The following is a 60948-nucleotide window of genomic DNA, read 5'->3' as shown; positions in this document are numbered from 1 at the left end:
AAATAAAATCTGTAATCCATTGGTGTTTTCACCAACAGCTACTGAGTTATTAAGTTCTTTTTATTAGACACCGTCCAGTGCAGAAGAAAAGTCAAGAAAACAAAAATTAAAATGTTTACAGCCTTTAACTGTGCCCATGAATGAAAACCTTTGAAAGTAAAAGTTCAATATTATACATTTGTTTAATTCCAAACTGAAAAAATGTAATTAGTATATTATTATACTATTCTAGATACATCAAAGCAATTTCTCAACAATCTTACAAATTATAGGAGTTAAAGACGCTTGACAACAGCTTTTCATTTCATCTTTGGGTTTTCCATTCCTTTTGTAAATATGTAGGCTTACAACATTTGAATCTTCCTATTGTTTTAGTAAAATACGTTTTTATACCTTTATACCTTTAATTCCTGATGATAGTCCACATAGGTTATATAGATATATGATAATGTTTTCTCTTTACCGTTAATTTTTTGTTTTTTTTGTTTGTTTTGTTAACAGTAATAATAAAAATCAACTTTATCAATTTAATATTGCAAGACATCAGAGTTCAGCACTTCATTTCGTCATTTTAGGTCGTCCCTTTTTTCAAAATCCATGACAAATCATCCCAGTCAGTAGTCAATCAACAGCAGCAGTTCTCATCCATTTATTATATTGTTGTTTAATTAAATGAATCAATTTTAATGTTTAAAGATGTATTGTCCCCCTGAAAAAATAATTCTTAAAAAAAAAATTTCCATTCCATTTTATTGTAACATAATAGTTATCCACATTGACCAAAAATTAGATTGAAAAAAAATGTATTACCTGAAAAAAATGTAATTTAAAGCAAAAAATTGTCAAATTGGCTGCTAGCCAATGGATTTTTGGTTGAATTTAACCATTTATTTTGTCATTTTTTTGTTCGATTATCTTTATTAAAACTACAAAATAACATATTCAAAGTCTGATTGAATTAATTTTTCATGTTTTTGAGGGACAATACATCTTTAATAATGAAGCAAAATAAATATTATTTTGAATCATTAGGAATACGACAATAAATCCAGTTTACATACACGCAGTGTACAATCAACAATTTTGTTCTGTATTCTAAATTTATTCATAATCTAAATCACATTCAAAAATACTGAATTATATTAATTTTAAAAGTGTAAAAATATGGTTAAACTACAATTTAAAAAATAGCAAAGATAAAAAAATACACCATAATTATTATGTTTATTACTATAAGTATTGACCGATGATGATATGATCAAAGATATTATGTTGAAATGATGTACCTTTTCATTTCAGCAGGATATATGGGCAGAATATCAAACATCTGTATGCCTATAATAAAAAAAGGAAATAGTTAAACACTATAATAATGTTTAGGTATTGTATAATAAAAGTAACTTCAATCTTAGTAATGCTGAGTCAAATTGTCATGTTGTATGGTGGGACACAGTTATGTTTAAATATTTTATTGCATTTATAAAAAAGATATGTAGGATTGTTTTACTAAATTTATGTTTATGCCAGTTGTCAGAGTCAATTATTACCATACTCACTATATAAAAACTTATATTAAATGTTTAAAGATAAAGGCTTTATTGAATCAATGCTTTAATAATATAACATTTAATTAAATTTTGAAATATTTTCTGCATGAATTTGTCAGTGGATTTATCTATTCTTTGTATGGTGATTGTAATGTTTATAATGAATGGAAATAAACAAAGAAATATCTACTTTTATTTTCCTAGCAAAGCAAATGAATAGAACATTTCAAATGTATTGTCAGTAAGTTTTTCTACTACGGTACTGATAATATTCAGTTTGTCTCATTTGTATCCTCCTTTTCGAGATTACTTTTGCAAACAAATACTGTTTTGAAATAGGCTTCTTTTTGGGATTTCACAGTATCTTGATCATATTGAAAAATCTCCTAAAAGATGTAGTGGGTTATATGTAAAGTATTTTTCTTCAATTGTAGGTTGGGCCTATCTGTTACTTACCCTAGTTAATAGACATTTCCATGCTACTGTACTATAACATTGATCAGAAGATACACTGTACACAATCTGTAATACACGCAAAAAATATGGGAAAACAATTGTGAGATTTAAATAGATGACATAATTAATAACACAGTAACACTAGCTCTGGTTCTACTATACTGCCAACCAACCAGTCCGAACTGTCTGGATAAGACTCATTCATTCACAAAATAATAAAAAAAACAAAAATTTCAATAGTTCAATCTAGCAATCTAGATGTTTGTGATTTGAAGATTTCGGTCTTCAAAGTATAGTAGCGGTGGCAGTAGTAAAAGACCGTATTAAATAGTGACTAGGCCTCTAGTCACTTAGTCCGCCAGTGACCTGCAGAATAGGCAATATAGTTACGAGTAAAATAGTATGTTAGTCTGTATATATATTCATATTATATTAATAAATAATAAAAAAACAAACAAACAAGATAACTGAGGCTAGGCCTAGTTGTTTGTAGTAGGAAACATATCTACCTAATATGGAGCCCATGTCATTTGTATTCCTGTAAGCAGGGAGGTATACCCTGCTGCTTTATCTAAGCTAGGCCTAGGCCTAGGCTAGTAGTAGTAGGCCTAAGTAGGCCTATAGTATAGAGGTAGCCTAACTAACAGGACTAGGCCCTAGGCCTAGGCTAGAGAGACCCCTAGGCTAGAGAGACTTAAATAATATACTAATTAGGCCTAGGTCGGTAGCCTCAACTCAAAGTCTGAAGAGAAAGCAAATTGATCCCAAATTAGTATTACTTCTACTCGCGAAACAAACTACGTACGTACGAGAGAGTACGCCAAAAAAATCACCTATTATGGACAACACAATGGATGGCGCACTACTCCAATAAAATCCCCTATTGTGGACAAAAAGTCACCTATTTTGGACAGCCAATTATGAAAGTCACCTATTATGGACAAACAACAGCGCCCTCTAGTCCCTATTGTGGACAGAAAGTAACCTATTATGGACAAAATATAGCGCCCTCTAGTCCCAATTGTGGACAGAAAGTAACCTATTATGGACAGAAAAGTAACCTATTGTGGACAGATTTCACCAACCCTATTGAAAACGTTGACTACCAATTGCGTATGGCTGACAATTGGTGGACATGTGAACACCATTTAAAGACCATAATGTACCGCCACCGCCATCGATTACAATTTTATAGAGGCGGAGGCTAGAACATCGTCGCGATGCTGCACCTCATTTGATAAATTGCTATTTTTGCAGGAACGCATCCTACTGCGACGTCCTAAACTGCAACATGTGAAGATGAAAACTTTGAGATGGCAGTTATCATTACACTTTCAGTTAAACTTATATGCTGCTAAGGTAAAGCATAGTCTTTTCACACCGTACCTCCACCTTTCAGATTCAGATTCCGGTCGTAATAGCTGGGGGTTCAAAACAGGCGTAGGCCTACCCTTTTCGAAAGGTGGAAATACAGTACAGTAGGACCTTTGACGGAGTAGGGTTAAGTGTAGGCCTACCACCACCGCTATCTCTTTTCGAAAGGTTGAAACATATCCCCTATTTTAGGCAGTATTACCTACCCACAATTTGTTGTAAATCATTGTAACATACCGTACTGAATTTTTTCCCCTACTGAACGGAGGTCCGGACTCAGGGGTCCCTAAATTCGGAAATTTAAAAAAAAAATAGAGCGCGCGATAGCAAGGACTTTGCATGCAAAGCCTGTGTTTAAAGTGTATTGAAGATCATAATGTATGTCAATGATTCCCGGTAGAAAAAAAAACGTATTGTTAAACCAAGCTATTAATAGACTAAAAATGCAATGTTGGAAAATTCCAATTCAATCGTAGGCCTAATAATAGTTGACATAGGCCGCCTAATATCCGTGTTCCCAAATAAATACATTTCCGCTAAAGCATGTCGCGTATATTGTAAACGTAGTAGGTAGGCGTAGACCTACACTTTTGAATTTTGATTTTATATTTAATTTGGGAAGCCTAAAGTATGTTAACAAAAAACACATAGGCCTGGTTCGAGTGCAAACGTGGATCATTTTGATAGCAACAGGTTTACCAGTTGGGCGGATAGATAACTTTGGATGTCCTGTACAAAAATGAATCAACAAGATGGAGCTGAGTATTACAAATGCCGCCGCCGGATACGAAATTTAATGAATTGTTATTTTTTTATTCTTCAGGTCCAACTTGTTCTATAAAACCAATTATGATCATTCAATCCTTCAACGTCTGTTAACATTCTACCACGCGCCAACAAGTCACCAGTGGTGCGCGTAAATATGTCTTTTTCAGAAGACAAACGAAATATGTCGTTTACACATTATCGTCTGAAAACCTTTAAAGATAATGTACATGTTTTTCCTCTAAGTGTAACATCTCTTGTGAGAGCTGGGTTCTATTACACCGGTAGTGATGACCTCGTGAAATGCTTTTCTTGTTGTGGTAAACTTTGTGATTGGAAAGCTACTGATTCTGCAATTGATGAACACAAACGGTTCTATCCACGATGCAAGTTTGTTGAAAAACTGCTAAGTTCACAGGAGGCACAGCAACAGCCATGTCCACTAACACAAATCCTACCAACACACCTCCTACATTACGAATCTTGTGGTGTGTTGATGACGTGAATGGGGAGTTCAAACGTGAATATTGCCGATGTCTGTCGTTCTTTCCAAGCGGCAGTAGTAAAACAACATATCCTTGTCAAATTTTAGTACAATTTCTGGCACAGAAAGGCTTCTTCTACTTACAAATAACAAATTCAGTTGTGTGTTTTGCTTGCAATGGTGAAATATCAAGTTGGAAAGATGGTGACGCTACTATAAGACAACACGCAGAACTTTTTCCAAAATGCCCTTTGATTCGTGGCGTAGATGTTGGGAATCAACAACTGACAATGGAAGAACGTATGCGGATTGACGTCTTCCTCAATGATCGTGGAGAGCCATTGAAACTTCCTCAGCTGGTCAAAGAAACGGGTGTTTACCAACCTGCGCAGACGGTAGCTTCAATTACTGACCAATTTCCGTTTTTGACACAACATGCTACTCGTTATCACCAAAGATACTCGTTAGAGATGAATGAATTATGTTATCGGGGTAAGTACATACAACCAAAAAACATGTTGAGGACAACCGTATGTCGATATAATAATATCGATGATAACGATTAAAATGATTGTATACTGTACGGTAATGATACGGATTGGTGATTGATAACGATAATTGATTATGTGATAACGACGTACAATATAGTGATGGTATGGATTGGTTATTGATAACGATAATTGATTATGTAATAACGACGTTGAACGATATTGATGGTACGGATTGGTGAAATTGATTTCAATACAGTTAGATCATTGTGCGCATGCGGGCATATTGTGACGCGTGTCCTCGCTCCTTGAAACCCGACACAGGTTTGATGGTTACTAGGTCCAGGCGACGACCGGCGACCAAACTACGTCATGTTAGTTCATTGTGCGCATGCGGGGGATATTGGGACGCGTGTCATCACTCCCCACCTCGACAAGGTTTGATGGTTTACTATAGTTCCAGAAGACGACACAGCGATTGACCTGACCTAGATTGGTCGTCGTCGGTCGTCTCAAATCGAATATCCCTATTGACAACGATACTTGGTGACGATCAGTAGGCCCACTGATGATTATGATGATAAAGCAATTATGATGATGAATGTATGAAAAAATCTCTGATTCATAGACTTTCAACTTGTGTTAATGAAACGGTACAAAAGTGAATATTGTGTTTGTTTAATATTGACAAATGTTTCGTTATTATTGTAGGAGATGATAATATACGTCGAATAAGCACATATTTCGCACGTGAAGGATATTCTTGGCAGCCATCCAATTATCCAGTGCAAGATGAAATACGACGTTCGTCAGATCCTAGACTCCGCCCTAAACAAACGCATTACAATTACATTAAGTTTCCGAAACCACCGTTCGTAAACGTGAAATACAAACAGTCTCCCTCCTGTCAAATATTTCAACCAACTTTGGGTAAAAAATGATATAAATTTCAAAAGATTATAGGTCCTAGCCTGGCCAGGACGCGATATTTCTTTTCGTACATAAGTTGAGGACCCCTCATGAAACGTCTCAAAATAAACATGAATATTCATTAGTCATACCCATAAGGTGCTGCAAACGCTTTCTACGGTTTAGTCGAGTGGAGTAGACTATGAACTTCGAATCCCACCATGAGCAACTTCTTTTTACTTTATAGTGGGGGAGAGAGAGAGATTATTTACATGGTTAGGTTTAGTTATATGTTTAGGAAGTAGTTCGGCTATCTTTTACATAAAGGGTCCCCAACTTATGTACGAAAACAAAATCGCGTGCCAGGACATCATCGTTTGAAGAAGTACATGCATTCATTGGTGTACGTCTATATAACGTTACCATGAATGAACTATTCATCATAATGCTCATGTGCACAAACGACCCGAGTAGATTTCGAAAGAGGGCTAACCCGGTATTCTGGTAGGCTACACGCCACGGCCCTGTTGAATAGGCTGATTGAGTGGCAACCTCAGATCCATTGCCTGTAGTAGGCCTAACTGCTGCCAATGACGAAACAATTGAGATCATCTCGTCACCCTAATAATCGTCATAATTGCCTTATTTATGACACAGACCAAAACTGTATAGATACAGTGTCCAACCTGTAGGCCTCCTACTTTGGTGATTGTCCAACAAAGTGGCTGAATTGAGTCTGTACTCAACTGAAGTCATTTCTTTATTCAGGTGCAATTTTCGTTTATTCCTTATAAACGTTCGTGTATGGTAAAATAAATAAATAAATATATATTTATATATATATACAGTATAATGATGCACTGATGAAGGGCTAGTGTTGCCCGAAAGCTCTGCTAACTTTTCTGGCTGTTTTACTTATCGTTTTGATTTAGCTTTTCGCTTTTTTTTTGTATCTCCATTGAGATCCAGCCACTGATACTACCCACAGCATTGTAATTTTTTCAGTAATTTGCCTTTGGATTTATATACAGTATATAATATATTATATATAGCTCATGTAATTGTTTTCAAATTGAAATTTAATTCGATACAAGGCCAGTTGAATTATCATAAATCGCTTTACGCTTGTTCCCACTAGGACGCAACGCGTGTGACCAATCACAAGCGATGGATTATTCGAACTATTGCTTGTCATTGGTCAACTCGGTTGCGTTGTTCATACGTCCTTGCGTTTATGTGGGAACCATGAAGCTTTATATGTATAATATTTATATGTACATACTGTATTAACAATATTTGTAAGAAATTGTTTAAGTTAAAGTTTCCATGGTAAATTTATTTATACAATATTTAATAAGAGCCGAACGATTCTAGACGAGTACCATAGGCAAATTCCGTATACAGCATCATTTATTAAAGCTTGGTTCCCACTAGCGACGCAACGTAACGCAATCTCCTCAACGTAAGAAAATGCCCTTCCAATAATTGTGTTTTCCCCCGCCTGCGTGAAATTAAACCTGCGATAGATACAGCACTCTTGCGTCGTCGGTTCCCACTTGTGGTGACGCAATACAGCACTTTGCGTCAATGCGTCGTTGCGTTGCGTTCTAGTGGGAACCACGCTTAAAATGGACCTGAAATGGACTTTCGATTTTCAAGAAATTCACACATGTTATTTAAATGTATCAAATTAACACAAGCCCATACAAATAAAAACGAAATGTATAGTAATTTGAGAAAAAACGAAATTTTAAGATACCTTGGTAAATTAGCGAAAATTACTCACGCCATTGCAATATTCTATTTCAACGACCGTCGGGAGCATCTATATTCACGACGTCACATATACACACGACACGATATCAACAGCGTGTATGCCGCCCGATCATCTATTTTTATACCTCCATGGCCCGATAGTCCGTGAATGATCGACGGCCTGGAAAGATACGCGAAGCGTTGACACTATACTAATTTATTCAATATATAATGTTGTTGAAATATAGTGCCCTAAAATGTACTTTATTTGTTCTAAAACCCGAATTTAGAAGGCCTAGGCCTACCTCCCAAACCTTTACTAGGCCTAGGGTAGGCCCCAGCGCGCGGAGTCGTTCCACCACCCACACCCATACGAGGCTCCGTTTCATGTGCGCGCATCCAAAGCGATATCAACAACTTGCTGCTCATTGTCAAACCAAAGTAAAATATGAATCAAATTCGTTTTCGAACTGCCTGATTCGTGACAAATAAATTATCATCTCATATTACTAATTTAATTCTGCTAAACTAAAAACTAAAGAAACTAACACATTTTAGCAGTATAAATTACGAACGATATACAAAATACACGAACGGAAAAATATGGATACGCATCATTGCACACGGCGCTGTATCCCGGACAACGTTGCCAGGCTAACGTCGGTATTGCCAGAAAAAACCGTTGATTTGGAGATTTTAAATCGTCATTTACTCGATGAATAACCGTTTATACGGTCATAATTTTATCTAAAAAAATTCTAAATATATTTCTGCAAAAGCACAAGCATTTTTTAGAAAATACTCCATAGATTTCAAAAGTTATAGCCAAAAAACTGCAAATTGTCCATTGGAGGGATAGGAATATATTCGCAAAGTGACGTCACCCGCCAATTTTTTTGATTTTCAAATGGGGCTTTCCCCAAAAGGGCGAATTTATATTTTGTAACAATATACATTCTAGCAACACCTAATAGCCTCCAAAACATCATTCTAAAATGAAAAAAATCGAAAATCCATTTCAGGTCCATTTTAAGGAGGTTTCGCAACGCTATGAATACGATAACGAAAACGGATACGTCACACATTTGTGAAACTGTTGAGCTGATCTCCATTTCATATTCGTAAAGCTTATTCGTGTTGACGAATATCACCAGTCATACTCGACGTAACTACAAACAAAACGAGTATAGTTTTTTATCTATTTTGCAAATTTGCATTTGAATCAGTAATGATTCATGATTATAATATAATTATAGATTTATTGAAATTAATTTACTAAAGTAATTTATTAAATACCAGGTAAATTTTGATATATAGCAGTTTTGAAAGTCCTCACTCGCTTTGATGTTACGCTAGGCCTAGGCAGCCAGCCAGCCAAGTCATACCGCAGTCATATTTTAGACGGCGCCCCCAATATTGTGTTGCCTTGCGAAACAGATTTTACTGGCTTAAGAAAACGAATACGTATGTGTGACCATGGATTAATGAATAGAAGGATATGCATCGACGGTGAGATCAACCGAATTTCCAACGCGCTTGCCTATACTAAAGCACTGCTGCCAATCAAACAAACACGCTCATTGAACCGCGGCCCTCTATAGAACACTGCGAATCAACTGTTACATTTTTTTAGAACAAAACTTAGCCACGTAGAAATCGTATGCGCAGTCTGATTGTTCCATTGACATGTCTGCGTCGATGATTAATTGACAACAACAATATATTGCTGAGCAATTTGATTTAATTTCATCACAATCGGACTACGAAAAGTTCACTTTCTTACGACCGTAATTTTAAGTAGTTGGTAATATTAATAAAATATGCAATTTTTATATTTTAATTATCATATTGTCCTGCAACCTACTGAAATTAAAAATTGCGTTAACCTATAGAATATTAATTATTAGATTATGCAGCATTTGACCATGTATGTCGTTCGGTGCGCAGTGGTAACGCGTTTTTAGACGCGTGCGTGCAACGCGACTCTACAGCTCACTATGTCGGTCGGTTGGTCGGTAAACACTAACTTGAGCACGCGACTGCAGCCATGGATATCGCCTTGTTAATATATGACTAAGTATTGGTTTCTTCATAAATCTCCTTAATTATCGATGTGATTATATTTAAATTGTAGTGCCTGGTGATTGACTAATGGTTATATCAAAGATAATATTTATTTATATTCTTTGCTTATATCATCCACATCATCCTTCATCAGAAAAGTTGTAATGACAATCTTCTTCGTCGTCGCATAAATTGTTGTTCGGATAGTAGCTAGCGCTAACAATATGAAATCGTGCCAAGAGCGCGCAAAACAAGGTTGTTGCACATGTGCAGTAAACAATATATTAGGCACGCGACCATTTCGTTGTTAACGACGGTTAATTAACTGTGTTTATTTTGTAACATTGTGGGCGGTCCGCGCTCTGTCGGTTAGAGTCATGGAAGCTTTGATCTCAAACTGACGCATATCCTTCTATTCATTAATCAATGGTATCCGTTTTCGTTGTCGTATTCGTAGCGTTGCGAAACCTCCCTATTTCTAAAAAAAAGTATAAAATAAAACACTCTGAACTGAAAACACAACGCACAAGGCTAAACTGATTTTCATATGTATATAATTATGATCAAATACATTTTTAACATTTTCAATTTTATTTTTAAAAAAATACCATATCTAATACTATATCTATTTATTCTACAATACCATGGTAAGCTATACTGTATTAAGAGTATATCTCATTTATAAATAAAGCATGTAATTCTGTTTCCATGTCAGATGTCATTTTGTATCATATAAAATTTAATTATCGTCACATTCGGACTAAGGTCAATTATTGGTACTGTATCTATAATGTATGCAGTACTGTAAATCTTCTAATTGTAACCCTGAGTTATTATTCTTTGATTGATTGATTTTTTTAGGGTGAGTTACTATTAGAGTAGTGGGTTACTATTAGAAGGGGGGGGGGGGGTACTATTAGAAGGGGGGTTACTATTAGAGTGTGGGTTACTATTAGAAGAGGGGGTTACTAGTAGATTGTGGGTTACTATTAGAAGGGGGTTATTATTAGAGTGTGGGTTACTATTAGAAGGGGGGGGGGGGGGTTACTAGTAGATTGTGGGTTACTATTAGGAGGGGGGTTACTATTAGAAGGGGTTTACTATTAAATAGGGGTTTACTATTAGAAGGGGTTACTATTAGAAGAGGGGTTACTATTAGAGTGTGGGTTACTATTAGAAGGGGGTTACTATTAGAGTGTGGGTTACTATTAGAAGAGGGGTTACTATTAGAGTGTGGGTTACTATTAGAAGGGGGTTACTATTAGAGTGTGGGTTACTATTAGAATGGGGTTACTATTAGAGTGTGGGTTACTATTAGAAGGAGGGTTACTATTAGAAGGGAGGTTACTATTAGAGAGTGGGTTACTATAAGAAGGGGGGTTACTATTAGAAGTGGGGTTACTATTAGAGTGTGGGTTACTATTAGAGTGTTGGTTACTATTATAGTGTGGGTTACTATTAGAGTGTGGGTTACTATTAGAGTGTGGGTTACTATTACGGTGTTGGTTACTATTAGAGTGTGGGTTACTATTAGAGTGTGGGTTACTATTACAGTGTGGGTTACTATTAGAGTGTGGGTTACTATTAGTGTGGGTTACTATTAGAGTGTGGATTACTATTACAGTGTGGGTTACTATTAGAGTGTGGGTTACTATTAGAGTGTGGATTACTATTACAGTGTGGGTTACTATTAGAGTGTGGGTTACTATTACAGTGTGGGTTACTATTAGAGTGTGGGTTACTATTACAGTGTGGGTTACTATTAGAGTATGGGTTACTATTAGAGTGTGGGTTACTATTAGTGTGGGTTACTATTAGAGTGTGGATTACTATTACAGTGTGGGTTACTATTACAGTGTGGGTTACTATTAGAAGATTTACGGTATGTTAAATAAATGTTTTTATACAGTGTCACCTGTGACACTGTATAACATAAGAGGTCGTAATCATTATCTATGACACATAACTCTCAGAAGCCCATTTTGCAGTTTTCACCTCCATAGGAAAAAAAACAGGAACAAAAATAATTTCAATTAATAACAAAAAATGTAAAACATTATTTGTTCAGGGGGACAATACATTGATACAAATATGTCAAGTCAACATTTATGGTAATGAGGATTCAATTACTACTATCTTTAGATCGGACCATCTCTTTTCGTTGTCTAATTTCAGTTGGCTAATATCAATTCCTTATAACGATTATTCATTTTTAATCTTCGATCTTTATCTTCATAGCTGCTAGCTTTTCGTAGTATGGCGTGCTATCTTTCACTAATTTCCTTACTTCATCGCTTAGTTCCGATAACGGCGTTTCTGTTCCCTCGCCAGGAGCGCGTGTTGTGAAACCAGTGCTACTGTAAGAATTGTCGTGCGCGTCAGTCATACAAGCGAACAGCGATTGGACACTCTCTGCCCTCTGCCAGCGTGGATCAGGACCAGGCTTCCACTTTAGCATACTCTCACTATACTCAAGGCCTACAATCCCACAAAATGTCTTCAAAATTGTACTGGGTGATATTGTAAGATCGTCCGCATCAATGACAACAGGTTTCTGCCCTAAGACGTCCCGAACGTGCTCCAGTAACTCGAGCAAATTCCGATGAGGTGATCCCGGCAAAAATTTTGGATTTTTACTGTAGAAACTAGATTTGTCTACTCCTATTCCTTGAGCGGTGGCCCTAAGTTTTTCAACAGAAACGTGAACCTTGCTAGGCTTCCGAATCAGAAAAACATGTTGGTACCCTTGAGGGATGCATTCGAAGCGGCCATATATCGCCTTTGCCCCATCTTTCGTGAACACCAGGTCTTTATCCGGGTAATCCATCTCTAATGTATTTTTTACGTGCTCGTACGTGTAATTTTTGACATCTGGGAGATTTTCAAAAATTGAATCAAATTGTGGAATGATCACTGTTCTTTCAGGACCAAACATTTGCGCTGTGAAGAAAGGCTCTTGAAAGAGTTGTGCCTTCTCAAAAGTAGACATACACTTCAGAAAGGCTGTCGACAAAGAGCGTGGAGTTATCCAAAGTGCTATACGAACTTGACGCTTTGGTTCCATTCTAAAAGTAAAATGAAAAATGTGAACTTCTGATATTAACCGAAGTAGTCTATATCAAAATTCTGAGTGTAAAAATACATTTACGCTTTAATTATTGTCAGCATGTGTTGTATAAATAAGTTCAATACATTATCTCAACAATGCGCTAACGTTTAAGTCCTCCGCGCTCTGTCGGCAAAAGACATGGAACGTTTGATCTCGGACTGATTAAAGTCCTTGTATTTTGGTCCATGGATGACCTTAACCTTTACAATAATAATATTAATAATATACCACATTTATATAGCGCCCTTTTCATGAAAAAACATACTCAAAGGCGCTTTACATAGATACATAAAAAATAGACAACAAGTTACATAGATACATAGTTATATAGAAGTATGGATACAGTTTAAAATAAATCTATAATAATACAGACTAAAAACATTTTTACAAAATATTCAAAATTCTCTTTTAATAATCCTTTCGGAAATTCATTACTCGTTTTACAAATATATAAAAATGTATAACAATATAGGCCTCAAAGGTAAAAAATTTACAAAACAAGAAGAGAACGCCAAATTACAAATTTAACAATAAACTTATTGCAAATCGTCAATTACGTTTAAAATTTGTGTTAAAAAGTTGAATGACTTGTGGAAGGAAGGAGAGAAGGTACCGGTTGGTGCAAGAGGTTGAACAATTCAGAAGAAGAGGATTCGGATGACATTAACCTTGTTTTGAATACAGGCTAACTAACAATTTTTGCTATTATTCCTTAATGAAAACTACTTATCAATAAATATTGTAGGCCTAGGCCTACCTTTTGCACATGTGAATAACATAAATGGAAAAGGAACAAGTACCTGTATAGGCCTACACGAATAACGAAAAAGTCTGTTCCAAACAGGAAGGTCCTTATCTAGCCCAAGAAGTGAGTGTTCTTTAAATACATTTAAGAAGTACCTGTAAGACTGCGATATCCGGAATATTATACACTAAAGAGATATTTACACGACCAGTAGATTTAGTCTACTAACTGCGGTTATTTGCTCGTGAACGATCGTGTATGGTAAAGGTTATACCCTGATAATGGAAACACAATCGTAATACAAAACTAGATTTGAATAATATTACACCATACCTACAATAAACACATTTTAAAAAAATAAAAAGGTACTTTAGTTTAGTTGTTTTGGTAATTATGTAGTTTGGATCTTAGATCTTAATGAAGGGTCAACATTTTGTCATTTAAACAAAAAACTGTATCGAAAAATGGTCGAAGTTTTATTTTTGACATAAGTGGTTATTATAATATTATAATTGACATGTAAAGAATCAAGTGTGTTCTGTGCAGGTTACCTCAACGTCAATATTTTGAACATTTTTCGAGAAAAAAAAACATCAAAACAAATTTTAACAATGAACATTTTTTAAATAAATTAATTTTTAATCTGTTCGACGCATGTTACCTCAATACTTAATTAATTTTTGACCACTTTTCGAAAAACAATCCGTGTACTAGTACAAGGAAATTTTTCGAAAAATCGCCAAAATTTCGACCCTATTATTTTTTGATGATAACAACCGTATGAACAAATAAAATGAACTATGATATGCGCATATATGGCAATATTATCGCATTATTATTGAATTTTAAAAAGTCGATATTTTGGGCATTTTTCGAAAAAATCCCTATACTATAATACAGGGATTTTTTCAGAAGATGGCAAAATGTCGACCCTTTTATTTTTCGACAAAACTGTATATTATGGCTCTACAAGTTGTTGCAAAGCAATATATGCGCACATATAGCGATATTATCGCATAATTATTGAATTTTAAAAAGTCGGTATTTTGGCCATTTTTCGAAAAAAATACTTGTACTATAGTAAGGGATTTTTTCAGAAAATGGCAAAATTTCGACCCTTTTATTTTTCGACAAAACTGTGTATTATGGCTCTATAAGTTGTTGCAAAGAAATATATGCGCACATATAGCGATATTATCGCATAATTTTTGAATTTTAAAAATCCCTGTACTATAGTAAGGGATTTTTTTCGAAAAAATGGCAAAATTTCGACCCTTTTATTTTACGACAAAACTGTGTATTATGGCTCTATACGTTGTTGCAAAGCAATATATGCGCACATATAGCGATATTATCGCATAATTATTGAATTTTAAAAAGTCGATATTTTGGGCATTTTTCGAAAAAATCCTGTACTATAATACAGGGATTTTTTCAGAAAATGGCAAAATTTCGACCCTTTTATTTTTCGACAAAACTGTGTACTATGGCTCTATAAGTTGTTGCAAAGCAATATATGCGCACATATAGCGATATTATCGCATAATTATTGAATTTTAAAAAGTCGATATTTTGGGCATTTTTCGAAAAAATCCCTGTACTATAATACAGGGATTTTTTCAGAAAATGGCAAAATTTCGACCCTTTTATTTTTCGACAAAACTGTGTATTATGGCTCTACAAGTTGTTGCAAAGCAATATATGCGCACATATAGCGATATTATCGCATAATTATTGAATTTTAAAAAGTCGGTATTTTGGCCATTTTTCGAAAAAAATCCCTGTACTATAGTAAGGGATTTTTTCAGAAAATGGCAAAATTTCGACCCTTTTATTTTTCGACAAAACTGTGTATTATGGCTCTATAAGTTGTTGCAAATCAATACATGCGCACATATAGCGATATTATCGCATAATTATTGAATTTTAAAAAGTCGATATTTTGGGCATTTTTCGAAAAAATCCCTGTACTATAGTAAGGGATTTTTTCAGAAAATGGCAAAATTTCGACCCTTTTATTTTACGACAAAACTGTGTATTATGGCTCTAAAGGTTGTTGCAAGGCAATATATGCGCACATTTAGCGATATTATCGCATAATTATTGAATTTTAAAAAGTCGATATTTTGGGCATTTTTCGAAAAAATCCCTGTACTATAGTAAGGGATTTTTTCAGAAAATGGCAAAATTTCGACCCTTTTATTTTTCGACAAAACTGTCTATTATGGCTCTATAAGTTGTTGCAAATCAATACATGCGCACATATAGCGATATTATCGCATAATTATTGAATTTTAAAAAGTCGATATTTTGGGCATTTTTCGAAAAAATCCCTGTACTATAGTAAGGGATTTTTTCAGAAAATGGCAAAATTTCGACCCTTTTATTTTGCGACAAAACTGTGTATTATGGCTCTAAAGGTTGTTGCAAGGCAATATATGCGCACATTTAGCGATATTATCGCATAATTATTGAATTTTAAAAAGTCGATATTTTGGGCATTTTTCGAAAAAATGGCAAAATTTCGACCCTTTTATTTTTAGACAAAACTGTGTATTATGGCTCTATACGTTGTTGCAAAGCAATATATGCGCACATATAGCGATATTATAGCATAATCATTGAATTTTAAAAAGTCAATATTTTGGGCATTTTTCGAAAAAATCCCTGTACTATAGTAAGAGATTTTTTCAGAAAATGGCAAAATTTCGACCTATTTATATTTCGACAAAACTGTGTATTATGGCTCTATAAGTTGTTGCAAAGCAATATATGCGCACATATAGCGATATTATCGCATAATTATTGAATTTTAAAAATCCCTGTACTATAGTAAGGGATTTTTTTCAGAAAATGGCAAAATTTCGACCCTTTAATTTTTCGACAAAACTGTGTAAAATGGCTCTATAAGTTGTTGCAAAGCAAAATATACGCACATATAGCGATATTATCACATAATTATTGAATGTTAAAAATTCGATATTTTGGGCATTTTTCGAAAAAATGGCAAAATTTCGACCCTTTTATTTTACGACAAAACTGTGTATTATGGCTCTATACGTTGTTGCAAAGCAATATATGCGCACATATAGCGATATTATCGCATAATTATTGAATTTTAAAAAGTCGATATTTTGGGCATTTTTTGAAAAAATCCTTGTACTATAGTAAGGAATTTTTTCAGAAAATGGCAAAATTTCGACCCTTTTATTTTTCGACAAAACTGTGTATTATGGCTCTATACGTTGTTGCAAAGCAATATATGCGTGGATATAGCGATATTATCGCATAATTATTGAATTTTAAAAAGTCGATATTTTGGGCATTTTTCGAAAAAATCCTGTACTATAGTACAGGGATTTTTTCAGAAAATGGCAAAATTTTGACCCTTTTATTTTTCGACAAAACTGTGTATTATGGCTCTATAAGTTGTTGCAAAGCAATATATGCGCACATATAGCGATATTATCGCATAATTATTGAATTTTAAAAATCCCTGTACTATAGTAAGGGATTTTTTTCAGAAAATGGCAAAATTTCGACCCTTTAATTTTTCGACAAAACTGTGTAAAATGGCTCTATAAGTTGTTTCAAAGCAATATATACGCACATATTGATTGTTAAAAATTCGATATTTTGGGCATTTTTCGAAAAAATGGCAAAATTTCGACCCTTTTATTTTACGACAAAACTGTGTATTATGGCTCTATACGTTGTTGCAAAGCAATATATGCGCACATATAGCGATATTATCGCATAATTATTGAATTTTAAAAAGTCGATATTTTGGGCATTTTTTGAAAAAATCCTTGTACTATAGTAAGGAATTTTTTCAGAAAATGGCAAAATTTCGACCCTTTTATTTTTCGACAAAACTGTGTATTATGGCTCTATACGTTGTTGCAAAGCAATATATGCGTGGATATAGCGATATTATCGCATAATTATTGAATTTTAAAAAGTCGATATTTTGGGCATTTTTCGAAAAAATCCTGTACTATAGTACAGGGATTTTTTCAGAAAATGGCAAAATTTCAACCCTTTTATTTTTCGACAAAACTGTGTATTATGGCTCTACAAGTTGTTGCAAAGCAATATATGCGCACATATAGCGATATTATCGCATAATTATTGAATTTTAAAAAGTCGGTATTTTGGGCATTTTCGAAAAAAATACCTGTACTATAGTAAGGGATTTTTTCAGAAAATGGCAAAATTTCCACCCTTTTATTTTTAGACAAAACTGTGTATTATGGCTCTATACGTTGTTGCAAAGCAATATATGCACACATATAGCGATATTATCGCATAATTATTGAATTTTAAAAAGTCGATATTTTGGGCATTTTTCGAAAAAATCCCTGTACTATAGTAAGGGATTTTTTCAGAAAATGGCAAAAATTTGACCCTTTTATTTTTCGACAAAACTGTGTATTATGGCTCTACAAGTTGTTGCAAAGCAATATATGCGCACATATAGCGATATTATCGCATAATTATTGAATTTTAAAAAGTCGATATTTTGGGCATTTTTCGAAAAAATCCCTGTACTATAAGGGATTTTTTCAGAAAATGGCAAAATTTCGACCCTTTTATTTTGCGACAAAACTGTGTATTATGGCTCTAAAGGTTGTTGCCAGGCAATATATGCGCACATTTAGCGATATTATCGCATAATTATTGAATTTTAAAAAGTCGATATTTTGGGCATTTTTCGAAAAAATCCCTGTACTATAGTAAGGGATTTTTTTAGAAAATGGCAAAATTTCGACCCTTTTATATTGCGACAAAACTGTGTATTATGGCTCTAAAGGTTGTTGCAAGGCAATATATGCGCACATTTAGCGATATTATCGCATAATTATTGAATTTCAAAAAGTCGATATTTTGGGCCTTTTTCGAAAAAATGGCAAAATTTCGACCCTTTTATTTTTAGATAAAACTGTGTATTATGGCTCTATGCGTTGTTGCAAAGCAATATATGCGCACATATAGCGATATTATAGCATAATCATTGAATTTTAAAAAGTCAATATTTTGGGCATTTTTCGAAAAAATCCCTGTAATATAGTAAGAGATTTTTTCAGAAAATGGCAAAATTTCGACCTATTTATATTTCGACAAAACTGTGTATTATGGCTCTATAAGTTGTTGCAAAGCAATATATGCGCACATATAGCGATATTATCGCATAATTATTGAATTTTAAAAATCCCTGTACTATAGTAAGGGATTTTTTTCAGAAAATGGCAAAATTTCGACCCTTTAATTTTTCGACAAAACTGTAAAATGGCTCTATAAGTTGTTGCAAAGCAATATATACGCACATATAGCGATATTATCACATAATTATTGAATGTTAAAAATTCGATATTTTGGGCATTTTTCGAAAAAATGGCAACATTTCGACCCTTTTATTTTACGACAAAACTGTGTATTATGGCTCTATACGTTGTTGCAAAGCAATATATGCGCACATATAGCGATATTATCGCATAATTATTGAATTTTAAAAAGTCGATATTTTGGGCATTTTTTGAAAAAATCCTTGTACTATAGTAAGGAATTTTTTCAGAAAATGGCAAAATTTCGACCCTTTTATTTTTCGACAAAACTGTGTATTATGGCTCTATACGTTGTTGCAATATGCGTGGATATAGCGATATTATCGCATAATTATTGAATTTTAAAAAGTCGATATTTTGGGCATTTTTCGAAAAAATCCTGTACTATAGCACAGGGATTTTTTCAGAAAATCGCAAAATTTCGACCCTTTTATTTTTCGACAAAACTGTGTATTATGGCTCTACAAGTTGTTGCAAAGCAATATATGCGCACATATAGCGATATTATCGCATAATTATTGAATTTTAAAAAGTCGGTATTTTAGCCATTTTTCGAAAAAAATACCTGTACTATTGTAAGGGATTTTTTCAGAAAATGGCAAAATTTCGACCCTTTTATTTTTAGACAAAACTGTGTATTATGGCTCTATAAGTTGTTGCAAATCAATACATGCGCACATATAGCGATATTATCGCATAATTATTGAATTTTAAAAAGTCAATATTTTGGGCATTTTTCGAAAAAATCCCTGTACTATAGAAAGGGATTTTTTCAGAAAATGACAAAATTTCGACCCTTTTATTTTGCGACAAAACTGTGTATTATGGCTCTAAAGGTTGTTGCAAGGCAATATATGCGCACATTTAGCGATATTATCGCATAATTATTGAATTTTAAAAAGTCGATATTTTGGGCATTTTTCGAAAAAATCCCTGTACTATAGTAAGGGATTTTTTCAGAAAATGGCAAAATTTCGACCCTTTTATTTTTCGACAAAACTGTGTATTATGGCTCTATAAGTTGTTGCAAATCAATACATGCGCACATATAGCGATATTATCGTATAATTATTGAATTTTAAAAAGTCGATATTTTGGGCATTTTTCGAAAAAATCCCTGTACTATAGTAAGGGATTTTTTCAGAAAATGGCAAAATTTTGACCCTTTTATTTTTCGACAAAACTGTGTATTATGGCTCTACAAGTTGTTGCAAAGCAATATATGCGCACATATAGCGATATTATCGCATAATTATTGAATTTTAAAAAGTCGATATTTTGGGCATTTTTCGAAAAAAATCCCTGTACTATAGTAAGGGATTTTTTCAGAAAATTGCAAAATTTCGACCCTTTTATTTTGCGACAAAACTGTGTATTATGGCTCTAAAGGTTGTTGCAAGGCAATATATGCGCACATTTAGCGATATTATCGCATAATTATTGAATTTCAAAAAGTCGATATTTTGGGCCTTTTTCGAAAAAATGGCAAAATTTCGACCCTTTTATTTTTAGACAAAACTGTGTATTATGGCTCTATACGTTGTTGCAAAGCAATATATGCGCACATATAGCGATATTATAGCATAATCATTGAATTTTAAAAAGTCGATATTTTGGGCATTTTTCGAAAAAATCCCTGTACTATAGTAAGGGATTTTTTCAGAAAATGGCAAAATTTCGACCTATTTATATTTCGACAAAACTGTGTATTATGGCTCTATAAGTTGTTGCAAAGCAATATATGCGCACATATAGCGATATTATCGCATAATTATTGAATTTTAAAAATCCCTGTACTATAGTAAGGAATTTTTTTCAGAAAATGGCAAAATTTCGACCCTTTAATTTTTCGACAAAACTGTGTAAAATGGCTCTATAAGTTGTTGCAAAGCAATATATACGCACATATAGCGATATTATCACATAATTATTGAATGTTAAAAATTCGATATTTTGGGCATTTTTCGAAAAAATGGCAAAATTTCGACCCTTTTATTTTACGACAAAACTGTGTATTATGGCTCTATACGTTGTTGCAAAGCAATATATGCGCACATATAGCGATATTATCGCATAATTATTGAATTTTAAAAAGTCGATATTTTGGGCATTTTTTGAAAAAATCCTTGTACTATAGTAAGGAATTTTTTCAGAAAATGGCAAAATTTCGACCCTTTTATTTTTCGACAAAACTGTGTATTATGGCTCTATACGTTGTTGCAAAGCAATATATGCGTGGATATAGCGATATTATCGCATAATTATTGAATTTTAAAAAGTCGATATTTTGGGCATTTTTCGAAAAAATCCCTGTAGGCCTACTATAATACAGGGATTTTTTCAGAAAATTGCATAATTTCGACCCTTTTATTTTTCGACAAAACTGTGTATTATGGCTCTATAAGTTGTTTCAAAGCAATATATGCGCACATATAGCGATATTATCGCATAATTATTTAATTTTAAAAAGTCGATATTTTGGGCATTTTTCGAATAGTAAGGGATTTTTTTTAGAAAATGGCAAAATTTCGACCCTTTTATTTTTCGACAAAACTGTGTATTATGTCTCTATAAGTTGTTGCAAAGCAATATATGCGCACATATAGCAATATTATCGCATAATAATTGAATTTTAAAAAGTCGATATTTTTGGAAAAAATCCCTATACTATAATACAGGGATTTTTTCAGAAAATGGCAAAATTTCGGCCCCTTTATTTTTTTACATAACTAGATAACACAATATATGCGCACATATGGCAATATTATCGCATAATTATTGAATTTTAAAAAGTGAATATTTTGATCATTTTTCGAAAAAAAATCACTGTCGATATTTTTTAAAAAGATCAACAAACAGCACATCACACGTGTGACAGTATAATACAAATTTGAGACAGGCCATGGTGCAATTCACACACTGCAAGAAAATTAAGCTATTAAAAAAAAATTGTTCTTATATAATTATCCATATTATAATTGTCACCAAACCCTAGCAACAGCAAATGAATCCACTTCCCTGCAACTTTGTAAAACGGTTTCTTTATGCCTTGGTTAAAGCATTGTTCACTTTCAATAAAAACTGTTATCAAATGTAAACATACTGACACAAAAGAAGTCCCCCATCTTTATGTCAACAAAGTCACGTTCAAAGTATCAATCCAATCCCAGTGTATTTAACATTTATTCGCATAGTACTAGGCCTACTTTATGTTGAACATCGGTATAAGTTCCAATAGAGGTAAAGCGTGAAATTGAAGAAAATTATGTAAGATTGTTTTTGTTAAATAATATTATTTTTATTTGAGAGCAAAACGAATCGTACAATATATTTCAGGTAGGGATCTGTTCTGCAAATCGATCCTTACCAATTACATAGCCTTTTCTAAAAAACGATCAAATTTACTTCTTTTGTTAGATTTCTCCATTCATTATCATTACAAAGATTGCCTTGTTGGAAAGCCTTGTACGTATCAGTGTAAAATCATAATTGCCAACACGCGCAAACAAAATGACGTTGCTTCATAAATCCTTCCCTGAAAACACATTAATGTCAATCATGTCTCCTCCATAGGAACAATGTCTTCCCATAAAGGAACCGCCCATTCAACAGGTCACCGAAGGATCACAGTCGAACCGGTATTGTTACTGGGGACGTTCGCAATGTCTATGGTCGTCACATTACGCACTCAATACACAAACCTCCGAGTGGCCGAAAATCACAACGTTACGTCATCAACAAATCAGAATGGAATATGTTACCCGAATGAAAGTGATTCAATTTCTATAAACGATGAAATCCAATCAGAAACATCACTCTTAGTCACGTATATGTCGGTTGCCGAATTTCTTCCACCTTTGTTTGTTTCGATGATTGTGGGCTCGTGGAGTGAATCTCACGGGCGTAAATTTTCAATGTTAATGCCGTCTGTGGCATTTGTAGTTGCGTGTGCACTATACCTTATTGTGGTATACATGGAGGCATCTGTTTACTATCTCATCGGCGTTAACTTTATCCAGGGTCTTGGTGGTGACGTGGGCTTGTACCAGGCAGCGTGCTTTGCCTATATGGCTGACATCACTCACAATAAACCACGAATGTTTCGCATGGTAATCTTAGAAACAACAATCTACGCTGGGTCTGGATTATCCCAGGTTTGTTCAGAGTACCTCCTAAAATCTAAGGGCTACAAAGCTTCATTTTGGCTCGCATTTGCGGTAGGTACAGTACAGCTAAAAACTACTGCAACGTTACCCACGTTCCAGCTTCGTGGCTACTTCGTGGCCACGCGTGGTACTTCGTGGCCACGCGTGGTACTTCGTGGCCACGCGTGGGAATTCGTAACCTCAATAAACAGTTCCCACGAAGTACCACGCGTCCTCACGAAGTACCACGCGTTCTTACGAAGTACCATGCGTTACCACGCGTCACCACTCTTAGGCTTCGTAACTCCGATAAACAACAACCGAACGAGTACCACGTAGGCCTACACCTACGAAATTTTGTTTATAGATTTTCATAAAACCACTAAACAATCCTACGATGCAAAATGTTTGCGTCCAACAAGGGAAAAGTGTTGTATTTGCACTCATATTTCAACCGGTAAATTACACAGCCCCAGCCTACAGTACTTCTGTACATTAATAGGCCGACACTGGCCTACTGTAATTGTTACTGAGGTCAATAGTTCGTAATTTACCGGAAGTCACGTGGTTTGTAGGTGGTTACCATTAAATAACGAAGTTTTGTATATAGAAATAAAATGTTTAGGAGTTTTTTAAATAAATTGTGTCGCTGTGTATTTTGTATTTAATGCGGTAATCCGTGTAGCGCAAACGTTGTGTATCAATTAAAATGTCCTATATTTTTTTATTACGATTTCTCAATAAATAAAATAAGCGAGTTTTTGTCGGCTACCGGTTCGATTTTAGGTGGTATTTTTCAACACATTCATGAGTTTCAGTTCTACGATTTTTGTAAATTATTATTATCGACAGCTCCCTTTGTTTCGGCGCTTTTTTATGGTTACATAAAAACAAAGGCATGTTTGATGTGCGCGGCATTGTTCGGAGGGACGGCAAGCGCGGACAATTAATGTTCTACAGTTATTGTATATATTGTTCTTCGACTTTGTTTATGTTGCCGCTCAACAAGTATAAAAACATGCTGAAAACTGGTGTTTGTCATCATTTAATCTTTACTATCACTTACAAAATGTCGACGTTTAAAATTGGGAGCAGCATACAGGCCATCGATAAGGAATGCGGGATTTGGCTAACGGGAAAAATTAAAAAAATAGACGGAAGGCGAATACTGATACAGTGGGCTGGATACAGTAATTCATCATGGGTAGCGAGCGAGTTTGTAAGAAATCCACTACGCAGACGAATCATATCTGCAGCGCACGTAACTTTGAGAACACTTCAACGTGGGGATAAATTTAGAAAAACTATTCCAAGTGGAGGATTATCACCGCCATTAGTTGTGGAAAACAACGATCCGTTTCTTTGTGAGGTAAGACGATATTCTTGTTATTTACTTTCTTGTTATTTAATTGATTATCCATTTTTGAAACGGACAAGCATTTTTTAATTTTGTCCTTACATTTTAATTTTAACATTTACAAACTACATGTATTATTCCATGGTTTGTAGCGACTGATTCATCAATAAATAACGTTAATATAATTTTTAATTGTTTTTAATGATTTTTTTTTTATGGAATACGTTTTCAATATTTTGATATGTTTGTTAAATGTTATTGTTTTTACTTATTTTTAGATTAATACTTCGATTGGCGTGACGGTCAAATACGAAAGCATCGCTGGAGAATTGGTTCAGAGCGACGACGATGATGATGACACTGATGATGCCGTGGTGAATGATGATAGAGATGATGGAAAGAAACAACATGATTATGGAACGAAACCAAAGAAGAGGAAGACTGTTAATGTTGAGAAACCGGTAAGTTAAACATTTTAAAACTCATTTTTTAAATGTTATTCCCATAATTAAAAAAGTTGTTTTCTTTCCTTTGATATTATATTACATACAGATTTAGCTTTCTTCCATTGACCCACCACTATTTGTTTACAGTAATTACTAGAATTAATCACATTGTTTATTGCATCCAATTGTGGTTTTCCACAGTTCATCGTAAAATTCATCTTACGCTTGCGCGCTAAATTACATTATTGGTTTTTGTTTCATAATGTTCTATGTATTTTTTCTTTTCTTTACAGGCTGCATGTGCATTGAGGGACAGCGACGACTTGAACACTGATGCCATCACCATAGCCACGTTAAATGATCGGGTTCGTGAACTGGAGGCAGCGAATATAACTCTGACCAACACAGTAGCTACCCAACAACGCCAACTTGACCGTCAATCAGCCGACTTACTTGCCATTCACCAAAGACTCTCATCAATCGAATCACGACCTGAACCACAGCAACGGCAGATACACCAACCGTGGTTACCTTCGACGACAGCACAACCAATCATTCAAACTCCTCCACCACCACCACCAACCGCTACTCCATCAAGACCCAGCGTACACCCACCAAGACGACTAAACTCAGAAGATGACCTACCACGTGACCTGATTCTAAAACTTCTACGCGACCACGAAGACACGAAGAAAGTATCGAAACATCTGCTTGGATATTATTTCACCGAAGAAGAACGACTACGATGCAACGTAAGCGGTACTCGGGATGCAGAACAACTGGACGTGGAAAGAATGGATATCGTACGACAACAAACTTTCAAGTATTCTCCAGTCGCGAAAGGATTAGAACAGAAGGTATGGAGATCCTGTGAAATTTCATTTGATGCTGCTAGACGAAACAGAAAACGGGATTTAAAGAGACTCTCTTCACTAGATAATGTAACTAGAGATTAAGTAAATTTAAGTGTAATAATGTCTAATTTAGTATTTAAATGTTTACAAATTGTCCGAATTTAATTTAGTATTTTATTGTTAAATATTTCTTTTACTGTATTTAATAAATTAATGTTATATTTTTGTGTAAAACAATTTTGTATGTCAGTTAATGTTATTAAATCAAAACGTTTATTAAATTTACTTCAGTGTTTAGTATTTATAATTTAAGAATTTCTTGCTAACTAACAGAAATAATAATAAAGATAAAAAGAGCTTCATTTAACAGTATGACTCATTTCATTACAGTTGCGCCTATCATTGTTTTAAACGTCGCTTTGTATTATGTATTGTTACATAAAGAAAAGGTATTATTATCATAATAGTACTGCTATTGTTATTTGTTCTGGGATTGTCTTTGTTCTTACAATGTAAGTGAAGGTGTCGATAAAGAAATGTTAAATAAAACATATATAGGGTTTGAGTAATGTGGTAATAAAAAAGCATAGACCAAGTAAATGCTATCAAATTTCTTTCGTATTTTTGTAGCCCTGAAAAGGGCTGTTTGGTTTGCGATGACTAAACTTCAATATCCTGTTGCTTTGCCTTCTCTTCTAATAACGGCCGGGATAACCTTTCTCAAGTGGCTAATATAAGTTTGACATAATTCTGGAGTCATGTTAGTTGTCCAGAACGTTTTGATACCACAAATCAGTTCATCTTTTGTATGTGGCTTATGAAATCGCCTTAAGTAATCTTAGTAGTAAAATACACTGGTACAGCCCCCGTAGAGGGCGTTTGAGGGGATGACATTAGTTAATCCTATTATAATTAATACAATGGTAAACAATGGTAAGAAAGTAAGACAATGGAATTGTTATTTAATTTGAAAATACAATAGTTAACGATGGTAAGGAAGTAAAAACAAATGTTATGTATTTTGAATTAGTGGTGGTAATTTAAAAGAGGGTAAGTATGCTTATTGTAGTACATGCATTTGTTTGATCAATTCCGATATGTACTTAAGAAGTGCCGACATGTACTTAACCATCTTCCGGAAATGTTAACAATGGAGCTTCGCAATGAATGAATAGTGTATCGTCAAACAAGATGTTAGTTTCACCATTTTTCAAAAAAGTAATGTTAAAGTGGCGGTAATTTTAAAAGATTTAAACAAAAGGTGTGTTAGTATAATTTACAGTGGCGGTCTTTATATGCATTTGTTTGATCAATTCCGATATGTACTTAAGAAGTGCCGACATGTACTTAACCATCTTCCGGAAATGTTCACAATGGAGCTTCGCAATGAATGAATAGTGTATCGTCAAACAAGATGTTAGTTTCACCATTTTTCAAAAAAAAATACAACAATAATAATAATAATAATAATAATAAGCTCAATGGAGCTTCGCAATGAATGATTGGTGTAACGTGAAGCAAGATGTTAAGTTTCACTATTTTTCAAAAAATACAACAATAATAATAATAATAATAATAATAATAATATTAATATGCTTTATTTAATCACGGATACTTAACTCAACTAAAAGTTGTTTTTCAGTAAGACCGTGCTCAAAGGAAAACACCAATAATAATAAATGTAAAAAGCAGATATCAAATCAAATAATAAAACAATTACAGAAGCAAAAAACAAAAGCAGATAATAAAACAATTACAATGAAATAAAATGAAACAAGGATATGGCAATGACAATTGGCTGAAAAAAAATTTAGTAAATGCCGAATGTAATCTTTTGGAAAACGGAACGGATTGATGATCTTGAATTGAACAATTTTGGAAATGGGAGTACCCACTTACGCTACAGCCTGACAGACTTAGCATATTCAACCAAAAACCAACAACTAGTTACTATGGGTTCCGTGATTGAACTTACTATGGACTGTGTGGGGAAGCTACTTAATGAAACAAAAGATACACGGCGCTTCGACACAATGTTCCGACAGGAAATACACCAATGACAATTGGCTGAAACAAATTCAGTAAATGTCGAATGTAATCCTTTGAATGTATATAACTCTCGAATATTTTGTCATCTTTACCTCATTCTACAACGCTACAGCCTGACAGACTTAGCATATTCAACCAAAAACCAACAACTAGTTACTATGGGTTCCGTGATTGAAATAATTGATCTTACTATGGACTCTGATGTCGAAGAAGATGTTATATAATATAAGCAGTGATTCAGAATTTGAAGACAAAGACATACTAGCTATGACTGGTGCCTATTTTACAGCAAAGGAGGAGGAAGAGATGAGGGAAGAGATGGGGGATATGACGTGTTTAATGGCGATTCAACCCCCACCTCCAATGAACGTTGATTTCAATAATGTATCTAATACTGAAGAAGACGAACATTATAGATCGAGAATAATTTCTGAAGAGGAGAGGATTGTATACGACGACACGTCATCGGTAGTTGACTACCACCTATTTCTGGCAAGAAAAGCCGATGTAGAAGATGAGGTAGAAGATGGGGTGTTTGCGGAAGAGTACCTGAACCCTGTGCTGGAGGCGGAGATTAAGAAAGAAACTACCGAACTTGAGTACAAAGAGATAATGAGAACAATTGAGAAGGTTTTCATAGAAGAATTTATATTCATTCTGAAGGACATGGTTTGAACGTTATAACTTTCACGGCTCAAGATATGAACAACTCCTAACATTTTTTCGACCAATTCTGGCATTGAAACTTGTGGACAATATTAGCGCTACCCATTTTGAATGGGCGCTAAACTACTTTCATTTACGTTGTATAAATGTTGATGCGTTTGCTAAAGCCATAAAGTTGATTACAAATGATTCAGAACTTTTTAATAAGATTCTTTACCAATTGTAATTTGTACAAATTTAAAATAATATCTTAACACTTTTTTTAATTAATGTTACATTATATTTTTATATTTCTTATTTCTTTTCGGTAAATTTATTATTATTATGGTTGTAAATTATATTGAAATAGAATATGTGTTAAAATAAAGGTTGTGTTTTTTCTTTTAAAAGCAACAACAACGAAAATGAATTTGATCTTTGCGTGTTATTTAAGTATTTTATTTATTTTTTTAATTTTCATTTGGGTGAATGAGGGTAATGAGTATGGATGAGTACTTAAGAAAAGTATATTATTACGATCCTAAGCATCCTGATAGTTTTGGTGGTGTGGACCGACTTTATCAAAATGTAAAATACGATTTAAATATTACCAAGAGACAAGTTCAAGACTGACTGAGCAAGCAAGATACATATACATTACACAAATCCATTCAACGTAAATTCAAACGAAACCGGGTACTTGTAAGTGTTATTGATGAACAATGGGGAATGGATTTGGAAAAATAACGTGTATAAAATTTGATTCAGACAAACTGTTTGACTTTAAATTTCCAAAAATCAAAGGAAGTCAATTTTGAAATAATTGGTAGCATGGTACAAGGAATCGGACTGGAAAAAATAACAACAACTAATCCTAACAAAATAACCCGTAAACCAAAATCTCACTCTCTACCATTCAAAAACAACATTTTTGATGTAGCGATTTTTTCAAGCGGTATTGTCATGAACGTATTGAAAAGAAAATAGTTTTATTGTCAATGATTTGTCAAGTGTTTTATTTTAATTTCAATTACTGTTGTATTGTATTTAGTTTTACCCGTTCATGTTGGCATGATCAATATTTGCTCAAACTCCATTTTATCGTTATGTTTGTAGTATTTTAGAGCTTCCCGATCATCGTAATAATGATATAACTAGAATTCGTAACCGTGTGTTAGATTCCACGCGTATTATATACATATTGTCTTACTTTAATTCCTTCTCTCGTTATTCACCCGATGTAGTTTGATCAAACAATTGTACCTGAGCCTGAAAGGTTAGTTGTTATGGTACAAGGAATCGGCCCGGAAAATAATTTGTTTTCTTTTCTGTTAAATTATTATTATGTTTGTGAATTGTGTATTGCAATAGATTTGTTTAATGAAATTAAATTAATTAGGCCTATGTTTTGACTTAATTTACTGTCAGTGTAAATTTGTAAAAGTAGTTTTCCTACTTTAATTCACGGTAAATTTATTTATCGACTTAATTTAATTTGTTTTCTTTTCTGTTGTTGTTAAATGTAATTGCAAACACACATAATAAATGATTGTGATTATAAATATTCTGTTTACTTCTTTTAATTTTAAACAGTACAATAGATCTGTAATGTAAAGTTATATTTTATATATAATAAGTAATATTACAAAAATAAACATACAAAATGTATAAAGCATAGATTAATTAAATTTAAATACAATTTCTTTATTTCAAAATGAATTTCATTTTCTACGTGTTTTCAATTTTAAATCTTTTAAGAAAGACACAATAGGTACTGCTAAAAAAAATAAAACGCACACAAAAGAAAACAAATTTGAGACGCACGATATGTAACGACGGTTTCAATAAAAAGGCATATTATAAATGTAATTTTTACCAAATTTATAAAGTAAAGTGTTATTATTGAGAAATATACATTTTAGATAAATGATAACACATCTAAAATTAATTAGAGAGATCAATACAATATGGTGTTCATAATAATGTTTTGATGACTAGAGGAAACATCTGAAGACATTCAACAAAAAACAAGCGTTAACACCATACCAGTCACTAAGAATGCTACTACTCTGAAAAAAAAAAAAACATCTCCCTTCAAGCACAGAAACAAATTCTGAACGAAAATAAAAAATAAAAATAATTAGTAAACGAAACACGCGCATTATAAATAAAATGAATAATTTAAGAATATTTGTTAAAATACCCACGAACAAAACAAAAAAAAAAGAAACATACTAACCGATTTATCGTCATTACGAAGTTCAAATAACGAAAACTTTTCCTTGAAAAATCCACAAGAGACACGTTTTACATTTTCTAACTGCATTTCAGTGTCACATTGTTTCGCAACACATGTACATAAAACGAGTCCTGTCACAAATCTGCCGACATTTATTTTTTTATCGCTCATCATTTGTTCTAATACATAATACAGCGCTTCCGAAGAAATATCTTTACACAATTCTAACACATTAAAATTGTTTTCCAACTCTTTACAAGCACGAATAGTACTCTGGAGGATGGGTGAATCCAAAACAATTAACCCCGTCAATTTATATTCAATGTATACTAAAACTACTTCCTCTAAATCAACCATAACGCTCGACAAAACAAATGATAATGGATGTAATTACCAAGAAAGTTACAACTTAAAACATTTATTTTTGTTTTTAAAAAGAAGTTGTAACATAGAAACTAATTTTGTCAGGAAATGTGTTTTTATTATTTATGTGATTTATTTGTGTTTAGAAAGTTACAACATTAACATTTAATTTTGTCAAAAAAAAATGTGAATATACGGAGCCGAATGTAATTTTTAATCCTTAGTATAGTGAGAGATTTTATATAAGAAAAAAAAAAAGAAAAAAAGAGCGAACGGAAACTAATGATTGCAGATTAGCCATATAGAAATGGATTGAAATTGGAAATCCACATGATCAAAGAAAAGAAACCATCGTTCCGACAGAAGCTAATGACAATTACAAAGGATGACACAGTTTGAATATAGTAATTACCGTAAAACATAATTAAATGTTGTCAAGATAGTTGTCAAAAATAAATAAAATATATTATACTGAATTTACTTTGTACATTAGGGTTGTTGTTCATTTATGATTGTGAAAAATATACATACGAATAAAACAGCTATATATATATATATATATAAACAAAAATAATGATTCAGTGTTATAATTTTATTTACCTGTCATTATGTTAAATAAAACATATTCTAAATTAAATTTATATCATGTTAGATATATTTTCAAGAACATTTGTTACATAAAAATAAATTTGTAAAGAAATTTGTTACATAAGATAAATTTGTTAAGAAGTTTGTTTCATAAAAATATTTGCGTAGATAAATTTGTTACATGAAAATAAATTTTTCAAAATATTTGTTACATAAAAATAAATTTTTAAAGAAATTCGTTACATAAATTTATTTTTTACAAGAAGTTTGTAACAGAAAATTATTTTGCTATGAATTAGTTGCATCAATTGATTTTATCAACCGTATGTAACATAAAGAATTATTTTGTTGAAAAAAATATTTTGTCATTCAGTCCATTTGTTCAATAGGCCTAGTTCGTTTAAGTTTTTAAGAATTATTTGTGTAATATTCTTGTGTATAAGAGAATTTATTTTTAACCTTTGTAATTATTTTGTAAATATCATTTATGCAATATTTTTGTGTGTAAATATTTGAATTTATTTATACTTTTTTGTATGGAAATAATTATACTAATATTAAATATCATTATTTGTTTATAAATTTATTTGTGATTATAGATTTATTCTTTATAAGTATGTCGATTAATTTCAGAATCAAAAACTTGTTACATAAGAAAAAAAAAAAATGGTCATGAAATTCGTTAAATAAAAAATAATTTATCAAGAATCTTTTTACATAAATTTTATTTTATCATTAAATTTGTTACATAAAAATAATTTGTCAAGAATCTTTTTGCATAAAATTTATTTTGTCATTAAGTTTGTTACATAAAAAAAAAAAATTGTTTCATGAATCTTGTTACATTTTTTAAATTTTTGTTTTCAACTACTTATATGAAAATTCAAGTTAAGAACGCAGTATAATGACAATGACTGGGCGTTTAGTAACACCTTTCACCGCGGTGATTAGCGGACAGACTTCCTCCGGTCGTCGTAAATTAACATCTAACGACAGAATTCATTTTTTAAAAACATGCACAGGTGTTTTCAGTTGTAAATTTGTTTAATTATGAACAGAGAAAAATAAATTTATTTATATCACCGCGATAACCACTTCTGTATTTATTTTATTTTATTGTCGCGGTGATATAAATAAATTTATTTTTCTCTGTTCATAATTAAACAAATTTACAACTGAAAACACCTGTGCATGTTTTTAAAAAATGAATTCTGTCGTTAGATGTTAATTTACGACGACCGGAGGAAGTCTGTCCGCTAATCACCGCGGTGAAAGGTGTTACTAAACGCCCAGTCATTGTCATTATACTGCGTTCTTAACTTGAATTTTCATATAAGTAGTTGAAAACAAAAATTTAAAAAATGTAACAAGATTCATGAAACAATTTTTTTTTTTTTATGTAACAAACTTAATGACAAAATAAATTTTATGCAAAAAGATTCTTGACAAATTATTTTTATGTAACAAATTTAATGATAAAATAAAATTTATGTAAAAAGATTCTTGATAAATTATTTTTTATTTAACGAATTTCATGACCATTTTTTTTTTTTCTTATGTAACAAGTTTTTGATTCTGAAATTAATCGACATACTTATAAAGAATAAATCTATAATCACAAATAAATTTATAAACAAATAATGATATTTAATATTAGTATAATTATTTCCATACAAAAAAGTATAAATAAATTCAAATATTTACACACAAAAATATTGCATAAATGATATTTACAAAATAATTACAAAGGTTAAAAATAAATTCTCTTATACACAAGAATATTACACAAATAATTCTTAAAAACTTAAACGAACTAGGCCTATTGAACAAATGGACTGAATGACAAAATATTTTTTTCAACAAAATAATTCTTTATGTTACATACGGTTGATAAAATCAATTGATGCAACTAATTCATAGCAAAATAATTTTCTGTTACAAACTTCTTGTAAAAAATAAATTTATGTAACGAATTTCTTTAAAAATTTATTTTTATGTAACAAATATTTTGAAAAATTTATTTTCATGTAACAAATTTATCTACGCAAATATTTTTATGAAACAAACTTCTTAACAAATTTATCTTATGTAACAAATTTCTTTACAAATTTATTTTTATGTAACAAATGTTCTTGAAAATATATCTAACATGATATAAATTTAATTTAGAATATGTTTTATTTAACATAATGACAGGTAAATAAAATTATAACACTGAATCATTATTTTTGTTTATATATATATATATATATAGCTGTTTTATTCGTATGTATATTTTTCACAATCATAAATGAACAACAACCCTAATGTACAAAGTAAATTCAGTATAATATATTTTATTTATTTTTGACAACTATCTTGACAACATTTAATTATGTTTTACGGTAATTACTATATTCAAACTGTGTCATCCTTTGTAATTGTCATTAGCTTCTGTCGGAACGATGGTTTCTTTTCTTTGATCATGTGGATTTCCAATTTCAATCCATTTCTATATGGCTAATCTGCAATCATTAGTTTCCGTTCGCTCTTTTTTTCTTTTTTTTTTTCTTATATAAAATCTCTCACTATACTAAGGATTAAAAATTACATTCGGCTCCGTATATTCACATTTTTTTTTGACAAAATTAAATGTTAATGTTGTAACTTTCTAAACACAAATAAATCACATAAATAATAAAAACACATTTCCTGACAAAATTAGTTTCTATGTTACAACTTCTTTTTAAAAACAAAAATAAATGTTTTAAGTTGTAACTTTCTTGGTAATTACATCCATTATCATTTGTTTTGTCGAGCGTTATGGTTGATTTAGAGGAAGTAGTTTTAGTATACATTGAATATAAATTGACGGGGTTAATTGTTTTGGATTCACCCATCCTCCAGAGTACTATTCGTGCTTGTAAAGAGTTGGAAAACAATTTTAATGTGTTAGAATTGTGTAAAGATATTTCTTCGGAAGCGCTGTATTATGTATTAGAACAAATGATGAGCGATAAAAAAATAAATGTCGGCAGATTTGTGACAGGACTCGTTTTATGTACATGTGTTGCGAAACAATGTGACACTGAAATGCAGTTAGAAAATGTAAAACGTGTCTCTTGTGGATTTTTCAAGGAAAAGTTTTCGTTATTTGAACTTCGTAATGACGATAAATCGGTTAGTATGTTTCTTTTTTTTTTGTTTTGTTCGTGGGTATTTTAACAAATATTCTTAAATTATTCATTTTATTTATAATGCGCGTGTTTCGTTTACTAATTATTTTTATTTTTTATTTTCGTTCAGAATTTGTTTCTGTGCTTGAAGGGAGATGTTTTTTTTTTTTTCAGAGTAGTAGCATTCTTAGTGACTGGTATGGTGTTAACGCTTGTTTTTTGTTGAATGTCTTCAGATGTTTCCTCTAGTCATCAAAACATTATTATGAACACCATATTGTATTGATCTCTCTAATTAATTTTAGATGTGTTATCATTTATCTAAAATGTATATTTCTCAATAATAACACTTTACTTTATAAATTTGGTAAAAATTACATTTATAATATGCCTTTTTATTGAAACCGTCGTTACATATCGTGCGTCTCAAATTTGTTTTCTTTTGTGTGCGTTTTATTTTTTTTAGCAGTACCTATTGTGTCTTTCTTAAAAGATTTAAAATTGAAAACACGTAGAAAATGAAATTCATTTTGAAATAAAGAAATTGTATTTAAATTTAATTAATCTATGCTTTATACATTTTGTATGTTTATTTTTGTAATATTACTTATTATATATAAAATATAACTTTACATTACAGATCTATTGTACTGTTTAAAATTAAAAGAAGTAAACAGAATATTTATAATCACAATCATTTATTATGTGTGTTTGCAATTACATTTAACAACAACAGAAAAGAAAACAAATTAAATTAAGTCGATAAATAAATTTACCGTGAATTAAAGTAGGAAAACTACTTTTACAAATTTACACTGACAGTAAATTAAGTCAAAACATAGGCCTAATTAATTTAATTTCATTAAACAAATCTATTGCAATACACAATTCACAAACATAATAATAATTTAACAGAAAAGAAAACAAATTATTTTCCGGGCCGATTCCTTGTACCATAACAACTAACCTTTCAGGCTCAGGTACAATTGTTTGATCAAACTACATCGGGTGAATAACGAGAGAAGGAATTAAAGTAAGACAATATGTATATAATACGCGTGGAATCTAACACACGGTTACGAATTCTAGTTATATCATTATTACGATGATCGGGAAGCTCTAAAATACTACAAACATAACGATAAAATGGAGTTTGAGCAAATATTGATCATGCCAACATGAACGGGTAAAACTAAATACAATACAACAGTAATTGAAATTAAAATAAAACACTTGACAAATCATTGACAATAAAACTATTTTCTTTTCAATACGTTCATGACAATACCGCTTGAAAAAATCGCTACATCAAAAATGTTGTTTTTGAATGGTAGAGAGTGAGATTTTGGTTTACGGGTTATTTTGTTAGGATTAGTTGTTGTTATTTTTTCCAGTCCGATTCCTTGTACCATGCTACCAATTATTTCAAAATTGACTTCCTTTGATTTTTGGAAATTTAAAGTCAAACAGTTTGTCTGAATCAAATTTTATACACGTTATTTTTCCAAATCCATTCCCCATTGTTCATCAATAACACTTACAAGTACCCGGTTTCGTTTGAATTTACGTTGAATGGATTTGTGTAATGTATATGTATCTTGCTTGCTCAGTCAGTCTTGAACTTGTCTCTTGGTAATATTTAAATCGTATTTTACATTTTGATAAAGTCGGTCCACACCACCAAAACTATCAGGATGCTTAGGATCGTAATAATATACTTTTCTTAAGTACTCATCCATACTCATTACCCTCATTCACCCAAATGAAAATTAAAAAAATAAATAAAATACTTAAATAACACGCAAAGATCAAATTCATTTTCGTTGTTGTTGCTTTTAAAAGAAAAAACACAACCTTTATTTTAACACATATTCTATTTCAATATAATTTACAACCATAATAATAATAAATTTACCGAAAAGAAATAAGAAATATAAAAATATAATGTAACATTAATTAAAAAAAGTGTTAAGATATTATTTTAAATTTGTACAAATTACAATTGGTAAAGAATCTTATTAAAAAGTTCTGAATCATTTGTAATCAACTTTATGGCTTTAGCAAACGCATCAACATTTATACAACGTAAATGAAAGTAGTTTAGCGCCCATTCAAAATGGGTAGCGCTAATATTGTCCACAAGTTTCAATGCCAGAATTGGTCGAAAAAATGTTAGGAGTTGTTCATATCTTGAGCCGTGAAAGTTATAACGTTCAAACCATGTCCTTCAGAATGAATATAAATTCTTCTATGAAAACCTTCTCAATTGTTCTCATTATCTCTTTGTACTCAAGTTCGGTAGTTTCTTTCTTAATCTCCGCCTCCAGCACAGGGTTCAGGTACTCTTCCGCAAACACCCCATCTTCTACCTCATCTTCTACATCGGCTTTTCTTGCCAGAAATAGGTGGTAGTCAACTACCGATGACGTGTCGTCGTATACAATCCTCTCCTCTTCAGAAATTATTCTCGATCTATAATGTTCGTCTTCTTCAGTATTAGATACATTATTGAAATCAACGTTCATTGGAGGTGGGGGTTGAATCGCCATTAAACACGTCATATCCCCCATCTCTTCCCTCATCTCTTCCTCCTCCTTTGCTGTAAAATAGGCACCAGTCATAGCTAGTATGTCTTTGTCTTCAAATTCTGAATCACTGCTTATATTATATAACATCTTCTTCGACATCAGAGTCCATAGTAAGATCAATTATTTCAATCACGGAACCCATAGTAACTAGTTGTTGGTTTTTGGTTGAATATGCTAAGTCTGTCAGGCTGTAGCGTTGTAGAATGAGGTAAAGATGACAAAATATTCGAGAGTTATATACATTCAAAGGATTACATTCGACATTTACTGAATTTGTTTCAGCCAATTGTCATTGGTGTATTTCCTGTCGGAACATTGTGTCGAAGCGCCGTGTATCTTTTGTTTCATTAAGTAGCTTCCCCACACAGTCCATAGTAAGTTCAATCACGGAACCCATAGTAACTAGTTGTTGGTTTTTGGTTGAATATGCTAAGTCTGTCAGGCTGTAGCGTAAGTGGGTACTCCCATTTCCAAAATTGTTCAATTCAAGATCATCAATCCGTTCCGTTTTCCAAAAGATTACATTCGGCATTTACTAAATTTTTTTTCAGCCAATTGTCATTGCCATATCCTTGTTTCATTTTATTTCATTGTAATTGTTTTATTATCTGCTTTTGTTTTTTGCTTCTGTAATTGTTTTATTATTTGATTTGATATCTGCTTTTTACATTTATTATTATTGGTGTTTTCCTTTGAGCACGGTCTTACTGAAAAACAACTTTTAGTTGAGTTAAGTATCCGTGATTAAATAAAGCATATTAATATTATTATTATTATTATTATTATTATTATTGTTGTATTTTTTGAAAAATAGTGAAACTTAACATCTTGCTTCACGTTACACCAATCATTCATTGCGAAGCTCCATTGAGCTTATTATTATTATTATTATTATTATTGTTGTATTTTTTTTTGAAAAATGGTGAAACTAACATCTTGTTTGACGATACACTATTCATTCATTGCGAAGCTCCATTGTGAACATTTCCGGAAGATGGTTAAGTACATGTCGGCACTTCTTAAGTACATATCGGAATTGATCAAACAAATGCATATAAAGACCGCCACTGTAAATTATACTAACACACCTTTTGTTTAAATCTTTTAAAATTACCGCCACTTTAACATTACTTTTTTGAAAAATGGTGAAACTAACATCTTGTTTGACGATACACTATTCATTCATTGCGAAGCTCCATTGTTAACATTTCCGGAAGATGGTTAAGTACATGTCGGCACTTCTTAAGTACATATCGGAATTGATCAAACAAATGCATGTACTACAATAAGCATACTTACCCTCTTTTAAATTACCACCACTAATTCAAAATACATAACATTTGTTTTTACTTCCTTACCATCGTTAACTATTGTATTTTCAAATTAAATAACAATTCCATTGTCTTACTTTCTTACCATTGTTTACCATTGTATTAATTATAATAGGATTAACTAATGTCATCCCCTCAAACGCCCTCTACGGGGGCTGTACCAGTGTATTTTACTACTAATCTTTGAGTTGATGCCACACTAATTCGATTGGGTTTAAGTCGGGGCTCTCTGCTGGTGTCTTCCACCAATAGATATCATTATCTTTCATGAAGGTTTTAGTTGCATTCGCCGTATGCTTTGGATCATTGTCCTGCATGAAACGATATCCATTCGGGTAGTTTAGGCAGGCATATGGTATTACGGCTTTCCCTAAGATTTCGTTGATGTAGAAATCCGTCCTCATGATTCCGTCGAATATAACAATCGGCATAGAACCGGTTCTGGAAATACCAGACCAAACATGAACTTTCACAGGATGTTTGGGTCTTGCCTTCAGCTTTGGTTGTTCATCTAGTTTTCGGAATGATATTCTTGCATGATGATCCAATTCGATTGTGCATTCATCGGTAAATATAACATTACGAAAGTTCTCCTTGTTTCTAATACACGTTAATGCATAGTGAAAGCGATCCACTTTATTTGGCTGCCTAATGAGCTGACAATATCTTGTACCTTCACATCTCCAACCTAATTTGCGTCGCGTTTTTTTAATAGTTGCTATGGATAAACTGACGTTAGTTTTATTCATCAAAACGGCTTGCAACTGCCTGGCAGTCATTTCATCGTTATCGGCCATAGCTTCGTCAATGATGTCAAGGTGTTCATTTGTTACGATGTTAGGCTAGGTCTAGGCCTATAATTATTTATCATTATCATCATCATTATTTTTATGACGATAAAACGTGCAGGCCTAAATATACTGTATTTGTAGCATAATGCCCGAAATTTTTAATTGCAACTACGTTCAAATATACGCATGAGCTAATTTAAAAAACAAACTATACGACGCGAGGTCAATGCCTGATCGTCCGGCATAGGCTACATAAAGGTATTCTGTAGTACGTACGTTGTATACAGGTCTCGCCTAGCCATCTACACCATGACACACACAATAGAATCTTCTCCCCAAAAACACGTTCGTGGGAGAGCGTGGAAACGCGATCAAGAAACAATACGTTTCGTAGAATCGCAATCAAAATATAATGCCTTTCGTGGGAGCTCGTGGGAGCGCGTGGGAATGCGATCAAAGAACAATACCTCTCCTAGAATCGCGATCAAAAAACAATGGCCTTCGTGGGAGCGCGTGGGATCGCGATCAAAAGACAATACATCGTAGGTTCAACAATGCCCCACGCGTGGGCTACGAAGGGTTACGCGTGGGAACGAAGCAGTAATTATTAGCTGTACTGTATATCTACCATAATTTGGATTATAACGCCGGGCTTACTTAAAGAATCAATTCATATAAGTTTAGAAGACAGAATGGAAAACAGCGACACTGATCTAAACCTCCTTTCTGATGAAGATTGTAAATCTCAAACCACAGTTATTTACAAGCTTCAACAAATTCCGCAATTGTTTACCAAAAGAGAAAACGAGCCTAGGCGTCAATTCAGACTGATTGTCATACTGACTATTTTCTTCTTATTTGTTGTGTTGTGGACAAGTTTTGTTTCACTAGTAGGTCTGTACGGTCTTGGACAACCGTTTTGTTGGGCACCAGTGACACTCGGGTACTACACCGCAGCCGGAGCCATCTTTCCGGGACTTGGTAACTATGCTTATACAAAGTGACCCATCAGACCATAATCTACGTTTTGATTTAAAAATATAATTGCGCTAACAGCGAAGTTTTATAAAGTGTACAACTTTGGGACACCATATATTATTATATATAAATATAATATTCAGTGTTAAAGTGACATTTACTGGAATCCATCTCGGCCACTTAGTGTGTACAGTTTGTATTCTTTTCGGTAGAACGTCAGGTCGTCAGTCTATACCATTGAGCAACACAGTCACGAAAGTACGTGTAATTATTAAATTTTAATATAATATTAATATTAATATATAAATATTATTAGGCTTATATAATTAACTTCCTTACAAATAATGTTATTTTAGGAATGCTAATCGGCGGTTAATTGTTGGGGCTGTGTTTGAGTAAGCTATGGATTATACAAATAAGTTTCATCTCTTCAGTCACACAGGCAATGTTAACAGCTGTTGCACCAAACACTTTGTTTTTACTACTGTGTAAGTATAACCGATACAGTAATTCATTATCCTGTTTGTTACGGAGCTTCGATTTTACGCCGACATAGGACAAATGAAGGTACAGCTATTCGAATACGTTGAAATTGGTTTGGCAATTTTCGTAAAGTCGTCGTCGGACCACATTTCGTCGATTTTAATTCCGGTTGACGACATTGGATTCTGAGCATTTTAACCCTTTTGGGTGTACGGTCGTCACAGAAAAATCGAAATCAATTTTACAGAGAGACGGCGACTTAGGACAAATAACGTAATGGATAATTTACATAGGTCATAGGTCATAGATTTTCACTAATCGAAAGCTTTTTAGTAATAGAAAAGACAGTCAGAATTTGGTTAACGGAACGATTTTCTCCACAACGGCATATTGCGCATACAATGATGGGTCGCTAAAATGACATGAAGTAAAAGTGACGTAAAACCCTGTATTCTTTTTATCTTTTTATCATTATTTCGGATAATACTAACGGAGCAAGATTTTACTAAAAGTGAGGGCAGAAATCAAAACGTAGGTCTTGTGATGTGTATGTATTGTCCCCCAAAAACATGAAAAATGAAGATTAATTAAATCAGACTTTGAATATGTTATTTTGTAGTTTTAATAAAGTTAATCACTTCCATAAAAAAATGAAAAAAAATAATGTTTTCAATTGTAAAATGACAAAATAAATCGTTAAATTCAACCACAAATCCATTGGCTGGCAGCCAATTTTACCATTTTTTGCTTTATATTACATTTTTTTCAGGTAAATACATTTTTCCCCTCCAATTTTTGGTCTAAGTGGATAACTATTATGTTACATTAACGTGGAATATTCAACAATTATTTTTTCAGGGTGACAATACATCTTTAACATAATATCGTAAAATGGGTGAATTTTTTAATTTTATTTTTTTGCTAGAAGCAGGCTCTCCCCTCTCCACCCTCCCGAGTCGTAATGTATTATACGTTTTATTAACAGCCACAGCTGGAGGATCATTACGGACTCTAGCAGCACCGATGACGAAAACATTGACAGCTGATCTCGTATCGGAAAATGAACAAGGTAGGCCTATTAACATTTATTACAAAATAATTTGAACAATAAATAACGGTGGAGATCGATATTGTCCACTTTCTACATTCATTCATTCGTTGGAGAGAATTCTGGGTCTCGCGCATAATTAATGGAATCACCAAGGTGTTTTGCCGATCCAGCTGATCTGGCTGCACCCTCATTTCCTCATTTCAAACTTTCTCGAACTCTGAAGTAAAAGTGTGATTGGCCGATTGGCCAAATCAAGACATTTCTTACCTAAACCCGAATTGCAGAACAATTGTGTACGGAAAAATATCTCTCATATAATACTCTCATAGATACTGCTCATTTTTAGGTATAGCATTTGCAACTATTGCCTGTCTTCAATCAATCGGCGGATTGATATCACCACTGCTGTTGTATTCTATATACTCAGCGACGACATCATTCCTTCCTCAATTCACGTTCTACTTTGTTGCATCAATGTGTTTGATTCCAATGGGACTGACAAGGTACGCTTTTATATCTTTAAAATATGTTTTGAGCCATTGAGCTCTGTCTACACTATCAAACTGCGACAACAAAATGCGACAACAAAATGCGATATGCCCATATATGGACATTATGTCATATCACTACCATATTTGAGCATATCACTATTATATTTGGCCACATCACACTTTTTTTGTCAAACTAGTTTGATAGTGTAGACATAGCTTTACGACACATTTACCAAGTAATCAACGGCGTATCGTATCGATATCAATTGGTCGTGTGAAAAGAGCTTTGGCGAATCTACTATAAACTCGTACGACTAACTTTCACTGTCTGCGCAATGCCGAAATCCCAGCGCAGAATCTTAAACATTCTTTTTTTTTTAATTCATAGGCCTATATTGTTTTTTTTTTCAATAGCGTTCTACAATGTACATGGAAAACCACCACGGAATACAAGGTGATCAATGACGGAAGGACTGTACAACCAAATTAGATAATGCTCCAGATTCTCGGATTTATCTACAAATCTACATGAATGCGTAAAGTATCAGGTATATTCCGTAATATAGCACGTGTGTGCCTCACGTGTGACTGTGTATCATGGAAGGTTACGTTATGGATTATCAGACAATGTGACAGACCTACACATGTGATGATGTGTCACGGATTTTGCCATAATACAGGACGATCGGCTGGTAAATGATAAAATACTAAATAATAGTTCATCAAATCAAACTGATCTGGAACGACCTTTATTTATATATATATTAATATATAATTCTAACAAACAAGATAAAATAGTGGTAGTACTATAAGTTGTATCTCAACATTCATTAGCCTATATAATAAAATGTCTCTAATTACTGTTCTGTTTTGCACTAAGATAAAATCCAGGCCTCTTCATGGTGACACAGAACCTCTATTCATTCCCTGTTGATAATTACGGTACATGTAATACGGAGACTCAGGTATCCACACAGCCTGTTTCCACTAGGCAAATCTAGAATTACTCTCCGCATAAAAACGCTTCGATAATAGCGCGAATAAACATTGTTTAGTTTTGATTGCTTGCGCAGTTTTTCACGTCACAAACAGTGGATGAAAATATTAATACGCATGCGCACTAGTCAACTCTTTTGAGAATTCGCCCAATGGAAAGTAGGCTTTTTCCGCGCGCATGCTCAGTTATGATGATCCATCGAATCGTCTGCACGAGCGTTTTCATCATCTTCATCATCTTCCGCTTGAATATTATTACCAGACGAATCTAGTCGTGTATAGTATGATCCATGACGTAATTCTAAATATTTCAATACGCTTAAGAGAGTAAGAACAAAATTGTAGTTAGTAACGCAGTAATAAAAATGAATCAAGCTTGGTTCTCACTAGCGACGCAACGTAACGCAATCGACGCAACGTAACGCAATCTACGCAACGTAACGCAATCGACGCAACGTAACGCAATCTACGCAACGTAAGAAAATGCCCTTCTAATAATTGTATTTGCCCCTGCCTACGTGAAATCAAACCTGCGATGTTTGCAGCACTATTGCTTCATCGGTTTCCACTTGTGATTACGCAATACAGCACTTTGCATCAATACGTCATTGCGTTACGTTCTAGTGGGAACCAAGCTTTAAAGCTTGGTTCCCACTAGAACGTAACGCAAGGACGTAAACGCAACGCAAGCGTTTTAACCAATGACAAACGAAGTTATAGACAGTTAGCAATCACAAGCGAATAAGCCATCGCTTGTGATTGGTCAATTCACTTGCGTTGCGTTACGTCCTTGCGTTGCGTCGCTAGTGGGAACCAAGCTTTAGCGAGCAAATTGGAACTTACGCCTACGTCACTTTTTCTACAACTTGCTGATTAGGCCTACTTACCAAACTAAGCATACGCTTATCAGCAATATCCCAGTCATGGTGATAAACACAGTTGCAGGATACGTCTCAACAGTCATCTTGTACATACTACCAAGGATTATGGGGCCTAGAAACAATCCCAGGCCTTCCAATGCGCCGACAAATGCAAACAACGTACCTGTGTGCAAAAATGACCATCGTTAACTGGCGAAAAGTCGTTACAATGACAAAACCATAGTTAACATGCGTATACACTAAATGCTAAAGCGTGGTTCCAACTTGAATTGGACGCAATAGAACGACGTAGACCGCCAACGCGAGTGAGTTGACCAATCAAACGCGAGCGATCTATCGCGTCGTGATTGCACAGATTACTTGCGGTGCGCTTACGTCATGGATCTTATCTATGCAAACGTCAAAATACACCAAGTCCTATCTATACAAACGTCAAAATACACTAAGTCCTATCTATACAAACGTCAAAATACATCAAGTCCTATCTATAGAAACGTCAAAATACATCAAGTCCTATCTATAGAAACGTCAAAATACACCAAGTCCTATCTATACAAACGTTAAAATACACTAAGTCCTATCTATACAAATTTCAAAATACACCAACTCATACCTTGTTCTTTGTCATCAACCGTCTTGGAAAGTAAGGCCATTAAAACAGCAAACGGAATATTTCGAAGAGCTCCGATTCCAGCCACTACGAATTAAATAAGAGAAATGCTAGAGAGACATTGATACGCAATTGCATGGAATAATGTAGTATCTAGTGTATAGGCCTACGATGTCCTTTTAGAATAATTGCCCTCTTCCTTACCAATAAACAGCTCTTCAGTCGTGGTGGCAATTCCGACTCCAATCATTAACAGGATACCTGAGAACAGGCCTACGATTATCATTCCATAGTCTCCTAGGCACTGTTTTAAGATATAACCACCACAAAGCAGACCTAATGAAGATAAAAGTTGTTAATCAGAGTTTTATTTGCGTGAATGTCTCGCTATGTATTTTTTTGTCATCCGGGTTAGCTGCTACTTTCATGCAAGCAAAGTAATTTGACCAATCACAAGCGGTTTGTTAATTGTTCAAATTATTTACGTAATAGTTCGCGGTACGTACTTCCGTAACGAGAGCACCAAGCTGCATCGTGATACGGCAATTAAACGTAAAATTAACTAGACTATCTTTCTATCATCCAAGTATCTTGACTCATATTAAATGAATACAATTGCACATAATGGCCCGTTCTAGCTTAGTTATTTAGCCGGCTAAATTGGTTGCCTACCCACCGTTAATTGGCTCATGAAACATTTCCGGGTACAATAACTAAGTCTGAACGGCCCCGACAATGGCCTTGAAAAGGCAAGCACACAGTTCTTACCAATTCCTGCAAATATCGGCTGTGACGCAGAGTAGTAGCCAATCAAAACGGAGTTCCAGCAAAACGGTTTTGAAAGCACCTTCAAGTACACGACAGGCATGAAGTACATAACGGTAGTAAACACAAGAAAATGACAAAGAAACAGCAAAATAATCTTAATTCGTCTCCGAGATTTGGTGGAAGTAAACAATATTTTTACAGAAGAAAAGAACTTGGTAAGGCCAAAGCAAATAGATTGTTTTGTTGTGACTGTTTCTGGTATAACGAATATTGTGTATGGAACAACTATCATAAAGAGGCCAGCTGCAAGACAATATGGCGGAATAAATCCTGTAGCATCGACCCAGTATCCGACCCCAACTTGTGCAAGGCCAGAGCCACACATTACTAACGTCTGTAGTATTATAAATTTCATAGTGCGTTGGCGCTTTTTGGCAGTGTCAGCCACAATGGCTAAAGACACGGAAAAGAACAACTGGTATCCACCGAAACAGTTCCAGACAAAGTTTCCGATCACCAGATATGTCAAAGGCAAGGACAAATATGCCACAGTTATAACAGTCAGACATTGGGCAATTATTCCAAAATTTGATATTAATAGAGGTATTTTCCGTCCGATGGTATCACTAATAGTGGCGAATATTGTTGTTGAAATTAGCATAGGGAACGCGCCAAATGCTCCGTATGCTAGGCTCCATGCTGTAACCTCTTGTTGTACTTGGTCCTGTAGTGAACTATCATTGGCATCATCTGAATCGTTCAAACAATTCGATTTGCTTGTCTCCGATGTCATGTTGTATTTCTGACGTACTCGATGGTTAACATACTGTATTGTGATTGGCGCAGTTAGCCCAACACCGATCATTACAAGAAGCATAGCTGGTTCGATAAAGACACGACGTGGTCGATTGGCACCAGGTCTTCTGACAATTGGCGGTTCTTTTTCTGTCGTATCCATAATTGAAATTCCTGCAAGAAACAAACTGACAATACTAATAGTGTATAAATTGCGTAAGCGCTAGGCCGGCCAGGTCATAGCATGAAATCAGCACCGGGCTCAAGACTCTCCTAGACCATGTCCATATGCTGGTGGTAGGTCTTCTTTAGGCCTATAAAGGACATAAACAGACTGGATGTCGAATGTGCCTCAAAGAACCCATCTTTCGGAAGAGTATGGGTTATCCCAGTGTAGGCCCTACTGAACCATGTCATCCCCTGTCGTTGTGTAAAGACAAATGAGCGCCGTTTAGATTGGCAGCACGAAACGAATAACCATTGGGCTGTCACGATAAATATGGTCCGGGGCCAAAATCGGCCCGGCCTGCCACACACTCACATGAACGGGTATGAGACGCTGATATTGCCAGCTCTATTTTATTTATGATTGAGGCCTTTTTCCTTCCTCAGCCTAATCAATATTGGATAATTGTTTTATATAATAATTGAATTGATATATTGAATGATTACCCATAAATAATTAATAAATGAAATTGTTTTTAACATCATGGGGAAACGGGTTCTAGGACACCTACCACCTAGACAGTTACCCCCCGGATGTTTACCACCCGGACAACTACCCCCTGGACAACTACCCCCCGGACAATTACCCCCTAGGAACAACCTGACTCTGCAACAGTGTATAATAGGTAGTTGACCGGGGGGTAGTTATCCTAAGGGGGTAGTTGTCCTAAGGGGGTAGTTGTCCGGGGGGTAGTTGTCCGGGGGGTTGTTATCCTAAGGGGGTAGTTGTCCTAAGGGGTAGTTGTCCGGGGAGTAGTTGTCCGGGGGGTAGTTGTCCAGGGGGTGAATATCCGGATACGGGGGAACGATCGATGTTAAAAAAGAACAAAATGAATTAAAAACAGGCAGAGATACATATTGTATACAAAAGCCTAACAATTAGTACTAATTATTGATGAGTTGCTACTAATAATGATAATAAAAAAACAGGCTTAATTTATAATATTAAAATAACAATTAAAACCCCGTAGTCTTCAATATAATGACTAATCATGGCCTTTTTTTTTAATGATATATACTTTATGACTCATTTTGCGCACCATATATTAATTTGTAAGACCGGACCATATTTGGCGGCCAAACACAGTCCTACTGCCATGCCCGGACCGATTTTATCCAGGCCGGACCAGTTTTGGCGGCCATAAATGGTCCCCGGGACTGATTTTGGCAGCCAAAACTGGTCCGCCGGACTGATTTTGTCCCGGACTGATTTTGGTGTGACAGGGCCACGAGAAGTCCAGACCTGTACGTCAGCCCAGTAGGCTGTAAGACACGGGTTATTCCCACATTCATAAAATTATATTCACAGTAATGTAACACACTTACGATGCAAAATACCGTATGTGTACGCACGTGCTTTTTACGTGCCAATTATTCTATACTTCCACAAAAGGTCTTTCTTATTTTGTTACTCCCCATCTCGTACGAGGTATGATAAATTAGTACTGTACTCACTTTAAATGAATATGTTGCTATAATACGCCGACGACACGATCTGTTCTAACCAATATATAGCGGCTAATTGATGAAATGCATCGAACTTTGTCGGCCTACCTGTAAGAAAATATAGCCTCCATGACACTTGAGTATGCCCACCTATAAAATAACATGCGATGTAACTTAACGATACCTGCACATGTGTTTTATTGCTTAAGTACTGTATACACAGTAATACAGATTTGCACACATGTGAGGTCTCATGTTTCAAATCCCGATTCAGGTACTGTACGTGAATGTCTCACCACATTCTCAATTTGCCTTCCGACAACCAACCTCAACCCCCACCCCACCTAAATCTCATAGTAGTTTACAGTAATGTATTATGGGCAAGGAAAAACAATGCTACAAAACGGCCAGATGTTTTATATATCAATCCTGATTCCTAGGCCCACATGTTCAAAACGGATGTTGTGATATCATCGAGCTGTAAGCCGATGCAAACGCATAAAGTGTGATGTACAGTATTATTCAATCGCCAACCAACAACCAAACTAGTTTAGTGAGACATCTAGCTTTACCTTTAGAATGATGAACGATTGGAGTGATTTTTTTAATAAATAATTTTAAAACTCTGGTCTACTAAGTTGCAGACTAAATATTCAGATAAATAGGATACAATACAAGACAAAACTATATGCACTTTTAAATAGTTAATAAGAAAACATTAAAACAACACAGTTTGAATGTATATACAGTACAGGCCTACTAACCTCGGTTTCATTAGAACTAGGTCATGTTATTCATCTGTTTTGGCCTCAAATCAATCAGACCAGCTACGCAACATTTTCCAACCTGACGCAGTCAACGGTTCTGTACTAGGCCTAGCTTCAAGGTCTTATGATTCCTACTTTAACAATGCCTTTTTAATATGATCACCAGACTGGTTTGGAGGAAGTAAAATTTGGTCCGACGAGAAGCAATAACAATAATGCGTCATGGTTCATTGGAAACAATCATTCGAAAACGATTGTCGCTCCGCGTTGTTAATTACGGGGCGCCGTCCGACACACTACATAATTTATTCTGTCATACAAAACATAGACATAATGTAGATATAGACAATGTAAAAGACAAACAAAATGGTTTGTAAAAGACAATGGTTTGTAAAAAACAAATCATTGTTTGTCTTTTTCAAACCATATAGTTTGTCTTTATAAACAAACTATTTTTACAATCAATGATTTGTCTTTTACAAACCATTTTGTTTGTCTTTAATACAAACCATAGTTTTTCGGACAGAGTGTGTCGGACGGCGCCCCGTAGTTCATACTAAATTCTGATTCATGATGAATGCTAAACATGGATAATAAGGTGAAGATCTGATCATCTTTGAATAGACCGTGATTTTTTTTTAGTTTCAATAGGCCTATGAGTTATTCACTTTATTCATTGAACAATATTTCGCTTATAAAAAGACAAAATATGCTTAAACATCAACCAGTTAGACAACAAGGCTTCAGTGATTTTTTTTTCTAATCCCCGGGTCAATGTAATGTTGTGTGACATTAAATACGGCGGCAATATTGATCTAGGTGATGAGTTAGATATAAAGCGGCAATACAGTGTGTGTCAAAGCCAACTCATTGGTCAGAAAATTTAGATGGACCAGAGATTCCGAAATAAAAGATTGAATGAATATTAAGAATACAAAAATAACACATTAACAAAATAATAAACAAGAAATATTTCTTACCAAAAACGCCGCTCGACTTTTTGACTGTTTCTGATTGTCTTCATTAAATGATGTTTTTTTAATGATATTCTATTTAATAATTTAGGAAATAATGATTTATTATAGCAGAATGACAATTCAAAAAACCCAATCTGACATGGTTGAAAATGATTCAACAACAATTAAATGAGTTAGGTTAAGAATATCAACTACACCGACATTTAAACTTTGGCAAAGTGACAGAGCAACTCAAAACAAATAAATGAGGGCGCTATGTAGACAAAGACAAGCGTCGGATGGGTTGGGGGTCGGATGTTATGTCAAGACAACCTATACAAGTACATAATGACTAATTTCCAACAGGATTGGAATATTATCACCTATAAGAAAAGAAAGGAAAGCTCGTAAGGACTAAGAAAATAATGTAATTGAAAAGAATATCATTTAAAGTACACTAATCTAGGAATTTTTGCTAACAAAAGCTCTTATCTGAAGCATGAAAACAATTCATTAAATATATCAAATCAATAATAATATGTTGATTTAATACAGTTGTGACACAGGAGAAATAATAATAATGTAGGCCTAAGTGCATTGTTATCAATTATGCATATGCCACAGTGGCTTTGATAACGATCGTAACATATTTCGCTAAAAAATTAAACAAGCTTCGACTTAGATTTGATTGGCTGAATCTTCGGTAACTGTTGTGAGTTTGGCTGACGTAGCAATGTCGTTCCACTTGCGTATTTTGAACTTCCTGTACAACGACCGTTGCTGCATCAAATCCATTATATATGCATAATTCATAACATACTTAGAAATAAACGTCGTGTGATTACTAATATTGTTTCAACTATATTTATTATATTGAATTCAACTTGTTTGCCTTTTCTGTTAATATTTGTTATTGAAGGTTTGAGTTTTGCCATGGCAACCAGTTTTGGGCCTTTTTTCGGATTTAGGCCTACTTCCTTTTTCACACACGAAACGTTGTTTTAAAGTAAAAAGTATAAAATAAGTTTTAAATAACAAAAAACTTTCAGTAAAAATACACTTGTTATAATCTGTTTATTGCTCCAATAATTTTCATATTTCATCTTTGCACAGAAAAATTGTTTTGTTCACTGTACTTTTATTGGCCATATAACTTTTTTTAAAACAATTGACAGCAATTCATAGAAATTATATTACATTTAGATTGCCAGATATAATAATTATTCCTAAGTATTTAATATTTTTTAAAACGTAAAAAGGTTTATGAAGAGTGAAAGATGACGAAAACCAATTATAGGATTTTGCATTTGTGAGGAACCTTTTCAGTTAGTTACCAACATATATATTATTGTTATTTGTGATGTTGCATTGTTGTACAGTACGTTACTTGGGATTCACGTTCCCAAAGGAGACGTTTGTCTATAATAAAAAGACAAACTGTGGTTTGTAAATGACAAAACTATGGTCGTCTGTCTTTTTATCGAAAGGCAAACCAAATTGTTTGGTTTTTTACAAACCATGGTTTGTCTTTCATTGAAAAAAAATGTAATTATAAATATATTTTACTTATGTATTACGAGCCAGCCCTGTTAGCCGAATTGTGGGTACGATTTGACCTGTATTAGTTTCTAAAAACAAGACAAACTGTGGTTTTAAATGACAAACTATGGGTTGTATTTTATCGAAAGACAGATAATGGTGTGTAGACAAACCATGGTTTGTAAAAGACAAATGGCCCATAAAAGGCAAACCATAGATTTTTTTTTTACCCTTGCCTTTTTATTATAAACAATTGAAAAGACAATTGATAATGGTTTGTAAACGACAAATCATTGTTTGTCTTTTACAAATCATAATTTGTCTTTTATTAATGACAATTGAAAAGACAAAAATGGTTTGTAATTGATTGTCTTTTACAAACCATGATTAGTCTTTTACCAACCATATAGGTTGTCCTTTACAAACCACAGTTACGGTCTTATTATTATAGACGAACAATTGTTTGTCTTTCTTTGAACAAAAAAATGGTTGGTAAAAGACAAACTATATGGTTTGTCTTTTACAAACCATTGTTTTTAGGACAGAATAGGTTGTGTGTGTCGGACGGCACCCCGTAGTTTATACTAAATTCTGATTCATGATGAATGCTAAACATGGAAAATAAGGTGAAGATCATCTTTGAAGAATAGACCGTGATTTTTTTAGTTTCAATAGGCCTATAAATTAATCACTTTCACAAAAAAAAAATCCACAAAATATTTCGCATATAAAAATACAAAATAGCCTTAAACATCAACCAGTTAGACAACAAGGCTTTAGTGATTTATTTATTTTTTCTAATCCCCGGGCCGCGATTTTTTTTCGTACATAAGTTGAGGACACCTCATGAAGCGTCACCAATTAAACATGAATAATTCATCAGTTGTTCCATGTGCACCCAAGCGTATAGCAACAAGTGATTACAACTGCGATACGATTCTAGGCCTAAGATTAAATTTCTAGATCAATTCACGTGATTGCCTCCGCGCACTCTTCATGTGTCGAGGCTAATCGACAGTTAGGCAAGACACATTCGGGGACACATTGGACATAGCCCAAATAAAGCTTAGACCCAAGAGAATAAAGAATGTGTATAATTTGTGTACTGTAATTTTGTAATTCTGCTATTTTATTATTATTATTTAATTAAACAATATGTATACTAAAAGGAACTTTAAAAATGCGCGTATATGAACACATGAGATGGAAAGATTAGACCCATGAGAATAAAAAATGTACATACAGTACTACATTTGTGTGCAATGTAATTGTTTAATTTTGCTGACTTACTCGGACTGTATCATACCTAACACACACACGTCACACACACACAGACTACTAGAATAGACATGGGCTAATAGTATTAATAGAAACTATAATTTTAACACGTAATTCTTTAGCAATAAATTCCATTAAAAACACCATCAACTAAAGACTGATTATTTCGACAAAATCCACACAAAACGAAAGAAAGGAAAGTTCGTAAGAACTATAAAGAAAATATGTAGGCCTAATTGAAAAGAATAATCTATTTACGTAAGGGCAAAATTCGCCCTTACTTCTAGAATGTTTACTCGATGGTATATAAAGTTGGTTCGTACTTTCGGTACTGATTTTAACCACCCTGTTTACTAATTAAATTGAGTTAGATAATTAGTTATTGACGATTAAAACGAATATACACTGTCTAATAACAATAACAATAACAATAACAATAACAATAACAATAACAATAACAATAACAATAACAATAACAATAACAATAACAATAACAATAACAATAACAATAACAATAACAATAACAATAACAATAACAATAACAATAACAATAACAATAACAATAACAATAACAATAACAATAACAATAACAATAACAATAACAATAACAATAACAATAACAATAACAATAACAATAACAATAACAATAACAATAACAATAACAATAACAATAACAATAACAATAACAATAACAATAACAATAACAATAACAATAACAATAACAATAACAATAACAATAACAATAACAATAACAATAACAATAACAATAACAATAACAATAACAATAACAATAACAATAACAATAACAATAACAATAACAATAACAATAACAATAACAATAACAATAACAATAACAATAACAATAACAATAACAATAACAATAACAATAACAATAACAATAACAATAACAATAACAATAACAATAACAATAACAATAACAATAACAATAACAATAACAATAACAATAACAATAACAATAACAATAACAATAACAATAACAATAACAATAACAATAACAATAACAATAACAATAACAATAACAATAACAATAACAATAACAATAACAATAACAATAACAATAACAATAACAATAACAATAACAATAACAATAACAATAACAATAACAATAACAATAACAATAACAATAACAATAACAATAACAATAACAATAACAATAACAATAACAATAACAATAACAATAACAATAACAATAACAATAACAATAACAATAACAATAACAATAACAATAACAATAACAATAACAATAACAATAACAATAACAATAACAATAACAATAACAATAACAATAACAATAACAATAACAATAACAATAACAATAACAATAACAATAACAATAACAATAACAATAACAATAACAATAACAATAACAATAACAATAATAAGATGTCCATCTTGAAAAATACCCGCACACAATAATACGAGGATGTTTCGCATTTTCCTACCTAGGCCTATAAAACATAAACAAAATATTTCGTTAATGAGTAGATAAAGAATATATTTAAAAATTGTTCTTCTTTGTACCCATCCTCTTTCCCATCCCTCAACCCTAATGTTACACACAAAACACACATTGAGTTTGTTGAAATGAGTCCAAATAAAAAATGTGAACTCATTTTGTGACAAGTTTCTCTTTCGGAAGTAATTCCCAGGGTGCTAATTTTAGTTGACTACATAAACATCGTGTCTATTTATTCGTTTTTGTAAACGCCAATAACTATTATAGTCCTGCGGTATACGTACATTTGAAAAAAAACCTCCTTTTTACGCTGAAATTACTGTGTATTAGAGAACCACCTGTGTGCACGATCATCTAATATTTACAATTTAAAGTACACAAATCTAGGAATTTTTGCTAACAAAAGCTCAATTTTATCTTAAGCATGAAAACAATTCATTAAACATATCAAATCAATAATAATATGTTGATTTAATACAGTTGTGACACAGGAGAAATAATAATAATGTAGGCCTATTATATATATAGGATTTTGCATTTGTGAAGGGTAAATGATAAACCATTTGAGAGGGTATTTTGTTGTTATTTGTGATTTCCCACTAGCAACGCAACGACGTATTGACGCAAAGTATTGCGTATCACAAGTTGGAACCGACGACGCAACATTTCACGCAGGCAGGAAAAACACAATAATATAGGAAGGGCATTTGCTTACGTTGCGTAGTTTGCGTTACGTTGTGTCGCTAGTGGGAACCAAGCTTAACGTGGTACAGTACGTTACTTTGGTGGTAGGAAGCATAGGATTCACGTTCCCAATGAGAGACGCAACCGGAGAAGGACGGAAGAGCAACGTAAGAAATTCGACCAATCACAAACGATGAAATAACATTCGAACTGTCGCTTGCCATTGGTCAATTTGCTTGCGTTGTTACGATCTTGCGTTGCGCTCACGTTCTTTTGTTGCGTCATAGATGGATCGTCACTACACTTCACACAGCTTTCACCGTTGGACGACGGTGTCTTTATTCAATATAGAGTAAAAGTATGTTAAGGAAAAGACAAAAAAAAAAAAACCTGAAATGAATCAATTTATGCAAACCGTAGTGGCACAGTAATATGCAATAACATGTATACAGTAATATGCAATAACATGTATACAGTAATATGCAATAACATGTATACAGTAATATGCAATAACATGTATACAGTAATATGCAATAAATTACTTTAAAAGGGTATAGGGTGTACATGGCAAATTTTGTTTTTAAATTTAAAAACTCCTTCTTTGGTTTTCTATTTAGTATGATCCTAGTTTTTAGTAATAGCACAAATCATGGATGGATTTGGTTGTATGCATCATGACGTCATGTCGTCGTCAGTTGAACTGTAAAGTTCAGTTTATTATTCCATTTCAACAATCCTAGTTGATAGTCCATGTGTTTTGTAAATCTTGTGCTTATTCCATGAATATCAATATAGTATTAAGTATTAACAATTCTTAATTGTATTAATGCATCATCTAAATAATTAAAAGCAATATCTACAGGTAGATGAAGATAGTAACAAAGTATATTGTTCATATGCTGAGTGGACTCGCAGAAGTAAAGTTTATTAAATTGATTACGAGTTAATTAAGTTAAGAAGATGTTCATCTTAAAAGGAATCATACTACTGTATTGTATTGTTATATTGGCTGTATTACCTTGTTATCGCTGTGACAGTGGTATGATTGCTTTATTTATTTTACTTTTTATTGTTTATTTATCTGATAATGTGTTTAATATAGCTTTAGCACTATCTTACGCCTTGTCTACACTATCAATCTTTATATGACAACAAATGTGATGTGCCCATATAATGGATATGTTGATGCCATATCACAAATATACAGTATTTGGAAATATCACAACCATATTTGGGCATATTACACTTTTATAAAATATATAAATGAAATATAAAAAGTATATAAAATAGTACTGTATTAAGCTTCGAAGGCAATCTCTTGTACACTTTTAAAATCTTATTTAAGTCATAAATTTAATTTTCAGCTTTTATTTTTAATCTGCGTACAATTTATTTTACGCTGACTCAACTGTAACTTTAATTTGTATGTTAATTAATTTTAATTGATTATTACTTGAATATAGCTATTGTATCACAGCTATAGGTAGACATGTCTGACTGTAGATTCCATTTATTAGTGCTGTCACAGCTAGGTAGACATGTCTACTGTAGATTGCATTTATTAGTGCTGTCACACCTAGGTAGACAAGTCTGACTGTAGATTGCATTTATTAGTGCTCTCACAGCTAGGTAGACATGTCTGACTGTAGATTGCATTTACTAGATGGTACGCGAGCGAAGCGAGCGTACCATCTAGGTCGTGCCCACAGATGGTTCTCGAATACATAGTAATTTCAGTGTAACAAAACTGGCGATTTCAAATGTACGTACCGCAGGACTATAATACATTGTCGTTTACAGAAACGAATAAATAGACACGATGATTTATGTAGTCAACTAAAATTAGCACCCTGTGAATTACTTCCGAAAGAGAAACTTATCACAAAATGAGTCCAGATTTTTTATTTGGACTCATTTAAAGAAACCCAATTTGTGTTTTGTATGTAACATTAGGGTTGAGGGATGGGAAAGCGGATAGGTACAAAGAGGAACAATTTGTAAATATATTCTTTATCCACTAAGTAACGAAATATTTTTTTCATGTTTTATAGGCCTATAAATAATATACCTCTAAATACAGTAAAACATTTGCGATTTAATGCTTTGTTAAAACTGTCACAATCGATTGAAATATTAAAGTACATGTCACGATACACCACTACGACGTTTATATTATTGGTAATTATTAATTAATACAAACGTTGAGAAGGAACTGTCAGTATAAAGTTTATTTGTATATCTAACAGTAGAGCCTATCCACAATCTCAGTAATAAAGTTTATTTGTATATATTTTTATATTACATCTAACAGTACGAACATTCACAGTAAGAAATGTTCGATTTAAATGAGGAACAAAAATAGTTAATAGGTATTTACAGTATTGTCAAAGTATTGCAAGTTTATTCTCAAAGGGTCTACATATTTACATACCGTATGTGTTAAACCAAGAGCTCATAAATTTACCTACTTGTGTTAAACCAAACTCTGGCAGACTGAGAGATTGGGATGTTCCATTCATCGCAAATCAATACATTTGTATAATCGTATATTAAATCTATCAAAATAGTATTTTTTTAAGAAAATCGGCCTGTCTTCAACATTATGATGCTGTACTCTAGCTGTTCAACCAGTTTTCAGCTATTAAAAACAATTATCGTAGGAGGAGATAGGAATATGCGAAGCCTCCTCGCATTTTTGTGGCGGGTATTTTTCAAGATGGACATCCATTAGACAGTGTATACCACGATCGGAAAACACCCTATTTGGGGAAAATCGTTGAACCTAAGTTTTAATCGTCAATAACTAATTATCGAACTCGATTTAATTAGTAAACAGGGTTACATTAGGTGGTTAAAATCAGTACCGAAAGTACGAACCAACTTTACATACCATCGAGTAAACATTCTAGAAATAACGCGCGATTTACCGAATTTTGCCCTTACGTAAATTTATATATAGATTAGTGCTATCACAGCTAGGTAGACATGTCTGACTGTAGATTCCATTTATTAGTGCTGTCACAGCTAGGTAGACAAGTCTGACTGTAGATTGCATTTATTAGTGCTGTCACAGCTAGGTAGACAAGTCTGACTGTAGATTGCATTTATTAGTGCTATCACAGCTAGGTAGACATGTCTGACGGTAGATTGCATTTATTAGTGCTCTCACAGCTAGGTAGACATGTCTGACTGTAGATTGCATTTATTAGTGCTATCACAGCTAGGTAGACATGTCTGACTGTAGATTGCATTTATTAGTGCTCTCACAGCTAGGTAGACATGTCTGACTGTAGATTGCATTTATTAGTGCTATCACAGCTAGGTAGACATGTCTGACTGTAGATTGCATTTATTAGTGCTCTCACAGCTAGGTAGACATGTCTGACGGTAAATTGCATTTATTAGTGCTGTCACAGCTAGGTAGACATGTCTGACTGTAGATTGCATTTATTAGTGCTGTCACAGCTAGGTAGACAAGTCTGACTGTAGATTGCATTTATTAGTGCTGTCACAGCTAGGTAGACATGTCTGACTGTAGATTACATTTATTAGTGCGGTCACAGCTAGGTAGACATGTCTGACTGTAGATTACATTTATTAGTGCTGTCACAGCTAGGAGACATGTCTGACTGTAGATTGCATTTATTAGTGCTGTCACAGCTAGGTAGACATGTCTGACTGTAGATTGCATTTATTAGTGCTGTCACAGCTAGGTAGACATGTCTGACTGTAGATTGCATTTATTAGTGCTGTCACAGCTAGGTAGACGTGTCTGACTGTAGATTGCATTTATTAGTGCTGTCACAGCTAGGTAGACATGTCTGACTATAGATTGCATTTATTAGTGCGGTCACAGCTAGGTAGACATGTCTGACTGTAGATTCCATTTATTAGTGCTGTCACAGCTAGGTAGACATGTCTGACTGTAGATTCCATTTATTAGTGCTGTCACAGCTAGGTAGACATGTCTGACTGTAGATTGCATTTATTATTAGTGCTGTCACAGCTAGGTAGACATGTCTGACTGTAGATTGCATTTATTACTGTGCTGTAACAGCTAGGTAGACATGTCTGACTGTAGATTGCATTTATTAGTGCTGTCACAGCTAGGTAGACGTGTCTGACTGTAGATTGCATTTATTAGTGCTGTAACAGCTAGGTAGACATGTCTGACTGTAGCTTCCATTTATTCTAGCTAGGTAGGGTCTACTTGGGCTGTCACTGATGTCTGACTAGATATTGAATCATTGTAATTTGAAAACAAAGGTTTCCCCTCTCTCGCAGTTTTGCACAATGTCTAGCTTTATGTGATTATTCTTTACAACAAGAGATATATATTCATTCATTATCATTCATCTTTTATTTCGGAAAAATTATTATTAGCTTATATGCTATCTCTGTCTTTACAGCAGAAACAGAATGTCCAGCCGATTGCAAATGTGGTACGCCTTTATATAGGTCTATTGACGGTCACAGAGTGAAATGTAGTCCATGGAGTATTAATAACATCTCAACTATCAACGAGTATAATGATCATGTTCCAATAACAGAATTGTAAGTATAGGGTTATTGGGGAGGCAAACATTTCATTTCTGTAAGTTTATTTATAACTTGGAATTTAAAAAATATATTTAAAAATATGAAATCATGATTTATATACAGAATATAATTATTAGTGGCAACATTGATTAAAATATCAGAAATAATTTCATTTCGTGGGGTCAGTTTCTGTACCCCAACATATCACTATACCTACAAGTCTAAATAATGTTTAACTTTCTTCTAAATAAATAATAAATTATTCATTTTTTAAGCACTTTCAGGATGAATCGGTAAAGATATAGTTTTACAATTGGTCATTTAATTTAAGAGACTTTAAATCAGCATTTAAATATCAAACATCTTGAATATTGTAATTGTTACTGTACATTGTTTTTACTTTGAAGGGATTTGAAAAGTAACAAAATAAGTACATTGCCAGCCAATGTATTTGATAGATTGACAGCATTGAGAACACTGTAAGTATTTTGCTAATAATACTTTCTTTGTTTAATTTGTCTTAAAAAGAAATAATACATTAATTTATAATAATGTATGATATGCATTTAATCATCTCTTAATAATAATAATATAATTCATAAAAATGAATATTATGCATTGTATCATTTTGAAATATGATCAATACATACAGTATATATTTATAACCACTTAGTGTTAATATTAATTTAAATATTATAAATTCATTTTTTAAGATATTAAGATATTAACAACTCATGGTATATTTAATTTTTTTTGTTTAATTTGTTTTAACAATAAATAATGAATATTTAAATGCATTGTATCACTTCATAATATAATCAATATATACAGTATGTATTTAAAAAACCACTTAAAGCTTAAAATGAATTTAAAAAGAAAAACAATATTTATAAGAACAATATGTATGTTAATAATTAAATGTGTAAAGAGAGGAAAAAGAGTACAAAATAATAATATGAAGAGAAATGTATATGGAAATAAAAGTGGGACAAAACTCAAGACAAAAAAACACTTAGCATAGTGAAATATTTAACTACAATCAATAAATTATTTGTTATTAATTGTTAATTGGCCATTAAATAAAAAGATTTAATCATTATGTTATTAAATGCATTAAGATGATAAATAATAATTAGAAATCAATAATACCTATAAGTATTTTCCTTATTTCTAAAAAGAAATAATGAAATGAAATTCATAACAATGAATATTATGCATTTTAATCAATACATTCAGTTTTTTAAACCGTTCAAAAGATATTCATTGTAATATTTTATTTATTTAAAGAGATTAATTATCATATTATTAAAAACATTTAGGAAAGAAAATTTATATGAAAATATTAGTATTATGCTATTATCAGTTGATAGTGTGATACTATATAACATACAC

The 60948-nt window shown here is 33.1% G+C and overlaps 6 protein-coding genes and 1 long non-coding RNA gene across 10 annotated transcripts; 4 read left to right on the top strand and 3 right to left on the bottom strand.

The window, feature by feature from the left end:
- Positions 1–1207: 1207 nt before the first annotated feature.
- Positions 1208–2949, bottom strand: LOC144848444 (uncharacterized). Its single transcript, XR_013613851.1, has 3 exons — positions 2837–2949; positions 2004–2069; positions 1208–1335 (listed from the first exon to the last, which is right to left on the bottom strand). It is a non-coding gene; the product is annotated as an uncharacterized LOC144848444 (long non-coding RNA).
- Positions 2950–4280: 1331 nt separating this feature from the next.
- LOC144848092 (uncharacterized) lies at positions 4281–7022 on the top strand. Its single transcript, XM_078704774.1, has 2 exons — positions 4281–5118; positions 5826–7022. Exons 1-2 carry the CDS (start codon positions 4578–4580, stop codon positions 6053–6055), a joined length of 771 nt encoding a protein of 256 aa, XP_078560900.1. The 5' UTR covers positions 4281–4577; the 3' UTR covers positions 6056–7022.
- Positions 7023–12027: 5005 nt separating this feature from the next.
- On the bottom strand, positions 12028–14025 carry LOC144848377 (uncharacterized). Its single transcript, XM_078705102.1, has 2 exons — positions 13752–14025; positions 12028–12907 (listed from the first exon to the last, which is right to left on the bottom strand). Exon 2 carries the CDS (start codon positions 12904–12906, stop codon positions 12055–12057), a length of 852 nt encoding a protein of 283 aa, XP_078561228.1. The 5' UTR covers position 12907; positions 13752–14025; the 3' UTR covers positions 12028–12054.
- A 10230-nt stretch (positions 14026–24255) lies between these two features.
- LOC144849005 (uncharacterized) lies at positions 24256–25968 on the top strand. The gene is made up of 3 exons (XM_078705958.1): positions 24256–24555; positions 24822–25004; positions 25283–25968. The coding sequence occupies exons 1-3, from the start codon at positions 24256–24258 to the stop codon at positions 25943–25945; spliced, it is 1146 nt and encodes a 381-aa protein (XP_078562084.1). The 3' UTR covers positions 25946–25968.
- A 1999-nt stretch (positions 25969–27967) lies between these two features.
- LOC144848558 (uncharacterized) lies at positions 27968–28600 on the top strand. The gene is made up of 2 exons (XM_078705365.1): positions 27968–28095; positions 28126–28600. The coding sequence occupies exon 2, from the start codon at positions 28160–28162 to the stop codon at positions 28565–28567; it is 408 nt and encodes a 135-aa protein (XP_078561491.1). The 5' UTR covers positions 27968–28095; positions 28126–28159; the 3' UTR covers positions 28568–28600.
- A 12333-nt stretch (positions 28601–40933) lies between these two features.
- Positions 40934–43260, top strand: LOC144848559 (lysosomal proton-coupled steroid conjugate and bile acid symporter SLC46A3-like). Its single transcript, XM_078705366.1, has 4 exons — positions 40934–41058; positions 42039–42122; positions 42451–42607; positions 43010–43260. Exons 1-4 carry the CDS (start codon positions 41016–41018, stop codon positions 43083–43085), a joined length of 360 nt encoding a protein of 119 aa, XP_078561492.1. The 5' UTR covers positions 40934–41015; the 3' UTR covers positions 43086–43260.
- Positions 43261–43328: 68 nt separating this feature from the next.
- On the bottom strand, positions 43329–49257 carry LOC144848497 (lysosomal proton-coupled steroid conjugate and bile acid symporter SLC46A3-like). Of its 4 annotated transcripts, XR_013613858.1 has the most exons (8): positions 49081–49257; positions 48326–48424; positions 45851–46819; positions 45287–45418; positions 45086–45169; positions 44479–44635; positions 43472–43909; positions 43329–43430 (listed from the first exon to the last, which is right to left on the bottom strand). XR_013613858.1 is itself a non-coding variant. In XM_078705273.1 (7 exons), exons 3-7 carry the CDS (start codon positions 46806–46808, stop codon positions 43774–43776), a joined length of 1467 nt encoding a protein of 488 aa, XP_078561399.1. In that variant the 5' UTR covers positions 46809–46819; positions 48326–48424; positions 49077–49257; the 3' UTR covers positions 43329–43773. The 4 variants fall into 4 exon arrangements, 3 of the variants coding, with proteins under 3 accessions (XP_078561399.1, XP_078561398.1, XP_078561397.1); XM_078705273.1 differs by having other exon boundaries at positions 43329–43909; positions 49077–49257; XM_078705272.1 differs by having other exon boundaries at positions 43329–43909; positions 48326–48466.
- Positions 49258–60948: the final 11691 nt, after the last annotated feature.

This window comes from Antedon bifida, chromosome 7 (assembly GCF_963402885.1).
Source record: "Antedon bifida chromosome 7, ecAntBifi1.1, whole genome shotgun sequence".
Taxonomy (NCBI): Eukaryota; Metazoa; Echinodermata; class Crinoidea; order Comatulida; family Antedonidae; genus Antedon; species Antedon bifida.
Note: the sequence above shows the minus strand (reverse complement) of the source record. Positions and strands in the feature narration are given on the sequence as shown.

Bases quoted from the DNA above. Each gene is read 5' to 3' on its own strand.
- LOC144848092 (XM_078704774.1), top strand. From the start codon at position 4,578: ATGTCCACTAACACAAATCCTACCAACACACCTCCTACATTACGAATC. The intron at 5,119-5,825 runs GTAAGTACATAC...TTATTATTGTAG, and splicing joins GAATGAATTATGTTATCGGG to GAGATGATAATATACGTCGA.
- LOC144848377 (XM_078705102.1), bottom strand. From the start codon at position 12,906: ATGGAACCAAAGCGTCAAGTTCGTATAGCACTTTGGATAACTCCACGC.
- LOC144849005 (XM_078705958.1), top strand. From the start codon at position 24,256: ATGTCGACGTTTAAAATTGGGAGCAGCATACAGGCCATCGATAAGGAA. The intron at 24,556-24,821 runs GTAAGACGATAT...ACTTATTTTTAG, and splicing joins ACGATCCGTTTCTTTGTGAG to ATTAATACTTCGATTGGCGT. The intron at 25,005-25,282 runs GTAAGTTAAACA...TTTTCTTTACAG, and splicing joins CTGTTAATGTTGAGAAACCG to GCTGCATGTGCATTGAGGGA.
- LOC144848558 (XM_078705365.1), top strand. From the start codon at position 28,160: ATGACTGGTGCCTATTTTACAGCAAAGGAGGAGGAAGAGATGAGGGAA.
- LOC144848559 (XM_078705366.1), top strand. From the start codon at position 41,016: ATGTTAACAGCTGTTGCACCAAACACTTTGTTTTTACTACTGT. The intron at 41,059-42,038 runs GTAAGTATAACC...TTTTATTAACAG, and splicing joins CACTTTGTTTTTACTACTGT to CCACAGCTGGAGGATCATTA. The intron at 42,123-42,450 runs GTAGGCCTATTA...GCTCATTTTTAG, and splicing joins CGTATCGGAAAATGAACAAG to GTATAGCATTTGCAACTATT.
- LOC144848497 (XM_078705273.1), bottom strand. From the start codon at position 46,808: ATGGATACGACAGAAAAAGAACCGCCAATTGTCAGAAGACCTGGTGCC. The intron at 45,170-45,286 runs GTAAGGAAGAGG...TTTAATTCGTAG, and splicing joins GACTGAAGAGCTGTTTATTG to TGGCTGGAATCGGAGCTCTT. The intron at 44,636-45,085 runs GTATGAGTTGGT...TTTTGCACACAG, and splicing joins GGTTGATGACAAAGAACAAG to GTACGTTGTTTGCATTTGTC.